Source organism: Hibiscus syriacus, unplaced genomic scaffold (genome assembly GCF_006381635.1).
Source record: "Hibiscus syriacus cultivar Baekdansim isolate YM2019G1 unplaced genomic scaffold, ASM638163v2 tig00116971_pilon, whole genome shotgun sequence".
Taxonomy (NCBI): domain Eukaryota; kingdom Viridiplantae; phylum Streptophyta; class Magnoliopsida; order Malvales; family Malvaceae; genus Hibiscus; species Hibiscus syriacus.
In genome coordinates, this window is record NW_024063495.1 from 1,443,927 (window position 1) to 1,516,015 (window position 72,089).

The 72,089-nt window shown below is 31.9% G+C and overlaps 2 protein-coding genes, 2 long non-coding RNA genes and 1 pseudogene across 5 annotated transcripts; 3 read left to right on the plus strand and 2 right to left on the minus strand.

The window, feature by feature from the left end:
• Window positions 1-7,144: 7,144 nt before the first annotated feature.
• On the plus strand, window positions 7,145-30,476 carry LOC120191777. The gene is made up of 4 exons (XR_005522727.1): window positions 7,145-7,156; window positions 8,194-8,202; window positions 9,100-9,110; window positions 30,362-30,476. It is a non-coding gene; the product is annotated as an uncharacterized LOC120191777 (long non-coding RNA).
• On the plus strand, window positions 22,317-23,066 carry LOC120191776 (EPIDERMAL PATTERNING FACTOR-like protein 5). Its single transcript, XM_039194696.1, has 2 exons — window positions 22,317-22,554; window positions 22,664-23,066. The coding sequence occupies exons 1-2, from the start codon at window positions 22,452-22,454 to the stop codon at window positions 22,906-22,908; spliced, it is 348 nt and encodes a 115-aa protein (XP_039050627.1). The 5' UTR covers window positions 22,317-22,451; the 3' UTR covers window positions 22,909-23,066.
• A 21,124-nt stretch (window positions 30,477-51,600) lies between the features above and the next one.
• LOC120192103 lies at window positions 51,601-52,810 on the minus strand (annotated as a pseudogene).
• A 1,738-nt stretch (window positions 52,811-54,548) lies between these two features.
• Window positions 54,549-60,814, plus strand: LOC120191903. The gene is made up of 3 exons (XR_005522738.1): window positions 54,549-54,561; window positions 58,444-58,460; window positions 60,624-60,814. It is a non-coding gene; the product is annotated as an uncharacterized LOC120191903 (long non-coding RNA).
• Window positions 58,828-61,247, minus strand: LOC120191902. 2 transcript variants are annotated; one of them, XR_005522737.1, is made up of 6 exons: window positions 60,942-61,247; window positions 60,642-60,809; window positions 59,651-59,730; window positions 59,439-59,562; window positions 59,245-59,339; window positions 58,904-59,106 (listed from the first exon to the last, which is right to left on the minus strand). XR_005522737.1 is itself a non-coding variant. In XM_039194768.1 (5 exons), the coding sequence occupies exons 1-4, from the start codon at window positions 61,212-61,214 to the stop codon at window positions 59,278-59,280; spliced, it is 627 nt and encodes a 208-aa protein (XP_039050699.1). In that variant the 5' UTR covers window positions 61,215-61,247; the 3' UTR covers window positions 58,828-59,106; window positions 59,245-59,277. The 2 variants fall into 2 exon arrangements, 1 of the variants encoding a protein (XP_039050699.1); XM_039194768.1 differs by lacking the exon at window positions 59,651-59,730 and having other exon boundaries at window positions 58,828-59,106.
• Between the last annotated feature and the right edge of the window lie 10,842 nt (window positions 61,248-72,089).

The window sequence follows — 72,089 nt, forward strand, 5'->3', positions numbered from 1 at the left end:
AAAGATTAAAGAAAATGGGTTTTTAAGTGAATTTTTGGAAAATAGATGATAAGTTGAATTTGAAACTAAATTTGACTTGTCATCAACTTAATTAAGAGATATGAAGTGATAGAATTGGATTTAGAACATCTTGAAAATTTGGTATGATTATTGATTTCCATATGAAAGATTGAATTTTGAGGTTAAAGAATAGATAAATTGATATAAATGAGTTTAAGAATGTAAATGTGGGTTAAGGATATGAAAGGGGTTGAAATATGACACATTTAAATTAGAAGGAAGTAATTTACGTGCATAAATGGAAATTCTGGGCAGGTGCATCGATGCACTATGAGTGTGTACCGATGCACTAAGATAATTTTTTAATGTACATCGATACATTAAGGGGTGCGTCGATGCATGGGAATTTAGAAGCTATTATGTGTACCGATGCATCCATAGTGCATCGATACACCCCTAAAGGAAAACTGAATTTTTGGGTTCATTAAATTAGCTCAAGTTATTAGTATTGAATTATAAGGTTTAGGCTTCTGAAATTCATCTCGAAAATTTTGTTTATGTAAATATTGAGCCTAAACAAATTCTGGAACAATCAAAGAATTAGGATCGAATCAAAGCAAGGCTAAGGTGAGTGCAATTTATTTTTTACTTAGGTTCTTGAACAAACATTGGCTTGCGATGAGCCAATGATGGAGTTACTATGGAAAGAAGTAACTTTTAAAATGTTATGTGATTTTTATGTGTGTGTTAGTATATATAAATGGGTATATATATATTTTCTTATATGCTACATGATTTACATGTTTACATGAAATTGCACTAGTGATATATGTGATGTATTGGAAATATATGAGAACAAGAGATGACATGATTTGTAGGATGTATGAATTCATAAGTAAAGGCATATTTGAATATAATTTGTATGCATTATAAGTCATGTGAACGTAAGAGGATAGAGCATGTTATATGATATGAGAATAAATGATGAAACACAATTCATATATATGTTTATATGAATCCATGCAAAGTGAAATGAACCATGTGACATATGAATATGAATTCATATGAAAAGTTACATGAATTACATAAAAGAAACTACATGATTACAGACACATGTGAACGAAGCTATGAGCTTATATGAATATGTGAAATGATAAATAATAATGCCCATGTTATATGATACGAGAGCTATATGTATAGTTGGCATGCCAAGAGTCGAGGGTTTCATAGGTCCTTCAGGGACAATACAGTGGTCTTTCGAGATAAATTTCATACGCCACTCAGTTTGACTTATACGAGCTGTGGTAACAGCATTAGTGCACAACCTCAATGTACTTACTTACCTTCAGTTCTCTACAGTGTACATAGGCTAATAAAAAGATTAAACAAATATATTGAATGTGATATGTATATGTGAATTGTTATATGGAATAGATCACAGGATTTATATAATGGAGTATTGTTTGGTTAATGCATAATATGTTATGTATAAGATTGTTAAATTATAAGGATTAATGATAATGAATATGAAATGTTAAACGTGTTGATAAGGATATATGCGCATGTGGGTATATGTTATAGAAATGATATATGTTTTATATGATATGATCGTAATAAATGTTCATGCATTTGATATGAATTATATGATGTTAAGTGCATTTCTTTATGAAATGTTTTATGGTTTCCATTATATGTTTATATGCTTCACTAAGTCATCGACTTAGCGTGTGATTGTTTCACACGTAGGTTTGGAAAGCAAAAAAGAGAAGATTGATAAAAGTTATGCAAGATAGGTCAGTTCCTCCTTTCCAAAGATCATATCAGAAAAGAAGTTAATAGTATGTATTTTGTAATACTTATAGTGGTTGGCATGTAAACAAAGATTTGAATCCGATTTGATTTAATCGGTTTTGTAAAATCATATAATTTAATTTTGTAATGTTTTAAATGTGTATATGTTAAAAGAAAATTTTATACTTATGAAACCTTGGATTTTATGAATTTATACGTATTTTTATGAAGTTACTGTAGCAGTGCATCGATGCACTATAGTGCATCGATGCATAATTTATATTCGAAAATTTTCACTGTTCATAGGGCTGTTTATACAGTAATGTTCACTGTTCATACCGTATTTTACTGTTCATAAAACATATATTTTCTTAAATTGGTTATAAAAAAATATGATTCAGAAATATATTATCGTATTTTCTTAAAAAGAGTTCAAATATTTGGATATTTTGTAAGAATATCATTTTTAAAGGTCAATGTGACATCTCGGTCTCGTATTTGGGTCGGATACGGTTTGGGGTGTTATATTTAATGGTATCAGAGCTACGGTTTAGCCGTTTCTAGGATAAAAACAAAGTCAAAAGTATTTTAAAAAGTATACATGCCAACATAAAGTGAAAAATTTTCTGATTTGATAGTGTAAAGAGTATATTGTCTTGTAAATAGAGTTAAATTATTATGTTATATTAGATGTATGATTCTTATCAAAAGTTATTTTAGTTGTATGATCATAAGAGTTTCCAAAGTGAAGCATAAGGCAATAGACTGAAGGTAATAGCATTCACCTGCCCTGGCCAGGCAGGGAGAAGAGCGAAAAACCTCAGGGCATGCCCGTACAAGATTAGAGAATGTTTCATGATGTTAAATGATATTATGATGTGTTTTTAATTTTCTACCTCTATAATTCATAGAATGAATGTATCGAAAAGAGTTGAGAACACCCGAGTTCAAGGGTGAATTTGAGAAATGTTCCTTTGTTATGGAAATTTGATTAAATGATAGAAAGATAATGTTAGAAAGTTTTCATTTCTCCAAATTGGAGAAGTTAAATTGAGTAGTTTTGTTACTACGTGGACAAGCTAGAAGTATGGTGGAAAAATATCACCATGAGAAGTTAAAAGACTCAGTGATGTGGTTATTATTTGTAGAAGAATTCAAGAATAAGTACATGGATATTTACTAAATGTAATAGTAAAGATGATAGAGTTATAAGATTGAAAAAAAGAAGATAAAGTGAATTAATTAAGTATGATATGGTTTTGAATATTGTTATGTATTTGGATCATATAAATATGTTGAAGGCAAAGAAAAGAGTATTTACAAGTTTTAAAGGGAATATTAAGGAAGAAAAATACAAGTACAATAGATGGTGAAAAATAAGATTATGTATAAGTAAATGGGATTATCAAAGTTAAGAAGATGCGATGAAGATCAGTAATAGGAAAAAAGTATGTGAACATGAATGAAAAATATATGATCTATGTATAAGGAGATTTTGATTTTAAAAGAATAATGGAATAAGCAAATAAAATGATGAAGTATAAAGGATCAGATGTGATAAAGGTTATATGAAAGTTTACATGATAAGTTTGATATAGAAATATGATAAATTTTAGAGGCAATAAAAAAAAGGATGGAATAAAAGTTTGGTTATAGTTGCAAGGCAATTAAAAATTTATGAGGAATTTAATTGATTTATGATGTTAAGTAATGAGAATGGAGGTTTCTGTTTATATAATGAGTGACATTATATGGATTTTAGAAGGTCAAAGGACAATGCATAATTGAATAAGAGAAAATACAGACATGGATTGAGTTCTTTGAAAATTGAAGGCAAATCATTGATTATAAAATGTGAAGGAGTAAAGTTGTGAAAGCAACATAAGAACATTAAAATATATGTTTTTGTTGATATGTACAATGAAAATTCGAGGACGAATTTTCTTAAAAGGATGGGAGATTTGTAATATCCCAAACTACGGGTTAGTGATTAAATTGTAAAATTTCAGAAATTGGTGATTAAAGTGGAAAAGTTGAATAGTTCAATGACATATTTAAAAATATTTCCTGAAAGTTGTTAGTAATTATCAAAGGAATTAAAGGGAAAAATGGTCATTTGACAAGAAAGATATTTTTTTCCTATTATATGAATGAATCATGTGGGGGGAAGAGTTATCTTCTTCTTCTTCTTGCTTTCTTCTTCTCTACTGTGGACTTCAAGAGCAAAGGTGAGATTTCTTAATTTTTGATTATTAGTTGAATTTTAAGTTGGGTTTTGATCATTAGATGATAACTAAGCTTAAGGAAAGCTTAAGTCGTCTTAAAATCAAAAGATGAAGAAGTTATGAAAGATTAAAGAAAATGGGTTTTTAAGTGAATTTTTGGAAAATAGATGATAAGTTGAATTTGAAACTAAATTTGACTTGTCATCAACTTAATTAAGAGATATGAAGTGATAGAATTGGATTTAGAGCATCTTGAAAATTTGGTATGATTATTGATTTCCATATGAAAGATGGAATTTTGAGGTTAAAGATTAGATAAATTGATATAAATGTGTTTAAGCATGTGTATGTGAGTTAAGGATATGAAAGGGGTTGAAAAATGACACAATTAAATTAGAAGGAAGTAATTTACGTGCATAAATAGAAATTATGGGCAGGTGCATCGATGCACTATGAGTGTGTACTGATGCACTAAGACAATTTTTTAATGTGCATCAATGCATTAAGGGGTGCATAGATGCATGGGAATTTTGAAGCTATTTTGTGTATCGATGCACCCATAGTGCATCGACCCCTAGAGGAAAACTGAATTTTTGGGTTCATTAAATTAGCTCAAGTTATTAGTATTGAATTATAAGGTTTAGGCTTCTGAAATTCATCTCAAAAATTATGTTTATGTAGATATTGAGCCTAAACAAATTCTGGAACAATCAAAGAATTAGGATCGAATCAAAGCAAGGCTAAGGTGAGTGCAATTTATTTTTTACTTAGGTTCTTGAACAAACATTGGCTTGCGATGAGCCAATGATGGAGTTACTATGGTAAGAAATAACTTTTAAAATGTTATGTGATTATTATGTGTGTGTTAGTATATAAAAAAATGGGTATATATATATTCTTATATGTACATGATTTACATGTTTACATGAAATTGCACTAGTGATATATATGATGTATTGGAAATATATAAGAACAAGAGATGACATGATTTGTAGGGTGTATGAATTCATGAGTAAAGGCATATTTGAATATAATTTGTATGCATTATATGTCATGTGAACATAAGAGGATAGAGCATGTTATATGATATGAGAATAATTGATTAAACACAATTTATATATATGTTTATATGAATCCATGCAAAGTGATATGAATTATGTGACATATGAATATGAATTCATTTGAAAAGTGACATGAATTACATGAAAGAAACTACATGATTACAGACATATGTGAACGAAGCTATGAGCTTATATGAATATGTGAAATGATAAATAATAATGACCATGTTATGTGATACGAGAGTTATAGGTATAGTTGGCATGCCAAGAGTCGAGGGTTTCATAGGTCCTTCGAGATAATACAGTGGTCCTTCGGGACAAATTTCATATGCCACACTGTGAGACTTATACGAGTTGTGGTGACAGCATTAGTGCACAACCTCAATGTACTTACATACCTTCAGTTCTCAACAGTGTACATGGGCTAATAAATAGATTAAACAAATATACTGAATGTGATATGTATATGTGAATTGTTATATGAAATAGATCATAGGATTTATATAATGGAGTATTGTTTGGTTAATGCATAATACGTTATGTATAAGATTGTTAAATTATAAGGATTAATGATAATGAATATGAAATGTTAAACGTGTTGATAAGGATATATGCGTATGTGGGTATATGTTATAGAAATGATATATGTTTTATATGATATGATCGTAATAAATGTTCATGCATTTGATATGAATTATATGATGTTAAGTGCATTTCTTTATGAAATGTTTTATGGTTTCCATTATATGTTTATATGTCTCACTAAGTTATCGACTTAGCGTGTGATTGTTTCATACGTAGGTTTGGAAAGCGAAAAAGAGAAGATTGATAAAAGTTATGCAAGACAGGTCAGTTCATCCTTTCCAAAGATCATATCAGAAAAGAAGTTAATAGTATGTATTTTGTAATACTTATAGTGGTTGGCATGTAAACAAAGATTTGAATCCGATTTGTTTTAATCGGTTTTGTAAATTAAATTTTGTAATATTTTAAATGTGAATATGTAAAAAGAAAATTTTATACGGATGAAACCTTGGATTTTATAAATATATATGTATTTTTACGAAGTTAGTGTAGCAGTACTATAGCAGTGCATCGATGCACTGTAGCAGTGCATCGATGCATAATTTATATTCGAAAATTTTCAATGTTCATGGGATTGTTCATTACTGTTCATATGGTACTGTTCAATGTTCATACCGTATTTTACTATTCATAAAACGTATATTTTCTTAAATTGGTTATAACAAATATGATTCACAAATATATTATCGTATTTTCTTAAAAAGAGTTCAAATATTTGGATATTTTGTAAGAATATTGTTTTTAAAGGTCAATGTGACATCTTGGTGTCGTATTCGGGTCGGATACGGGTTGGGGTGTTACATTTAATGGCATCAGAGCTACGGTTTAGTCGATTCTAGGCTAAAAACGAAGTCAAAAGTGTTTTAAAAAGTATACATGCCAACATAAAGTGAAAAATTTTCTAATCTGATAGTGTAAGGAGTATACTATCTTATAAATAGAGTTAAATTATTATGTTATATTAGATGTATGATTCTTATCAAAAGTTATATTAGATGTATGATCATAAGAGTTTCCAAAGTGAAGCATAAGGCAATAAGAATAATGTATCGAAAAGAGCGAAAACACCTGATTTCAAGGGTGAATTTGAGAAATGTTCCATTATTATGGAAATTTGATTAAATGATAGAAAGATAATGTTAGAAAGTTTTATTTCTCCAAATTGGAGAAGTTAAATTGAGTAGTTTCGTTACTACGTGGACAAGCTAGAAGTATGGTGGACAAATGTCACCATGATAATGTTAAAAGACTCAGTGATGTGGGTATTATTTGTAGAAGAATTCAAGAATAAGTACATGGATGACCAGTTCATAAGACAAATGAAGCTAGAATATACGAGCATGAAGCAAGAGAATTACACATGCATGTGTATGAGTATAAGTTTAATAAGTTAAGTAGATTTATTGCTGGGTTGATTCTGATTAAGAAAGATAAGAGGGATACATGTGATTGGTTGTTTAGGGCTTACGCCTTAAATAAAAAAAAGTGTTATTGGTTTTGAAATTTTCTCATTTCAAGAAATTGTTAATCGTGTAAAAGCTCTATAGAGAGCTTAGAATGAAAGGATCGGAGAACAAAAATCTCAGATGATTAAGAGAATTAGTGCTTCATAGAGTTAAGCACCATCACATAAAGGTAGAGATTATGGTTTCCAACTTTAAATCAGATATGAATTAGTTGTATTCTCCGCCAGAGAATCAAATCAGATGTGAGTCAAAAAGACTCAAACAGTAGGGTCTGATATTGGAAGATTAAACTAGTTAATTGATAATAAGTCAGGGTTAAAGACAACCTTGGTAAATTGGGTTAAAAAACTCTGTTAAAAGTGTTGTAAATTGAAGCAAGAAAATTATTTAAATGGATTAGATGAGTATTGAAATATGGTGATTGTTGAAACAATTGGAGAAAACACAAGTATAAGAATTATAGAAAAAAATAAGGTTCTGTGCAAGTAAAGTTGACTATCAAATTTATGAAAATATGATAAAGAGTTATAGTTAAGGATAAATATATATGATATACAAGAGCATGTGAGTATGAAGGACATGATATGGTTTAGTTAGGTATAAGACAAAGGTAAATGGAATGGTTGAATTCGAATCAAAGGAATTGTATTGTGGATGAATGATAATGAAGGTTTGATAAGTGAAGGAAATAGAGGATGAATTATTTTTGACTGGAAAGAATATATATGGATAGTTTGATGAAGGTTTACGTTTTGATTGAAAGAAATAAGTTGATTAATAAAGTAGTGTGATAACGAGTGTATTAAAGTTAAAGGATTTGAATGTTTGACGGAAACTAAGGATTGATAGAAAAGTTAAAAGGATAAAGAAGGAAAAGTATAAATGATATGAAAGGAATGTAAAAGCATAAGAAAAAAAATAATGAATGAATTATAGTAATGAAGTGAAGATTATGATAGCACGAAAGATTTATTGAAGAGGTGATATGTGAAAAGGAATATTAGACGTGTAAATAGTATTGTATATAAACAAGAATGTGGATATGATAAGGGATTTGCATTATAGATGGAAAGAGTTAGCAATGGCTAACAAAATTATGAGATGAAAAATGTATTGGAATTATAAGATATTGTTAGGTATGATAACCAAATATGATGTGGATTCGAATACAGTGTATATCTTAATTATGTAATGTGATGTAGTGAACGGCATAAGGATTTGAATATTCAAGAGAAGATAAAGAGTAATAGAAAATTTTAAGAACGAGTATGTCGGTGAACAGTTTATGAGATAAAGAAAGTTACAACGTTTGATTTTGAAACAGAGGACTAGTACTATGTGTGAGTAAGAGTAAGAGTTTGAAAAGTTGAGTAAGATACCGTTGAGGAAAATTTCAACGGAAAAGAAGGTATATGATCAGGTTGATAAGGGTTGTACCCTAGATTAAAAAGTTAAGGATTGCGTTCAGAAAATTAAATGTGCAATTGGATAATGTTATAGGATCTCCACTATTCTAAAGTGGAAAAGTTAGATAAAGTAATTTAGTTGCTAGGCAGTTGAGCTAAAATATGGTAAATAAATGTTATAATAGGAATAATGGAAAATTCATTGATGTGAATATTGTTTCGGAAAAGTTTAAAAAAATAGGTACGTCGGTGATTATTTTATAAGATGGAAGACGTTGAAATGTTGAGTGTGAATAAAGAAAATCACATGGTGTATGAAAATAAATGTGGATTTGATAAGTTAAGTAAGCTATTGTTGGGATAAATTCGATTGAAATAGATGTATATGATTAGATGATTAGGGCTTGTGCCCTAGATTGAACAACGGATATTTACTAAATGTAATAGTAAAGATGATAGAGTTATAAGATTGAAAGAAAAGATAAAGTGAATTAATTAAGTATGATATGGTTTTAAATATGGTTATGTATTTGGATCATATAAATATGCTGAAGGCAAAGAAAAGAGTATTTACAAGTTTTAAAGGGAATTTTGAGGAAGAAAAATACAAGTACAAGAGATGGTGAAAAATAAGATTATGTATAAGTAAAGGGGATTATCAAAGTTACGAAGATGCGATGAAGATCAGTAATAGGAAAAGAGTATATGAACATGAATGAAAAAAAATACGATCTATGTATGAGAAGATTTTGATTTTAAAAGAATAATGGAATAAGGAAATAAAATGATGAAGTATAAAGGATCAGATGTGATAAAGGTTATATGAAAGTTTACATGATAAGTTCGATATAGAAATATGATAAGTTTTAGAGGTAATCAAAAAAAGGGATGGAATAAAAGTTTGGTTATAGTTGCAAGGCAATTAAAAATTTATGAGGAATTTAATTGATTTATGATGTTAAGTAATGAGAATGGAGATTTCTGTTTATATAATGAGTGACATTATATGGATTTTAGAAGGTCAAAGGACAATGCATAATTGAAGAAAAGAAAATACAGACATGGATTGAGTTCTTTGAAAATTGAAGGCAGATCATTGATTATAAATTGTGAACGAGTAAAGTTGTGAAAACAACATAAGAACATTAAAAGATATGTTCTTGTTGATATGTACAATGAAAATTCGAGGGCGAATTTTCTTAAAAGGATGAGAGATTTGTAACATACCAAACTACGGGTTAGTGATTAAATTGTAAAATTTCAGAATTTGGTGATTAAAGTAGAAAAGTTGAATAGTTCAATGACATATTTAAAAATATTTCCTGAAATTTGTTAGTAATTATCAAAGGAATTAAAGGGCAAAATGGTCATTTGACAAGAAAGATATTTTTTCCTATTATATGAATGAATCATGTGGGGGGAAGAGTTATCTTCATCTTCATCTTCTTCTTACTTTCTTCTTCCCCACCGTGGACTTCAAGAGCAAAGGTAAGATTTCTTAATTTTTGATTATTAGTTGAATTTTAAGTTGAGTTTTGATCATTAGATGATAAATAAGCTTAAGGAAAGCTTAAGTCATCTTAAAATCAAAAGATGAAGAAGTTATGAAAGATTAAAGAAAATGAGTTTTTAAGTGAATTTTTGGAAAATAGATGATAAGTTGAATTTGAAACTAAATTTGACTTGTCATCAACTTAATTTTGAGATATGAAGTGATAGAATTGGATTTAGAGCATCTTGAAAATTTGGTATGATTATTGATTTCCATATGAAAGATGGAATTTTGAGGTAAAAGATGAGATAAATTGATATAAATGTGTTTAAGCATGTGTATGTGAGTTAAGGATATGAAAGGGGTTGAAATATGGCACAATTAAATTAGAAGGAAGTAATTTACGTGCATAAATGGAAATTCTGGGCAGGTGCACTATGAGTGTGTACCGATGCACTAAGACAATTTTTTAATATGCATCGATGAATTAAGGGGTGCATCGATGCATGGTAATTTCGAAGCTATTATGTGTACCGATGCACCCATAGTGCATCGACGCCTAAAGGAAAATTGAATTTTTGGGTTCATTAAATTAGCTCAAGTTATTAGTATTGAATTATAAGGTTTAGGTTTCTGAAATTCATCTCGAAAATTATGTTTATGTAGATATTGAGCCTAAACAAATTCTGGAACAATCAAAGAATTAGGATCGAATCAAAGCAAGGGTAAGGTGAGTGCAATTTATTTTACACTTAGGTTCTTGAACAAACATTGGCTTGCGATGAGCCAATGATGGAGTTACTATGGTAAGAAGTAACTTTTAAAATGTTATGTGATTATTATGTGTGTGTTAGTATATAGAAATGGGTATATATATATTCTTATATGCTACATGATTTACATGTTTATATGAAATTGCACTAGTGATATATATGATGTATTGGAAATATATAAGAACAAGAGATGAAATGATTTGTAGGATGTATGAATTCTTGAGTAAAGGCATATTTGAATATAATTTGTATGCATTATATGTCATGTGAACATAAGAGGATAGAGCATGTTATATGATATGAGAATAAATGATTAAACACAATTCATATATATGTTTATATGAATCCATGCAAAGTGATATGAACTATGTGACATATGAATATGAATTCATATGAAAAGTGACATGAATTACATGAAAAAAACTACATGATTACAGACATATGTGAACGAAGCTATGAGCTTATATGAATATGTGAAATGATAAATAATAATGCCCATGTTATATGATACGAGAGCTATAGGTATAGTTGGCATGCCAAGAGTCGAGGGTTTCATAGGTCATTCGGGATAATACAGTGGTCCTTCGGGACAATACAGTGGTCCTTCGGGACAAATTTCATATTCCACTCAGTGGGACTTATATGAGCTGTGGTGACAGCATTAGTTCACAACCTCAATGTACTTGCATACCTTTAGTTCTCAACAGTGTACATGGGCTAATAAAGATATTAAACAAATATACTGAATGTGATATGTATATGTGAATTGTTATATGGAATAGATCACAGGATTTATATAATGGAGTATTGTTTGGTTAATGCATGATACGTTATGTATAAGATTGTTAAATTATAAGGATTAATGATAATGAATATGAAATGTTAAACGTGTTGATAAGGATATATGTGCATGTGGGTATATGTTATAGAAATGATATATGTTTTATATGATATGATCGTAATAAATGTTCATGCAGTTGATTTGAATTATATGATGTTAAGTGCATTTCTTTATGAAATGTTTTATGGTTTCCATTATATGTTTATATGCCTCACTAAGTCATCGACTTAGCATGTGATTGTTTAACACATAGGTTTGGAAAGCGAAAAAGAGAAGATTGATAAAAGTTATGCAAGACATGTCAGTTCCTCCTTTCCAAAGATCAAATCAGAAAAGAAGTTAATAGTATGTATTTTGTAATACTTATAGTGGTTGGCATGTAAACAAATATTTGAATCCGATTTGTTTTAATCGGTTTTGTAAAATCATATGATTGAATTTTGTAATGTTTTAAATGCGTATATGTAAAAAGAAAATTTTATACGGATGAAGCCTTGGATTTTATGAATTTATATGTATTTTTACGAAGTTACTGTAGCAATGCATCGATGCATAATTTTTATTCAAAAATTTTCACTGTTCATTACTATTCATACGGTATTGTTCACTGTTCATATCGTATTTTACTGTTAATAAAACGTATATTTTCTTAAATTGGTTATAACAAATATGATTCACAAATATATTATCGTATTTTCTTAAAAAGAGTTCAAATTTTTGGATATTTTGTAGGAATATCATTTTTAAAGGTCAATGTGACATCTCGGTCTCGTATTCGGGTCGGATACGGTTTGGGGTGTTACATCATATCCCTTAATTCTATTGATGACAAGTCAAATTTGGTCTAAAAGTCTAAATATTATCTTTCTACCAAGATTTCACTTTTTCACTTCCTTTCTTTAATCATTCATATACCTTTCATCTTGTTGTTTTTAAGACAAATTAAACTTTCCTTAAGCTTAATTATCATCTAGCGATCATAAACCAACCTTGAATTCATGATGAAATTATCTAACCATGAACTCACATTTGCTCTTGGCTTCCACGCGTGAAGAAGAAAGTAGAAGAAAAGAACTCTAGAAACTAGAACATTGTCTCCTCTTCACTTCCATGTGGTCACTCCCTTAAAAACGGGAAATAAAAATCTTCCTCTGCCAATTGACCATTTTACCATTTACTTTATTTTAAAATTACCAATAACTCTTCACAAAATATTTCTAAATAAGTCCCTAAACTTTTTAATCTTTTAAAAATCATACCTCAAAGTTTCAAAACTTCTAATTTAGTCCCTAACCCTGATTTTGGGATATTACAAATCTCCACTCCTTTTTAGAAAATTCGCCCTCGAATTTTCATTACACTAATAGATGAAGATATTGTTTACACATATCCTCTTCATATTCTCAGGTTGTCTTCTCACCTTAATCTTTTGTTTTATCTTGGCTTCCATTGCTTCACTTCTTCAACTACCTTTTTTCTTTTATATATCCATACTAAGTCACTTATCATATAAACAATAATTTGTAACCTCAATCCTTTCCATTCAGGATCATGAATCAACTGCTTCATTATTAATCTTTAATTACCTCACCACAATAACCAAACTCTTATTCCATCACCATTTAACCCATAACACAACCTTAAATCTTCTTCAAATGTGATTAAACATATACTTTACGAAATCAAACAATCTTTTCACATTACCTTGAACACTTTTCTTACTTATATATCAAACTTATCATCTACACTACCATATAACCTTTATCATATCTAATCCTTTAAAATTCATCCATTCATTTCATTATTTCATTTATCCTTTCATAATCAAGATCTCCTTATAAAATAACTAAACCATATCTCTCACCCTTTTTCTCAGATTTTTTCATATTACTTATACTTATCTTTGATTACGCATCTTTATTACATCTTTATAACTCTTATAATCCACATGTGTTACTCAAAATCTTATTTTTATAATCCACATATTCTACTATTATCTATATCTTTCTTTGGATACACAAATCCTTATTTTTTTAGCTATACCACCTTTACATAACCAAAATACACTTATCATATCCAAATCCACATCATACTTGATTACTTAACTTTATATCTTTTCAAAATCTTACCACTCTATCAACTTTTACTATTACAACTAGTCAATATTAATTGTTCAATCTAGGCACAAACTCTAATCAACCAATCATATACATCCTTTTCGATCAGAATTATCTCAACAATAGTTTACTTAACTTATCAAATCCACATTCATACTCATACATCATGTTGTTTAAACTCAACATTCTAACTTTCTTTGTCTTATAAACTAATCACAGATGTACCCCTTCTTAAACTCTTCTTTATCAATCTTTAGCTTTACTCAAACATACGAATCCTCACCTCCTTTACTATATCACATTACTAGGATTAAGATATACACCTGTATCCAGATCTACTTCATATTTTGATATCATAACCTGACAATATCTTAAAGTCTTATAACTTTAATATATTTTCATCACATAATCTTGTTAACCAACACTAAATCTTTCCATCTAGAATGCAAACCCTTATCATATCCATTATCATGTCCACACTCTTGCTTATACACATTACTATCCCTTTGTTTCAAACTCATAAGCTCTGGCTTTATATATCTTATACGTTGGTCACTGATGCACTTATTCTTGAACTCTTTTACAAATTCTCATTGCATCATTTGATCTTTTAATGTCCTTATGGTGACACTTGTTCACCATATTCTAACTTACCCACGTAATAACAAAACTACCCCATATCACTTTTCCGATTCAAAACAGTGAAGATCTTCTATCACTATTTAGATACGATTTCAACTTTCTGAAATCAACCTTTAATCTTACAAGGTACTTCCTGAGGTGTTCGCTCTTCATCCTGCCTGGCCAGGGCAGGTGAATTACTACCACCATCAGGTTTACCACTTATCAATTCCCTTTAACAATTTTTATAATCAACTTTCTACTATATCATACTAATCTTATTCTATAAGTAAGCAACATACTCCTTACACTATCATATCATAAATTTTTCACTCTATGTTAGCATGTATATATATATATTTTAAAACTCTTTTACCTTCGGTTTAATCCTAGAACCGGCTAAACCTCAGCTCTGATGCCATTAATTGTAACACCCCCAACCTGTATCCAACCCAGATCTGAGTCCGAGGTGTCACATTGACTTTTCAAACAATCACTTTTACAAAAGTACGAAGAATTTCAAATTTATTAAAATAATTAATTTACAAAACATATCATAGTGTAAACTATTCAAATCTCTTAATTACATGCCAACTATAAACATTAAACCAAATACATACTAATCATTTCTTTTCTGATCTGATTTGTGGAAAGGATAATCTGACCTATCTTGCTCTTCTTCGTTTCTCTTCTCGCTTTCCGGAACCTACGTGTGAAACACTCACACACTAAGTCTATGATTTAGTGAGGCATTAAACTTATAAAAGAAACTCTAACTATTTAAACATGTATAAACATATCATCTCATGATGTCATACAAAATAATATAACATTATATACATAATGTAATGTACACATATACATATCACATATTATTTTTATTTATACCTTATAATCATGTCCTCTTATACCTAACCTTTTTAATCAACATATGACTCATTTAATCAAGCAATACACACATCATCATATAAAGCATATAATACAATTTATATCACAAAAGCATATACATTACATGTAAAATATTTAATGTTATCTCTTTGTTAGCCTATGTACATATGTCAGAACTATAGATATGTGATTATATAGAGGTTATGCACATATACTGTTACCATAGCTCGTATAGGGTCTCACTAGGGGCATGTGAAATTTATCCCGAATGACCTATGTATATGTCCCGAATGACCTATGTATATGTCCCGAAGAACGTAACTGTCCATATGTCCCGAAGGACATAGGTAACCCTCGACTCTTGGCATGCCAACTATACCTCTACCTCTCCTTACACATAACATGAGCATTAACATTATATCATTTCACATATTCATATAATCATATAGTTCACTTTCATATGTTTCTTATCTCTTGTGATCATATAATCACATAACTTTGTATCATATTTCACATATTCATATCACATAGCTTATGTCACTTTGCATGGTTTCACATAAGCATATATCATATCTTGTTCACATATATTTCCCATATGGCTCATATCTTTTCATATAGTTTATGTTTTATTCACTTATATTCACATAATATCATTAAACTTAGTTCACTTTCTCATGTTATCATACAAAAATATAATCTTGTGTGTCTTATCAATACCATATAATATAACTTATACTTGGTTATCTTATGTTTTCAAATCTATCAAACGATTCTTTAGCTTATATCTTATGTCACATGTTCCTTTCATTCCTTATGTCCTTATCACATAATTTATTTCATATTCTTATATAATCATATAGATGATTTGTATTATTTCCCATGACTTATCACACTAACATATATTTACACACAAATCATGTAACATTCACAAAGCATATCAACACCTATACTCATGCACACATATAAATTATAATAACCACATGCATATATCTATGAACTCATACATTCTGCTATAGGAAATAGACTTATCACAAGTTTTATTTCCATTCATCATCATATAATAACTAATATGCACTCACCTTGGCCTCACTAAGTTCCAAATCCACTTTTATGATCTCCTTTCGTTTGATCAAATCTTAACTCGGTGCTCGATCCGAAATTTGCTTACACTTGATGTCTACATAATCAAACATTGATATATATTAGTATTCCACTTGGCATACTCTAATTTTTCATTTCTTAAACTAAAAGAAATGTTACTTTCATCTTTATTTAAGGTAGGTATCGGTACACTCTATAGTGTATCGGTACATCCCTTAACGTGTGTATCGATACACTACCTATGTATCGATACACAAATTACATTCGATTTTTTTCGTTACAAGGGGTTTATCAATACACTTCCTATGTATCGGTACACTTTGAATATTTTCTGCATTTTACTCTTGATGTATAGGTACATATTGAATGTGTACCGATACACCATAGCCCAGAATTCACATCTAAGCCTGAAAATCACTCCAATTCTACTTAAGCACTTCATATTTCATCCTTTTTCATGTTCTGAACTCACATACATATGCTTAAACTCATTTATACTCATTTGTCACATCTTAATATTCAAAATCTTATTCTCTACATGGAATCCAAAAATTAAACTCAATTTCCAATATGTTCTAAATCCAATTCTAACACTTCATATCCCTTAATTCTATTGATGACAAGTCAAATTTGGTCTAAAAGTCTAAATATTATCTTTCTACCAAGATTTCGCTTTTTCACTTCCTTTCTTTAATCCTTCTTATACCTTTTATCTTGTTGTTTTAAGACAAATTAAGCTTTCTTTAAGCTTAATTATCATCTAATGATCATAAACGAACCTTGAATTCATCAAAAAATTAACTAACCATGAACTCACCTTTGCTCTTGGCTTCCACGCGTGAAGAAAAAAGGAGAATGAGAGAACTCTGGAAACTGGAACCTTGTCTCCTATTCACTTCCACGTGGTCACTCCCTTAAGAAGGAGAAATAAAAATCTTTCTCTGCCAATTGATCATTTTACCCTTTACTTTATTTTAAAAATTACCAACAACTCTTCACAAAATATTTCGAAATAAGTCCTTAAACTTTTCAATCTTTTAAAAATCATACCTCAAAGTTTCAAAACTTCCAATTTAGTCCCTAACCCTGATTTTGTGATATTATAGATACGACGTTCGAACTAAATGCGAACTTGAAATAAATTGAGTTTATTTTGTTAATTAATTCATTTTTTTATTTTAAGTCAAATAATGCAATGCATGTTTCTCTAAATAGCAATTTATTTGTTTTTATGCAAATACCGATTTTTCAATTTATATTTGATTCACATTTTTTATCATGGAGGGAATATTCTTTTTAGACAAGAAATATAAGAGATAGCCTTCCCGTCGAAAGATGAGCAAATCTCGAATTTCTTTTCGAATTAAAGGATTTTCCCTAATAAATAATCCAAGGAAATTAATTAAACTTTAATAAATAGATCATATTTTAACTTTATATTCGATTTATAATTTCCGCTATTACGACAATGTATAAGCGACTAAGTACCAATTTTGGGCGTTGTGGGGGTGTTAATCCTTCCCCACGCGTAACCGACTCCCGGGCCCGTTAAATTGAATCTTTGATAATGCAGACCGATTTTTGTCTAAAAACGTTTTTTCTTAAAATTGTTTTGAAAGACGTCTTTAAGTATTCGACCTACCTAACCTAAAGATCGATGGCGACTCCTATTCAATTAATTCAAATTAATTCAAAATCATCAATTTTTCAAATATAATCATAAATATTTTTTTAAATGATTCTTAATATTTTAAAAAAATGGTTATGACAGGTATATCGAATTAACTCGTCGTGTTACGATTTTAAGATTTGTCGTTATCAGATGATTTCTCACGGTGGCCTCTGGTTTTCTCTAGTTCTTTTTTGTGGTTTAAGTTGGCCTATATCTATCATTTTTGGCTTCAATTGGTTTTGCAATGAGATTTTACACTGAATCATCACTACTAAAATTTATGGCAACCACACGTGCAAAAAAGTCTTTTTAAAATAAAAATGCTACTTTTTTTAAGAAAAATAATTTTAGTAAATTATTGTGTTTTAGAAATTAGAAGTTTCTTTTATTTAATTATGAGTTTTATAAAAAAAAATTGAAAATTTTATTCATCATTTAATTCTCATATTTTATAAAAGTTATGAGGCTAATCCTTCACCTTTTTTTTTTTTTTTGAATGTAAAGAGAAACAAAACTTAAACTAAACTATCGAGACATTTGTCTGTTCTTCACCCTTTGCCTTTTCCTCATCAATTATCCTTCTCATCTCCTCTGGTGGTTGGTTAAACAAATGAAGCCCAGTTTGCATGTTCCATGTTGTCTTGGCCATGCAGTCAGCAGCCCTATTTTCCTTCCGAGGGATATGTCGAAACTGCAAGTTCCAGTCCCTCTTGAGCAGTTGGGTTATGTGCGGAACCAATGGTGATATCTTTTCCATGTCCACTCCTTGCACGAGCAGCGACCATGCTTCTTTGCTGTCCGTCTCAACGATAACGGCTCCAATATTCTTGTCCCAGGCCCCTACTAGTCCTTCATATATCCCCCAAAGTTCGGCATCCAGCACCGAGCAACATCCCACGAATTTTGTAAGACCCAGGATCCATTCGCCATTCTCATTTCTTACAAACTCCACCGCAGGTTGCTAGGCCTGTGTTTGGTTTCCTCGCTCCATCTGTATTGAGTTTGAACCAGTTGACTGGTGGGGCTTGCCATCCCTATTTTTTCTCCATACCTTTGATCTGATTCTGGGCATTTTCTGCGAGCGTTGCATGTGCATGCTTCACTTCCAAAACAAAACGTCTCCTTTGTTGCAATAAGCTTTCAGACTCAACATGTTCTGGTTCGAATATAAATTTATTCCTACGTGTCCATATGCTCCAGATTACTGCCCCAAACAACAACTCCCAATCATCCTCAGTCAGGTTAAATACCTCTCACCATTTTTTAATTAAGTTTCTATTTTATCAAATAAAAATAATTATATTTGTGTCAGATTAAATTAGATGGGACATATGCTTCTCGAGTCAGGTTGGTTAAAAACTCGACTTATGACCATCTTAATAACAAAGGGTGATATGTATTTTCAGATGATTTGAACTTAAATAACATTATTTGTATGATATGTATAAATTTATTTAAATAAAAATCAGAATAAATACTATTATGAGCAAAAAAAATATGTATATAAGTTTGTTAGACGGCTACTTTTTTAACACATTGATTGGTTTTAATGGTAAAAATGAATATTGTTCCACCAGAAGGTTAAGGTCTTGAGTTCGAAAAATTACGTTCATATGATATATGTGCGTTATCAATTATTAAAAAATTTATAAACATATACTATTTTTAGGAACAAACGTTATATTTTATGTTATGATGTGAACTTATAAAATTTTGTGAAGAGAAATACTTATAAAATTATAGGGAGGAAATAAATTTATAATAAAAAATATAAATAAAATATATGAATTTAAAATTTTTAGTGAAAACTGCCCCCTGATTATTCCATAACTATCTTAGACTACTCAAAAGAAAGAAAGAGAAAAATCTATTTTTTCAATGTTTAGATTTATAATTAATAATAAGAAAGTTGTTTTATTTTTTTCTTTTTAGAATGATTATAAATGATAAATTATTTAAATTTTAAGAAAAATGTTTCCATGAATTACCAAAAAAATAAAAAGGACCCAATTCTGTGAAGTGTCCCTTTCCAGTTTCTACACCCAATGAAAATGGAATGTAGGTGTCTGTTCCTTTAATAAGGACACTGTCCCTAAACAGGCCCATCTCATGTGTGCCTGAAACCTCCTCCAAAGATATGCCCTTACCTGGATTCATGTCTTATATTTAGTGACGGATCTAGAAATTAAAAAATAGGGGTCTAAAATTTTAATATCTTATTCTAAAAAAATTTGGGTATGCAAATTTTCTTTTTTTTCTATTCCTATTAACAAATTAAACTAAATTTAATATTTTTCTCAAAATAATAGGTGTGCAATGACTCCCTTAGAGAGCCATGTAGATCCGCCCCTGCTTATATCCTTTGGTTCTAGTGATTTTTATAATATTTGAATTTAATTTAAGATATATTTGATAAAATGTACAATACTATCATTTATAAATTTTAAAATAGTTTTATGTGAAACGATTATTCCCTAACTCTTTAATACGTGATATACATCTTCGTCAATCGTCATTAACCATCGTCATGATGTCTATTTGACTTATCTTATAGTACTCGACGTGAAATCATATAGTAAAATAATCTCTATGATACTATTTATCGTGAGAACATTATTCTCTTTTAAAAAACATTTTCATTTATTTATTATTCGTATTGTTTTTCAGTTCTAGGTTAATAATATTATCTCCTAGATATTCATATTCCTTAAATATTCAAATTTAAATAATAATAATAATATGATTAATAAATTTATAAAAAGAATATCAATCCCAGAATGTCTCTATCGGTTTTTCTTTTATTTTTTTAAAATAAAATTAAGTTATTATTATTATTATTAAGCTAAAGGTGAAAATAAAATTAAGTTTTTTTACTGTTTTACAGTTTGAGGAATATCGATAGAGCTATTCAATATCACAAAATTTGATGAATATCTGTCACATCAAGTTGTACACCTTTCTTAACCTTTTTGGTGCAAATTATATATGCACCAAAGATTCCGGTAATCAATGTTTTTAACTAACATAAATTGAATAAATAATTTTAATCTAATATTAACATTTTCTAACAAATGATTTTAGTGGTAAAAATAAATGTTATTCTCGTTATAGATTCTGAGTTCGAGCAATTATAGACGTGTTGTCAATAAGTTAATAAAATTCTAAACATATATTATATTATATTATATTATAATCATCACGTACTATTAAAAAATATTTTCTAAAATATATATTCATTCTAATGCAATGAAAATAGAAATATTTTTTTAAAATACAACACAATTATATAACTAGAATATTAAATAAAAAATTTAATATGTTTAAATACTTATATAACTATAATATCTCAAATATATAGATTTATTAATTTTGTATCTTATTTTAAAATAATATTTTTAATTATTATGTTTAAAAGCTATATAAAAATAATTTTATAATATTATTTAATTGATCTTTTAAATAAAGATATTTTAATGATTTTTAAATAAAATAAAATCGAATTAACTGTGATATCAATTTAGTATTATACTTTATTGTTTCAAATATGGCATGAAGCACACTGTATGAAAACACCATCACAATCATTCAGGGTAATGGTAGACCACGGCACCACCCCACGTATTTAGCTAAATTTTTCTCTCTCACACGTGTGTGTGTATATATATATATTATTTCGAATTTAATTCTAAATTCGAGTAAATAATTTATAATATTTAACTATATATTTTTATATTTTAATTTAAACTAAAATTATTTAAAATTTTACATTTTCTGAAAATAATATTTTTAAAGTCAGATTCTACACATACAACATATTTATTATTAAAACAATGTAATTATTGATCGATCAGCGTTATTATCAATTATGTCATTGAAAGTATTAATTTTATAGATCTTTCACTGATAGTTTTTAAATTTTTTATAATAGTATGAAAGAATTGTGATATTCTCGACTTGTAAAGAGATACTTTAATAGAGAATATATATATATATTTTAATTTTACATGCCATTTTTTATTATTAGAGAATATATGTATATATATTTATTTAGATCTTTTAATTTTAATTTTTTATTATAGTTATACTTTATTCTCTTAAACTGATATTTTAGTTTCGTCTCTGGCTAAATATTTAATCGACATATGATAATAATATTTTAAACATTATTTATTTAATTTATATAATTTTAATTATATAATGATATTTTATATTCAAAAACTAATTTGTAATGATTATTGTTATATCAGCAAGTCTAAATTTACCAGACAATATATATGGATTTTTCTTTATGATATTTAGTGTATTTCTGTCTTTTGACTTGGAACACACACGCAAAACCAAAAACAGAACCTTCAATAATAGCACTCTTTTGAGCTGAGTTTGAAAACTTTCTCCGCCATCTCCTCCACGGCATGGGCGTATCCCGCCACCATCACCACCACCACCACCACGTCGTAGCTGCCTTCACCTTCCTCTTATTCGCTTCCGCTTCAGTCGGCACTCTTTCTCAACTCGGTAACTATTTTAAAACCCCAATCCTTTTTTTCAACTCGAATACTCATGTACTACGATATAGCCACTGACTCGGTCCAAACTCAGTACAGTTTCGTGCTTGTTTGTGCAGACGGCGGGTTCCGGGAGAGAGAAGGGAGCAAGAGGAGAACTGGGTCGGGGGTGTTGGACCGATTCTTGTATCAGAAACAACTCAGCGGACCGGGCTCTCAGCCGCCTTCGTGTAGATCCAACTGCGGGAGTTGCTCGCCTTGTAAGGCGGTTCACGTCCCGATTCAACCGGGTTTGGTGATGCCATTGGAGTACTACCCTGAAGCTTGGCGTTGCAAGTGTGGGAACAAGATTTTCATGCCCTAAAAACTAAAGGCAAAGTAATAATACACTGAAATCTAAGGGGGGTTTTTTTCTCATAATAAACAAAGCTGGTTTGCTTAACTTACATCGTTGGTTGTTTTCTATGTTTACATAATGAATTTTGCTTTGGGAATGTAAGTTGATTATAATGTGAGATTACCAAGAGGGATGTTCCCTTTGTTTCCCCCCCCCCCTCCAATGTCATTGAAGCAAGTTTGAATGAATTGAGATAGCCAAGTAAGTTTTATTCCTATAAGACTTAGATTCGAGCAACTGTTTTTATAAGGTGAGTGTTATCGATGGCTTAGAAATATTCTGAAGATATAATACATTGTGATCGGTACTTCAGATTATTCAAAAAAAATATTATCCTTATGATAATGTAGAAAATTGTAGGTTCAAATACGTAATACGTAATCTAAACAATATCTGATTTTGCATAACAAATATTAACGATCCAGTGATAAAATTAGAACAAGTTGATGATGTAAGTGATCAAAACGTAATTTTATTAATTTTAGTGATAGTAAGTGAATAAAATCAAAACAAAAGGGATCAAGTTGACAATTTTCCCTATAATATATCTAAGTAGTTTATGTATTCATGTTCGTATAATATTACTATGATTTTTCGTATTTTTATCGTGCTTAAAATATTTTATACATGTATAATTTTGGTACATTAATAATTTATACGTTTTTGAGATATAATTTTGTTTTAAATTTGGTTATTAGTTTTTGTATCATGTATAATTTATCAGTTTAGTTTCTGCACTTTAATTTTATCATTTTAATCCATTTACTTTTTAGATTTTAGTTTTAATCCATATAGTGGGGTCAAAGCTACTGGGTCAAATTATATTATTTTTTATGCAAATAGATCTACTAATTTTATTAAAAGAGGGAAATATTTAAAATTATTAAATCATTTACTATTTTTAAGTTATAACTTTAATTTTCATAAAAAAAATTATAACTTTAATTCATGTTTTTTTTAATTATTTTTATTCTAAAATTTAACAGTTAGTTATTGTTTAAGACAATATTAAAATTTTAATATATACAATATAAAATTAAAATGATCAAATTAAAAATACATATATTAAACTTTTAATTTACACACAATACATTAATAAATAACAAAAATGATCAGCTTAACTATTACTTTATTACTAAGTTAATATCGAATCTCTATATAATCCGAAATTGATATGTACGGATTTACATAGACAAAATGTATGGTATTTTATCATAGGTATAAACTTTTAGGATGTTTGAAATTTTAAATTTTTTTAGAAGTACAGGCTCTTAGAATTTTATGAGTACGAAGTTAGATCATCAATAAAAGATATATATATATATATATATATATATATATATATATATATATATATATTTATAATTTTCAAAAACTACGATTACTCTTATCACTTCCTAATCCGTCCCTATTAATTGATGTCGGAATAAGTATACTTTTTTTTTGTTGAAGAAAAGACAAGAATGGAATGAAAGAACATGTGAATGGTGAATGGTGAATGAGAATGGGAGAGGGTTGCATTATTATTGGATTTGGAGTTGGAAACTACATAGATAAGAGTATCAATGGGAATAAGGATGGGGACATCTTGTTCCTTTGTTTGTTTCCTTCTCTACAACATTATTTTCCCTATTCATCTCCTCTTCTACTTTTCTCACTTTCTTTCCCTTGTAGCGGTAAAAAAGTTTTAAAAAAAATTGTCTTTCGTTGTCCTCCCGATTTCAAGGTTTCACCTTGATTAATTCGAATCGACACGTTTTATACATCTAATTTTGATGGGTGAATATCCTGATAGAGATTTTTTGCATACACAAGACTCAAACTCGAGCTTTGCTTAACCGATACCAAGCAGATTACCACTTGAATCAACTCCTATTGGTAAAAAAATATTAATAGATATATAAAAATATGTTTTAGTTAAAAATCTCTATCATAAACATATTAAATAATAATGACATATGAATAAAAATGGATTGCTATTAAAAGTATAAATGATCAAATATCAGATCAGGTGATGTTGAATTTTTAATCTATTCAAACTCGATTCGAGTATAATGCATATTCACTCGTCACACAACATGACTCGAATTTAGGGAAATTCTATCCGATCCAAAATCAAACTACTTTTAAGATAAAATCTCGCCCTCGATTCATCCGATACGAATATACATTTCTCATTTTTATTAAGTAAAATAAGGATTTAATTGAAAAATTATAGATTAAGGACTCTTATAGTAATTATCTTTAAATATATAAAGGTATATTATATTATTATTATAGGGTCAAATCGAAACCCATTACAAATCCAATTCATTTGTATTTTGTACAATCTTGTTTTATTAACTCCTTAGATTCCGATTACCTTTGATATGGGCCATTAAGGTAGTTTTATGCTTTTACTATCATTCACATGATAAATAAAACAATGACTTCATCTAGTTAGGGCTAGTAGTGATTCGACTTAAAAAAATCAATTTTTTAATTAGATATTAAAAATTTTAACTCAATTTAATTCGTCTTATAATTTTATAAACTCGAATCGATTTAAAAATATATAAATTTAAATTGAATTATAAAATATAAGGATATTTGATCGAGCATCTTGGGTCTCTGCCATATCTCCAGATCGATTTATGATTGGTATGATGAACTGACTTGGACTTCTACGTGTTTAAAGGGTAAGTCTTGTGATTAAACTTTCTTGGAGTGCTTTTAATTTAACAGAGATTATTTTAATTTAAAATTAAAACGTAAAAATAAAATGATTATTTAAATAATATTGAGAGATTAAAATAAAAAATTATTTATAAGAAACAAAATTGGGAAGAATTAATAAATTCATATACGTATTGAAATCCTAAAGGAAAGTATGTAAAGTCAGTTTGGCCATATTTCCATCGACAATCTATCAGTATTCACATCACATTCAGTTGTGGTGTGATGTTTGATTTGACAGCAATTGTTAGGATGTTGCTGGACTGCCCTCTACTTATTGTACTTTTTTTTATTAATATTTCTTTTATATATTTTACGAAATATTCTTTAATGTAAAATGTCAAAAGTTTTTTAAGAAAATCAATATATTATTCAGAAATAACAATATATTTTACGTGATTGATTAATATATGATTTTTAAAAAAAATAATTGAGTGATTAAAATAAAAATAGTAAAATAGGCGGAGTACCAAACGAATATTTTACCTTTAATAAGAGAGGTTACGTTCAATAAATAAATATACATAAAAGAGAGATGTAAAGGAAAATCATTAAATCGTTGATTTAATAATGCCTATGACTTGACAGACTACTTTCACTAATAGAAACTCTTGACATGAAAGAAAAAGACATTTAACATGTAACATATAAAAATAATATATTAAATTATTTGAAAAACATTTTTCTTTTAGAATTTGGGCTAAAGCCATGAGTTTATGAGCTTGTAAGCTTACAATAGGGAGGACCTAACACATCTCCAGAGATGGTAGCAAGCAGATTAGCTAGGGGTGAGTCAAGAATTATCGTGGAAGAGTTTGAGGAAACTGGGAGTTTAGCGATCTGGTCTTAGCTTCAAAATTCTCTTAAAAACTCCGGCAAGCATTGATGAGATTTTTCTTCTGCCAGAAATCTACGTTCTTCACAATATATGCCCTAATCCACGCCACTCAGAGGAGCCCTCACCAGTCAAAATATTCTTAATCAACATTGATGTGATTAATGAAAAACATTATTAAAATTAATGATTTAAATTTTATTTGATTTAATTTTAAAAAAATTGATATTCATTTTTTCGACACCTATTTTCGTTGGACCGTTATTATTATTATTATTATTTTACTTTCATTGTATTTTTAGTTATATTATATTTTATTTACAGGCCAAATTACAACAAGTCCAAATCATGCCCCATTACAACCGGCCCAACACAACAAACCCACATCCAAAGCCAAATAGACCTAGACCCGGTCACAACCAGTTGACCCGAAGCCCAAGATCCGACCTGGTTACAGTTGCACCAGCCCTATGCCATGGTCTGTAACACCCTATGTGAAGCAACCCCTTCCCGAGCAACCGTGCCCATGCCCTGTTACACCAACTCAACTGCACCATCATTCCCTGTCATCCCCAACACTCAACGCAACAAAAAAAATTAGCAAGCAAATCAATTTATTTTTCTGACAGTTGTAATGGGTATATAACCCGAAAATTAAAACAATGTTAGGGAAGGTTTTTAGTTTTGTAAAGAAAAAGGGAGAGGACTCCCGATTCGAATCAAACAATGTAAAAGTCACCTTTTCTTGGTTTTTAAAAAAAAGTAATAAAATAAAAAAAGGGGTTCAAGCAAGATTTCTATTTTTCTATATTTCGAAACACAAACAGCTTCATTTCTTTCCTACGAAACCAAATAAAACCAAGATTAAAAAAGATGGAGGAAGGGAGAAAAGGATACCTCTCGGTTCTACCTCTCCCCGGCGATTGGGGTCTCCGTTGTCTAATCCGAACGGTAAAAAGGGAGAAGAGGAGTCGGCGAGCAACATATCTCGAAGCGTAGAAGATCCAACGGTGGACGACAGAGATCGGGAAGGTGGAAGCAGAGAGGTTCTCGACTTATTTCACGACGTTGGAGGTCGTTTCATGCGAAATCGAGCCCAGATTTGAGACGAGGAGCCGTAGACAAGTCTACCGATAAATTTTGGTTGCCAACAACTACCGACGGTGACGATGACATGGCGATCGACAGCGGCCTGGACAGCGACGCGATGGTCGGATTTCTAGAGAGAAGCGATCTAAAAAAATTAAACAAAAAAATGAAGAAAAAAGCTTGCATATATAGAAAAAGTTTCAGGGGAAATCATGCTTAGGTCCCCCGACTTTAGGCGTGTTTTTGCAAAATGGTCAACTGTAAGATCAATTTTATAATTTACCCATTTCTTATGCATGTTATATATTTTGGTTTAATTGCTATTTAGTCTCCCAACTTTAGGCGTGTTTTTGCAAAATGGTCACCTGTAGGACTTTTTTTTGTAATTTACCCATTTCTTATGCATGTTATATTCTTTTGGTTTAATTTATGATTAGTCCCCGTATGTTTAGCGTGTTTTTACAGTTTAGTCATGTGTAGTGAATGTTTTATTTTTTTTAAATACTAATGGACTGATTTAGTAATTTCCCCTATTTTATTTCGAATGTATATTTTAGGCTAGGAAAAATAAAATATTTAGGAAATAGTCCTGTAGTTTATGCTTGTTTGTATTTCGAATATGAATATATTTTTTTATTTTAGTTTGTCCATGGAATTTTAATTTATTGTAATTTAGTCCTCATGTTTTATTTATTTTTATTCTTTGTAATTTTAGCACTTAATATCGAAAATACTCATTTTAGTCACTTGTATACTTTATTTTATTTTAATTTTGGCATGATGATTTGATTGTTTATGTTTTAGTCATAATTTTTATTTTATTTTATTTTAATTTTTACATGTTGTTTGCATTTTAGTTCATTTTAGTCCTAATTAATTTTGTATGATACCCTCATAAGAATCACTTGACTCAAATCGAAATAAATTAACTAAGGGTAATATTCGTTCATTTTAATATTATCGTAAAGTGGCCGTCTTAACCTATAAGAAAGTTACTTTCGATAATTTTAAAACGTAAGTATATCCTATTTAGTGACACGAACTAAATCAAATTCATTTTAAAATTGGGGGATTGGGAAAAATATCATGTTCTTTTAATTAAATTCATCAAGAAAAAGATTGTTAGATCGAATTTAAGGTCTCGTCTCGAGATATTTAAATAATTGAACACCCTTATTCTCATTAAATATTAGTAAAATAAATAATTTATTTTACTTGCTTGATATGCTTTTAATTCACTTTATTCTTGCATGTGTTTTCCCGATAGGTTTTCAAAATAATAACATTCGAATCGATAGTGAGAATAGTAATATATTTTCATTTCAGTTGGAGTAATAAATGACTGCTCTAAGGCATGAGATGTCATTTATTCTCGATTAGAAATAATACGATATTATCATTCTCCCTCGAATTAATATTGATTTTTAGGATGGAATAGTTATATCTTTTCATTTTGATCGGAGCAATAAATGACTGCTTCAAGGTATGAGAGGTCATTTATTCTCAATTGGAAATCATTAAATATTATTGTTTTCACTATAATCGATATTGCATTTTAAGACGAAATACTAATATCTCTTCATTTCGATTAGAGTAATAAATAATCGTTTTAAGGTATGAAAGGTTATTTATTCTCGATTGGAAATAATTAGATATTATTATTTTCTCTATTAAAATTATTTTGGGTTTTGTTATTTTTGTCGCGACCGACTTTCGGTTGGGCCCAGGAATTGGGCTTCGACTTGAAAAATGTGGATTGGAGTCGCCACCGATCATTTTAAAACGATATTTAGGTAGATCGGACACCATCTTACTTGATCTGCGTTTTACCAGGAATGTGTCGGGTTCGGGAGTCGGTTACAGTCAAGGAAGGGTTAGCACCCTTGAACTGCCCTTTCGGTACCAATTAATTCGTCGGTTATCTTAATTGCGAAAATTAAAATTAAAATTTAAAAAATAAATTCAAATCATTTACCTTTGATCGATATAAAAAAATCCTTTAAAAAGAAAAAAATGTTAGATAAGAGATGTTAAATAAATATTAAATAAACAAAAGAGATGAACTAAAAAATAAATAAAATAAAAATTTAAAGTATAATATAAATGAAAATAAAAGAGGACCCATAATAAATGAAGGACCAAATGTTGAATTTACCCAAAGTCTATGTCACGAAATGATATTGAATTCTTTCATTGAAGTGCTCTTCACATTGCCTGGAACTTGATAATCCGCATGTAATTAAGTATCATCTTTGTTGACTTCATTTCTCCTTGTTCTCGACATCCACTGCCCATTCGCGTCTGATTCGAGAATGAGGTTGCGTAATCCAAGGCCTATAGCGATGCAGCCAGAAGCAATGAGTATGGCCTTCACTCTTGAGACGTCGAGCATGTGGGAAGCAATGAACCCACCGGCACCAGTGATGGAAAAGCAGATTTCTCCAAGGACCATAAGGCTCCCTCTCCAAGGCATCATAGGTGTAGCACCATATTTGGTCCCATTAACACTTTCCATCCTGAAAAATAGTAAGAAGTGAGAACTTTCCCCATGAGAACAATCGAGCCACCTCAGAGACCTTGCGAATGTGAACTTTTCCCCATGAGAACAATCGAGCCACCTCAGAGACCCTTGCGAATGTTCTGGAGTCGGTTAGAACCCACGTTGTCGGCGGCGACGATTAGAATCTGAGTGTACTCGTCTAAGAGTTGACATAGCTTCGCATCGTAGTAGGTTTCACTGTCGTTTCTACTGGTTATTGACAAAGAGGCAACGTGTAAAAGAATAAAAAATGAGGGCCAAGACGAAGTCGGATGGTCAGTCAAGGCGGACAGGCAATCAACGCCGTCTCCTTAACCTCTGACTGGATTTGAGAATTGTTGTTGAAGAAAAAACTGGAGGCTGGTCTCAGTGCCAATCTCTCTGCTTCGGGAGAGAGATTTATTTCATCTTTTTACGTGTCCACAACCCCCCACTGCTAAACTCTTTGTTTCTCCCCTTTTGTGTTTTTCCTTTTGTGATTTGTTATCCCCCCTCCCTGTCAATCTCAAGTTTATTTAAATAAATAGCAAGGCCCCCTATCTGATGAAGCTTTCCACTTTCCTTTTGAGAGAAAAAAAAAGGAAGAAAACGTGCGAAGTGGTTGATGAAAGTGAGAGTAGTGGAGGTTGTTGGGTGTTTGAGTGGGTGAGGTAATGGTAGGTAGTGGGGCCTGCAAAACAATAAAATTAAAAATATTAATAATAATAATAATTAACAATAACAATAAATAATGTATATATATATAAGTCCGGTAAAAAACGGGTGTCTACAGCTGCCCCTCTTTGCACATTTTTATGTTTATAAGAATAGGGCAAGGAAGAAAAAAACAACAAGTTTTTTTCCGGTTCTCTTTGATTTGAGACTTGATAGTGTTTGTTGTAACACAGATGACTCCTTCGTCGTGAAGTTGAGCCTGAGAAATGGATATCCTTCATCGTGAAGTTGAAATCCAATGTAAGTTGCGCTGTTCTGAGGTCAATATCTTTCGACGTGAAGTTGAAGTTGACTCTGAAACTGGAAAATTTGTTTATTGACAACCAGCGGTCCCTTCGTCGTGAAGTTGAACTTGTGTTGTCTGGAGTCCAATATCCTTCGTTGTGAAGTTGAAATTGGCTCTGAAATTGAGAAGTTGTTTGTTGACAGTCAGCCGCCCTTTCGCCGTGAAGTTGAGCTTGTACTGTCTTGAGTCCAATATCCTTCGCTGTGAAGTTGAAATTGGCTCTGAAATTGGGAAGTTGACAGTCAGTCGCCCCTTCTTCGTGAAGTTGAGCTTGAGCTGTCTTTAGTCCAATATCCTTCGCTGTGAAGTTGAACTTGGGAAATTGTTTATTGACAACCAGCGGTCCCTTCGTCGTGAAGTTGAACTTGCGTTGTCTAGAGTCCAATATCCTTCGTTGTGAAGTTGAAATTGGGAAATTGTTTATTGACAACCAGCGGTCCCTTCGTCATGAAGTTGAACTTGCATTGTCTGGAGTCCAATATCCTTCGTTGTGAAGTTGAATTGGGAAATTGTTTATTGACAACCAGCGGTCCCTTCGTCATGAAGTTGAACTTGCGTTGTCTAGAGTCCAATATCCTTCGTTGTGAAGTTGAAATTGGAAAATTGTTTATTGACAACCAGCGGTCCCTTCGTCGTGAAGTTGAACTTGCGTTGTCTGGAGTCCAATATCCTTCGTTGTGAAGTTGAAATTGGGAAATTGTTTATTGATAACCAGCGGTCCCTTCGTCGTGAAGTTGAACTTGTGTTGTCTGGAGTCCAATATCCTTCATTATGAAGTTGAAATTGGCAAATTGTTTATTGACAACCAGCGGTCCCTTCGTCGTGAAGTTGAACTTGCGTTGTCTGGAGTCCAATATCCTTCGTTGTGAAGTTGAAATTAGGAAATTGTTTATTGACAACCAGCGGTCCCTTCGTCGTGAAGTTGAACTTGTGTTGTTTGGAGTCCAATATCCTTCATTGTGAAGTTGAAATTGGCAAATTGTTTATTGACAACCAGCGGTCCCTTCGTCGTGAAGTTGAACTTGCGTTGTCTGGAGTCCAATATCCTTCGTTGTGAAGTTGAAATTGGGAAATTGTTTATTGACAACCAGCGGTCCCTTCGTCGTGAAGTTGAACTTGTGTTGTCTGGAGTCCAATATCCTTCGTTGTGAAGTTGAAATTGGCCCTGAAATTGGGAAGCCCCTTTCGTCGTGAAGTTGAGCCTCAAATGGCACGATATCCTCCGTCGTAGAGTTAAAATCGTGGGTGTGTGGGCAGACACGATTCCCTTCATCATGAAGTGGAAACCATAGATGACCCATTCGTTGTAAAGTTTGGCCTTGAGCTAGATATCCTTCGTCGTGAAGTTGAGCCTCAAATTGGCCCTGAAGTTGTTTATTGAAAGACAACTTTTCTTGACTTAAGTTGTGCTGTAAATTTCCTTTAAATGAATGATGACCCCTTTCGCCAAATTTTGTGAGCCGGATATCTTCCGTCGTGGAATTGAAATCTGGCTTGAAAGTGTTAACTGGAAACATGCTGCTCATGGTTGAGTTTGAGTCGAACTGGATTTGTTTTGAACTGGTTTTCGAACCTATCTGAAATTGGTTCTGAGATGTCAAGTCGGTTGAGGGTAGCTTCTTACTGCCGAGTTAAGCAACCACCCTTCCTTCTTTGAAGGCGCTTGAGAATCGAGTATCCTTCATCCTGAAGTCAAAACTTGACTCTAAAAGCTGCAAAAACGTGTATGCTAACATGATGAATGTGATGCACCTAAGTATGTCTAAGATACATGCAATATGAATGAATTATGTGTTATCTCCTGGATGGAGTCTCGTGCTTTGTCTGTCAATGAGGTCCTTAGAATCGATCGTGCCCCACTATTTTCTCGAGCTTTGGCTTTACAGATCTTTCAAATCTGAGACTACTCTGTTTGAAAATGTTTTTCTCATTTTTCTTGTTTTAGGAGAAAAAATGTTGAAAAATATTGTTGACAATTGACTCAAATTGTAAACGTGAGTTCAAAGAATATCAAAGGAATCAAGAGCTCTTTTAATGCTTTTAGAGTCACAGCTCTTTGACAAATGTTCAAATGGATGAGTTGGCCTTAGGTTGGCCTCCTTTCTAAGGTTTTGGTAACCCAAAATGTCATGTTTTTAAATATCGCAACATGTTTTGGTATTTCAATTGGGTGCGGACAAAATGAAGCAACTAGCATGATCACTTACTAGACCTTTTATTTCGGTCCTCTGAAATCTTCCATTTGTTCAAGCTTTGTAGGCTCCTCTAACGAAGGCAGTGCAAAAAATATCGGACTAAAAATGAATTTCTTGAGTGCTCGTGTGAAATTGACTATAACAGGTGTTCCTTAACTCCCTTAGTCCATTTTACCGAAACTTCATGCTTAGATAAATTCGATTTAATTTGCCGTTATCTGGCTAGCTGAATCCATAAAGCTGGGGCGTTTAACCAATTGCTTTAGATGGACAACTTATCATTATAATCATTTTTATCAAGTTAACTGAAGGGTTCATCTCATCACAAAGTCTTCGGCCTAACAAAAGCAGTGGAGCAAACACCGAATTGCCAAGTGTCCGAGTAATGTCATGGTTTGAATGACATCTATTCATAAAGCCAGGGCTTTCAAGTTTCCTCTATAACCAATTGCCTTAGTGGAATAGCTCAGTTTTACGGATTAAATTTCTTAAGATTGGAAAGAAGAAACTGTTATAGTCTAGGTGTTTTGAAAGTTAAGGAATCTCATCTTTAGAGTTCAATTTTTAAGCAACTGACTTACACTAGATTCACTTACTCGACTATTCCATATGTGAAGATCATTATCATCATTGAACGTCTTAAATAAAAAGCATAGTAATTCCATATGCAAATGGATGCCCCATGTTGCCCGCATTTTATGAAAGGAAAAGGTCACAAGAGCAATGTATGATGTTTGAGTGTATATTCTGGGTAAGGTTAAAGTACTTGTTTCAGATCATGCTACTTGTCAAAGATCTGTAACTTTGAACCATTTACAGATTTTCTTAATTCAGATGATGTTAAAAGAATTGCAAGTTTGCAAATGTGATTCATTGCTCGCCATCATTAAAGCAACATAAATTTATTTTAAAGTCCTTGCAAAAACTTGAGAAATATGAAAAAAATAGATTCAACAGAATGCCTCAAATGATGAAATGATCTTCCTCACTTGGATGCCCCTCAAGTTGTTGAAGTCGATCAGATTCTTGTTACGTATTTTCTGTATGATTCTCTTGATTGTGGAGTAATTCTCGATAGTGCGTGCAATGAGCGTTCTCATCATACTACCTGGGGTACGGGGCTTCATGGACTTCTCTGGATATGGTGACACCACATGTGCGTCGAACAACTGTTGGTAAAGCTCCTTATATGTCATAGGGTCGAAGTGTTCTCATTTTTTGATGAATCATGTGAAGATAATTAATGTGAATGTAAAGAAATGAACAAAATGCAAAATGTTTAAATGCATGAAGCATGAAATGTCCGAGGCATTGATCCGAAAAATGTGCCTATTATTCTGAATAATCCTTATTGGGGACAAAAATGTTACGTCTGAAGAGACAAAAAACTTTTTGATGGTATAGATCCCGCACAGCCTCTGGCAAGTTGATTTGTCTTCCGCTTCTTCACCGGTTGAATATCCTGTCGAACCGTTCCAGCTTCTTTGGCTAAACTTGTGTGGGTGACGAGTTGCTTGCCCCAAAAAAGGTCTCGAATGACTGCATCTCCGGCCTTCACTCTATGCCGAGCTTGTTCCAAACGAAAGTGTCTTTGGAGCCTTCCATCCGAAGTTTGTCGACTTGTTTTTGGAATTCATCAATAATGGTCTCCAGCTTAGCTAGGGTTTCACCATCTTGTTCTCGTAATTTTCGAAAGGATTCTCCGGGTCAATAACCATTTCCTCGTCTTGCCCCTGCAACATTTGCCTCTAAGTATTCTTTAATCCCGGTTGGACTTCTGAGCTTTTTATCTCGTTGTATTATTACCCCTTTGTCCATTAATATAGACTATTTACGTTTAACAAACACATTTTTGGTGGATCAACACCTCACTTTAATGATGCGAATGATCAAAAAAATGCAAAAGAACAAAAAATGAAAGGAGAGAAAAAAAAAGTTAGTGAGATAAGGATAATAAAAAAATGAAAATGAAAATGAAAAGTCCTACCCCACATGATATCTACCCCACATGCTTATTATTCCTACCCGGACATGATCTCTATCCCGCATGTTAATTTTGAACTAGTCCTAACCGCATACATTTCTAGTTCACATTCTTTGTAATAGAAAATAAAGTAGGAAATAATCTCAAAGTAGCCTAGGGTTTGAAATGAGGTTTTGGGGTGGGCTCTAATTCCCTCTAGTCTCCCGGTTTAAGTTCTAAAAGGGTACCCGAGTTCTCCTTGCTGGTACCCCTTGGGCTTGCCAGACCCTTAGTCCTAAGCCTATTACAAGCTTGCGTGGACTAAGTTAAACTCGATAGGACACATTCCCTTATGTCTGTGCGGTGAATAAATTCACACGAAGACGTAAGGTATATGAATCCCGAAGGCTACTTGCTAAGCATATGCGGTGAATAAATTCACACGAATGTGTCGCTTTCACCCCCACTTAAAACGGGTTCGGAGCTCGGGTTTAGAGCTTAGAGATGACAATTTTGAAAAAATCTGAAATCATTAAAAAAACGTTAGTACAACTATTTATTTGAAAAATAATCAAAGGTAAATAATTAGAATCAAATAAACAAATTAAAATTTAAACTTGTAATTTTCGCTAAAAAAGACAACCAGAAATTAATTTCGGCCTGACTCACTTACACATGTCCCCAGCGGAGTTGCCAAGCTGTCGCGACTGACTTTCGGTTGGGCTCCGGAATTGGGCTTCGACTTGAAAAATATGGATTGGAGTCGCCACCGATCATTTTAAAACGATATTTAGGTAGATCGGACACCATCTTACTTGATCTGCATTTTACCAGGAATGTGTCGGGTTCGGGAGTCGGTTACAGTCAAGGAAGGGTTAGCACCCTTGAACTGCCCTTTCGGTACCAATTAATTTGTCGGTTATCTTAATTGCGAAAATTAAAATTAAAATTTAAAAATTAAATTCAAATCATTTACCTTTGATCGATATAAAAAAAATCCTCTAAAAAGAAAAAAATGTTAGATAAGAGATGTTAAATAAATATTAAATAAACAAAAGAGATGAACTAAAATAAATAAATAAAATAAAATTTTAAAAGTAATAACATAAATGAAAATAAAAGTGGACCCATAATAAATGAATGACCAAATGTTGAATTTACCCAAAGTCTATGTCACGAAATGATATTGAATTCTTTCATTGAAGTGCTCTTCACATGCCTGGAACTTGATAATCCGCATGTAATTAAGCATCTCATTTGTTGACTTCATTCTCTCCTTGTTCTCGACATCCACTGCCCATTTCGCGTCTGATTCGAGAATGAGGTTGCGTAATCCAAGGCCTATAGCGATGCTAAGCCTTTGTCGAATACCCCAAATTCCATCAATATTCAACATAAAATCGTGAACCCAGATACCATTTTCATCTCTAATTAAGTCTCCCCGCTGATGCCATTCCAGTCCTTGAGCTTTGAGCCCCATCAATGTTTAACTTCCAGCCAGAAGCAATGATGTAATGGCCTTCACTCTTGAGACGTCGAGCAATGTGGGAAGCAATGAACCCACCGGCACCAGTGATGGAAAAGCGGAGTTTCTCCGAGGACCAATAAGGCTCCCTCTCCAAGGCATCATAGGTGTAAGCACCATATTTGGTCCCATCAACACTTTCCATCCTGAAAAATAGTAAGAAGTTGAGAACTTTTCCCCATGAGAACAATCGAGCCACCTCAGAGACCCTTGCGAATGTTCTGGAGTCGGTTAGAACCCACGTTGTCGACAGGCGACGATTAGGATCTGAGTGTACTCGTCTAAGAGTTGAAATAGCTTCGCATCGTAGTAGGTTTCACTGCCGTTTCTACTGGTTATTGACAAAGAGGCAACGTGTAAAAGAACAAAAAATGAGGGCCAAGACGAATTCGGATGGTCAGTCAAGGCGGACAGGCAATCAACGCCGTCTCCTTAACCTCTGACTAGATTTGAGAATTGTTGATGAAGAAAAAACTGGAGGCTGGTCTCAGTGCCAATCTCTCTGCGTCGGGAGAGAGATTTATTTCATCTTTTTACGTGTCCACAACCCCCCACCGCTAAACTCTTTGTTTCTCCCCTTTTGTGTTTTTCCTTTTGTGATTTGTTATCCCCCCCCCTGTTAATCTCAACCCCCTATCTGATGAAGCTTTCCACTTTCCTTTTGAGAGAAAAAAAGGAAGAAAACGTGCGAAGTGGGTGATGAAAGTGAGAGTAATGGAGGTTGTTGGGTGTTTGAGTGGGTGAGGTAATGGTAGGTAGTGGGGCTTGCAAAAAAATAAAATTAAAAATATTAATAATAATAATAATAATAATTAATAATAACAATAAATAATGTATATATATATATATATATAAGTCCGGTCAAAAACGGGTGTCTACAATTTTGAATCAATAATGAAATTTATATTAGAATTTTAATATTTCTTTATTTCGATTGGAGTAAGAATCGATTGGAGTAAGAATCGATTGTTTTAAGTTATGAGAGACTGATTCTTCTCAATAGGAAATAATTAAATATTATTATGTTTCGTCCAAAAATTGAAAAAATATTATTTTTAGGGGATATTAAATACTTGAACTTGGAAATTTTATTACAAAGACAATTAATTAATCGACTAGGTACTGATTTAGGACGTTGTGGGGGTGCTAATCTTTCCCCACACGTAACCGACTCCCAAACTTGAATTTTGGTAATGGAGACTACAAGTTTGTTATTTTAATTAAAATTAATATTTTATTAAAATGACAAATACGTTTTTGGGATCCCAAGCACACTCTAATCAAATATTAGTGGTGACTCCTTGAACCACGTTTTATCATTAATCGACCATCAAAAAAATATTTTGAAATGAGGCTCTTTGTTTCCCTTTCGAAAAAAAATCGTTTTGACACATTGATGAATGATTTTCTATCCGGAAAAGCATTTTGAGGATATATATTAGGTGGGGATGGAAGTGATTCATGTTGAACAATAAACAGATAGATCATGTATAATTACTTTGAAACTCAAAAAGATGATTTGAGAAATTCTTGCATCTTCTCCCCACGTTTGATTTTTTTTATATAGAAAATTTTGCACTTGATGATTTGAAATCCAAATGGATAAATTAGGGTTTTAGGGATTAGGTTCTTTAAAGAGGGTGAAAGAAGTCGATCATTGTGGAAGACGATCTCGTGTGATAAAATGATGATAAGTTAGTTGGATAACGTGCCACAACACTATTTCCTCACTTTCAATAATAGTTATTAGTGTCGAGCAATTAATTTCCTATATATCAGTAAAGTGTGTGTCAAATTGTTAGTTTTGAAACACTCGTGGGAAAAAATTACTCAAACATAAATGACTAGTTATGTTGTTTATTCTTATTTTAATCAATAAATTATGTTTTAATCATTATATTTTAATTTTTTTTAGTTTAATTCTAAAAGTATAAAAAGAAAAATTAAAACATAATCATGAATAACTACAAATAATTTTATTAAAATCGATTTTAATTTTAGACCACTTTAATATTCACTATAAATTTCACCTATTTCCTTAATTTTCTACCATTCTCATTTTCCAATTTTCCCCTCCTAAAAATATAATGCCAGACCAACCTATTTTCTACCGGCGATTTTTCTTCTTCGAAAAATTCCATTTTCCTTAAATATTTACCCTTTAGACATTCTTTCATATATATTTTCTTATCTAACATCATTTGTAGAAAGGCGTCGCCTATGTATTGTGCTTTACGCCACGTGTCGAAAGGAACAACTCATGTACCGCGCCTTACGTTACGTGTAAAAAAATGGGTGTTATATTCGTAAAGTTTTTTAAAATGTCAACTTTTTTTATTTATTTTTTATGTGTGAAAAAAAATTTATGCATTAAAATCTTTAAAAATTCTTTTGTAAATTATTTTATAACTCGATAAATTTTGATTTTTACATGAAATTACACAATACATATAATCTAGTATAGGAAATCTCTGAGTGTAAGTAATTTAAAATATAAATAATTTTATAAAAGTTTTATAACTAGTATTTCTTTTATAAAATGATGATAAGAAATATTTTATAATTTAAAAATTATAAATTTCATATATTTTTAAAAAATTTATTGACTTTTAAAATTAATTGTTTAAAAATATAAAAAATATTAAAAATAAATTTTTAATTATAATTGAGGGATCAAATGAATTATTATTCATTAATTATTATTTTTAAAAACAATTAATAATGTTTATTCATTTTTAATAAAATTAGAATTTTATATTTATTTTATATTTTTTAAAATTAATATTAAAAAGAATATTTTAAATATATAGGTGATATTTTTAGTTTTACATTCTTTTTTTATTGAATTTTGTTACAAGTTTAGAGAGTAACACAAAAGAAAGGAAAATCTTTAGATTTTCATGTATGTATTTATACTTTTCTTTTAGAAACATTTAACATAATTTTTCTTAATTAATTTGAATAATAGCAGAATAAATGATTAATTTGAATTATAACTCACATATTTAAAAATCAATTAAATATAAAAAAAAGAATTAAAAGTGAATAAAATTTAATAAAAAAGAATGTAAAGCTAAAAATAAATTATTTTAATATTTTTATATATTTTTAAACAATTAATTTTAAAAGTCAATAAATTTTTCAAAAAGATATGAAATTTATAATTTTTTAAACTATAAAATATTTTTTATCATCATCATCATCATTTTGTAAAAGAAATACTATTTATAAAACTTTAATAAAAGTATTCATGTTTTAAATTACTTACCCTCAAAGTTTTCCTATACTAGAATATACGTAGTGTAATTTCATACAAAAATAAAAAAATTATCGATTTATAAAATAATTTTTAAATAATATTTAAAGATTTTAATGTAGAAAGTTTTTTTCACACACAAAAATAAATAAATAAAGTTGATATTTTTACACAAAAATCACTATAACATAAATTAATTACATATTAGACACCATTTTAAAAATATTTACAAAACTAACATCCAATTTTTACATGTGACACCATGGCGCGGTACATGGGCCGCGTCTTTCTACAAAAGGTGTTAGATCGAGAAATATATCTGAAAGGGTGTCTTACAAATAAATATATAACGAAAATGTGATTTTTTGGGAAAATCACATTTCCTACCTAATAAAATTTGGTTTCTCCCATTTTTGATGAACTTATAGATTCGAAAAATAAATCTACATTTCAACCTTATAATCATTTTGATCGATTTACTTGCTTGTGTTGTTCCAAGTTTTGCTGACATCTCTCGAGATGAGCTCTACCATATATGTTGGAGTTTACCATTGTCACATTTTCGTTATTGTGTTTCAGTTCTTCGCCATGAGCTAGAGCGGGACATCGTTCGTGTAATATCCCAAATAACGAGTTAGTGACTAAATTGTAAAAGTTCAGAATTTGGTGATTAAAGTAGAATAATTAAATAGTTTAAAAATAATTGTTAGTAAATATGAAATGAATTAAAAGACAAACTGGTCATTTGCAAGGAAAATTTATAATTAAGAATTTTGATGGGGTTATATTATAACCCACGTGGGGCTTGAGTAGGAAACAAATGTTTCTAGATTTCTCTCATCTCTTCTTCCTTCTTTCTTATCTTCTTCACTCTTCTCTTCTTCCAAACGTGAAGACCCAAGCTTAAGGTAAGAATCAGAACCTTGGTCGTTTCTTTGATTTTTAGCTTGGAAATTGAAGTTTGGATGTTATATAAGCTAAAGGAAAGCTTATATGACATTAAGACAACAAGATAAGTGTTTTAGAGATAGATTTGGAAAATGGGTTTTTAGATGAAATTTTGATATGGATGAGTTTTTGAAGTTAGAATAAGATTTTTGACTTGTCAAGAAGTTAATTAAGGAATATGGAGTGTTAGAATTGGATTTAAAACATGTTGAAATTGGGTATGATTTTAGCTTTGAGAATTTGAATGAAGCATGGGAGATTTTAAAGTATTGGAATTGATAGAAGTTAATTAAAATGGTTGTAGTTAAGTTTGGTGGTATAAAAGGAACCTTGTCTGAGAAGTTTAGTGAAGAGTTGATGATCTTCGGGTTTGAACAGTAAAATTTCAGATTATGCAGAGGGAATCGATACCCCTTGGGGGGAATCGATTCCCCTAAAGAAAATGTTGAAGTTTGGTTTATTAAATTAGTTTAAGTTGTTAGTATCAAATTACAAGGGTTAGGCTTCTGATAAATATCTTGAAAATTATGTTTATGTAGATATAAAACGTAATTCTATTCCGGAACAATCGAAGAGTTAGGATTGAAACAACGAAAGCGAGGCCAAGGTGAGTGCCTATTTTAAGGGTAGTACAATGGAATAAGACTTGTGATAAGTCTAATCCTATGATGATTTTTATAGAACACATAGTATGAACATGCATACATGATAATTATTATGATACATGCATAAGGTATATGCTCATATGATTTGATAAATGATATATGTGAATAAATTCAAATGTATATGTGATAGATAAGTGACATGAGCACATGAACATATGAATTATAAGAATGATGCCCATAGTATACGATGAGAGCTATAGTTATAGTTGGCATGCCAAGAGTCGAGGGTTTCATAGGTCCTTCGGGACAACTCATAGGTCCTTCGGGACATATTCACAGGTCCTTCGGGACAAAATTTCATATGCCACTCAGTGGGAGTTATACGAGCTGTGGTGACAGCAATAGTGCACAACCTCAATGTACTCGAATACCTTGAGTTCTCAGTAATGTACATGGGCTTATAGAATGTTATCAAAGGTAATTGCATTATTATTTTATATGTTATATCATTGAATGGATAGATCACATGTTCATATTTATAAGGAATACATCATCATTATATTTATATACCTCACTAAGTCTATGACTTAGCGTGTAAGTGATTTACACTTAGGTACAGAAAAGTAAGAAGATCGATCTTAAGAGCAGCAACGCATCATACCATCATTAGGAGATCAAATCAGAAGTAAACAACAAAGTATGTATTTTAGTTGTATAAAGTATGTTGGCATGTAATAAGTTGTTAGTTACGAACACTCTGATCGACTTTTGTAATGTTTTTAAATGTAATTATGTAAGTGTATAGTAATGAACGGATGAATTTTTACGATTTTATGTACATTTTACGGAAGTACTGCAGTACTGTAGCAGTACTGTAGCAGGGGAATCGGTTCCCTATTTGTAAACTGGAAAATATAACATTTCGGGTACTGTAGCAGGTTATTGTTCACGGTACTGTAGCAGATTATTGTTTATACGTATTTATTGTTCGCAAATACATTTTTTTACCTCAAAATTTTATACTAAATATAATTTAATAATATATTATCTTATTTTCCTAAAATAAGTTCAAATATTTTGTTATTTTATAAGGAAATTATTTTAAAAAGGTAATGTCACATCTCGGACTCGTACTCGGGTCGGGTACGGGTTAGGGGTGTGATATTTAATGGTATCAGAGCAAGGTTTAGTCGATTCTCGGCATAAACCGGAGTCTATAGTGTTTATAATGTATACATGCCAACAAAATAGTGAAAACTTCTTATCTTGTATGGTAATGAGTATGTTGTTTTGCTAATAGAATGATATGTTTATTTTTAATAGATGTTCGGACATGATAGTTCTCGAAGTCAAGCGGGAGATGATCAACCCGCTGAAAGTAGTAATTCATCTGCCCTGGCCAGGCAAGGTGAAGAACAGACACCTTCTAGAGTCCCTGTAGCTGATCAAGATATGTTCTTTAGAACGTTAGATGCAATATTGACGCGTTTCCAACCTCCTGTTACTTCAACTCCAAAAATGAATATTGCAAAGGAGTTGAAGGGTTTAGGAGCTCCAGAGTTTAAAGGTGAAGCCGAGGAAATCTGGCTATGGACCTTTGGCTTAATGATGTGAAAATTATGTTAGAAGGACTCCATGTTTTGATGTGGAGAAGTTACGGGGGTGGTCTATTTGCTTCGTGGGCAAGCGAGAATTTGGTGGAAAAATGTCACTTGAGGATGACCAGTGATCAAGTGACATGGTCTCTGTTCCTGGAAGAGTTTCGACATAAGTATAGGAGACCCAATTCATCAAACAAATGAAGCAAGAATTTTTAAATTTGAAACAAATGATCGCACTGTATATGAGTATGAGTGCGAATTAATAAGTTAAGCGCTTGCAGCAGAGTTGGTGCTACAGAGAAAGATTCCTGTGAGTGGTTTGTTGAGGGGCTTGCGTCCAAGGCTAAAAGAAATGTTGATTGTATTGAATCTGTCCTTATTCCAAGTAGTAAATGTGCTAAAGCTCTAGAGAGAGAGCAGAATGAACGGTTTGGGGAGCAGAGCCAAAAGAACTGGAGCTTTATCAAGCTCTACACTACCAAAGAGAGGTAGAGATTTTGGTTTTCGATATCAAACAAGATCTGAATCAGTGTCATCCTCTGCTAGAGGATCGAATCAGGAAAGAGCTAGACGAACTCAATCTGTGGGGACTGGTGATGGGGACATTTTATGAGAGACTGTCCTTTGAGGGTAGAAGAGTTTGTTCCACAGGAGAGGTCTGCTTCAATGTCCCAGAGGGGACGGGGTAGAGGAAGAGGTAGAACTCAACATGAATCCTCTACTCAGCAAGAAGTTCGCTCTACTGCTCGGGTGTATAATCTCAAACCAATGAAGACCGGGATGATCAGAGATAATAACAGGTACCTTTTTACTGTTTGATAAACATGTTATGGTATTGATTGATCCGGGGTCTATATACTCATACATTAGTAGCAAGTTAGTTAGAGAACTGAACATTCCGCTAGAAGCCACTAATAATGAAGTAATAGTGACAAATCCATTAGGGCATAGTGCTAGTGTGAATTTGGTATGTCGAGGATGTCCCATACGAATTCAGGAAATTGAATTCCCTGCTAATTTGATGGAATTACCCTTCGATGAATTGAAGAGATACTGGGAATGGATTGGTTATTTCGTTATTATGGGAATGTGGATTGTAGATTGAAAAGAGTAACGTTGAAAAGTCCGGAAGGGGTAGAAGTCGTGGTGTTTAGTGAAGGTGGAATCCATTGGCAAATGTAATCTCCGTGATAACGACAAAGAAGTTATGCTACAGGGATGTCAAGGGTTTATTGCTAATGTGTTGGATATTAGAACCAAGGAGAAAGAATTGAGAAATTCCTATAGTCACAAAGTTTCCTGATATATTTCCTGCAGAATTACCAGGTTTGCCTCCAAACAGAGAGGTAGAATTCCATATTGAAATAATGCTTGGAAATGCGCCTATTACTATGGCTCCATACAGAATGGCTCCAAAAGAATTGCAAGAGTTAAAGATACAGTTAAAGGAGTTGTTAGATAAAGGATTTATAAGACCAAGTGTCTCACCGTGGGGAGCTCCGGTGTTGTTCGTCAAAAAGAATGATGGATCAATGCGTCTTTGCATTGATTATAGACAGCTTAATAAGGTGACCATCAAGAACAAATATCCACTTCCCCGAATTGACGATCTGTTTGATCAATTAAAATGAGCTTCAGTGTTCTCGAAAATTGATTTACGTTCTGGTTATCATCAATTAAAGATTCAAGACAAAGATATCCCAAATACGGCATTTAGAACGAGATATGGTCACTATGAGTTTATTGTGATACCGTTTGGAGTTACTAATGCACCAGCTGCTTTCATGGATCTCATGAACAGAATATTCCAACCCTATTTGGATCAATTTGTGGTGGTTTATTGACGATATTCTCGTGTATTCAAAGTCCAAAGAAGAACAAAGTTCACACTTGAAGAAGGTGTTACGATTTTGAGAGAAAAGAAGCTTTATGCCAAACTCTCCAAATGAATTCTGGTTGAAGGAAGTGACTTTCCTTGGACATGTGATTTCTGCAGAAGGAATTCGAGTGGATCCCCAAAAGATTAAAGTTATTTAGAGTGGGAAGTTCCAAAGAATGTGTCAGAAGTCCGGAGTTTTCTGGGTTAGCTGGTTATTACTGAAGATTCGTTAAAAACTTTTCGATAATAGCATTACCCCTAACCAAGTTATTGAGGAAAGAGGTAAAATTTGCTTGGACTCCAGAATGTCAGGAAAGTTTTGAAAATTTAAAGAAGATTTTGACAGAAGCTCCTGTGTTGGTTCAACCTGAGTCTGGCAAGAATTTTTTGGTTTATAGTGATGAGTCCTATAATGGCTTGGGATGTGTGTTGATGCAAGAAGGCAAAGTGGTGGCATATGCGTCAAGACAATTGAAGTCACATGAGAAAAACTATCTAATGATTTGAGATGGATGCAGTAGTATTTGCTCTTAAGATTTGGCGTCACTACTTGTATGGTGAAAGATGTTATTTATATACAGATCACAAGAGTTTAAAGTACTTGATGACTCAGAAAGAGTTGAATTTAAGACAGAGAAGATGGGTAGAATTTCTCAAGGATTATGATGTTGTGATCGATTTCCATCCGGGAAAAGCAAATGTGGTAGCGGATGCCTTAAGTCGAAAGACATTGTAGTTCTACGAGCTATGGATGCTAGATATCATTAAGTGAAGATAGTGCTATTTGTGCTGAATTGACTCTCAAGCCATCATGGCTAGATAGAATTAAAGAATTGCAAGCTAGGGATGAAAAGTGTTCAAAGAGGCTACAACAAATAAGGAATGGAGAGTGTACAGATATGAGATGAAAGCTTATGGGAACCTATATTATCAAGGGAGGATAGTAATTCCAAATGATGATGAGTTAAAGAATGATGTATTAACGGAAGCTCACTGTAGTCCATTAACGATGCACCCAGGAGGAAAACAAAATGTATATGGACCTCAAGAGTCGATATTGGTGGCCAGGAATGAAGAAAGACATTACAGAATTTGTGTCCAAATGTTTGACTTGTCAACAAGTCAAAGCTGAGCATCAAGTTCCGTCAGGATTATTGCAACCAATGACGATTCCTCAGTGGAAATGGGATAACATAACGATGGATTTTGTAACGGGTTACCTGTAACTCTAAACAAAAGAGATTCAATTTGGGTGATTGTAGATAGGTTGACTAAGTCAGCCCATTTTATTCCGGTACGAACTAATTTCTCCATGGATAAGTATGCTGAGTTGTACATCCAAGAGATTATACGGTTGCATGGTGTACCTGTTTCTATAGTTCTGATCGAGATCCTCGATTTACTTCAAGATTTGGAAGGCATTGCATGGAGCATTGGGAACTCGATTAAATTTTAGCACATCGTTTCATCCTCAGACGATGGACAATCCGAACGGACTATTCAAATTTTAGAGGACATGTTAAGAGCTTGTGTAATTGAATTCAAAGGATCATGGGAAAAATATTTGCCACTTGCTGAATTCGCTTACAACAACAGCTATCAGTCGAGTATTAAAATGGTTCCCTACGAAGCTCTTTACGGAAGAAAGTGTCGTACGCCTTTGAACTGGTACGAGCTCAAATATAAAGAACTGCTTGGTCCTGAGTTGATTCAGGAAGTAGAAGAAAAGGTCCAAATAATTCAGAGTAATCTAAAAGCTGCAGCAGACAGACAAAAATCATATGCAGATCTAAAAAGGAAAGAAATTGAGTTTCAAGTCGGAGATAAAGTGTTTTTAAAAGTGTCTCCATAGAAGAAGGTGTTGAGGTTTGGTCGAAAAGGAAAATTGAGTCCTCGGTTTATTGGACCATATGAGATTGTAAAGAGAGTAGGACATGTAGCATATCAGCTAGCTTTACCACCTGAGATGGAAAAGATACATGATGTCTTTCACGTTTCAATGCTTCGAAGATATAGATCTGATCCCTCTTATCGTGACACCAGAAGAGATTGAGGTTCGACTGACTTGACTTATGAGGAAGAACCTGTTCAAATATTAGCTCACGAAGTGAAACAACTAAGGAATAAGACTATTCCTTTGGTCAAAGTGCTATGGAGAAATCATAAAGTAAAAGAAGCAACGTGGGAACGTGAAGAAGATATGCGACATCAATACCCATTTGTTGTGAATAAAAATTCGAGGACGAATTTCTTAAGGGGGAGAATTTGTAATATCCCAAATAAGGGTTAGTGACTAATTGTAAAAATTCAGAATTTGGTGATTAAAGTAGAATAATTAAATAGTTTAAAAATAATTGTTAGTAAATATGAAATGAATTAAAGGACAAACTGGTCATTTGCAAGGAAAATTTAATTAAGAATTTGATGGGGTTATATTATAACCCACGTGGGGCTTGAGTAGGAAAAAAAAATGTTTCCAGATTTCTCTCATCTCTTCTTCCTTTTTCTTATCTTCTTCACTTCTCTTCTTCCAAACGTGAAGACCCAAGCTTAAGGTAAGAATCAGAACCTTGGTCGTTTCTTTGATTTTTAGCTTGGAAATTGAAGTTTAGATGTTATAAGCTAAAGGAAAGCTTATATGACATTAAGACAACAAGATAAATGTTTTAGAGATAGATTTGGAAAATGGGTTTTTAGATGAAATTTTCATGGATGAGTTTTTGAAGTTAGAATAAGATTTGACTTGTGAAGAAGTTAATTAAGGAATATGGAGTGTTAGAATTGGATTTAAAACATGTTGAAAATTGGGTATGATTTTTAGCTTTGAGAATTTGAATGAGCATGGGAGATTTTAAAGATTGGAATTGATAGAAGTTAATTAAAATGGTTGTAGTTAAGTTTGGTGGTATGAAAGGAACCTTGTCTGAGAAATTTAGTGAAGAGTTGATGATCTTCGGGTTTGAACAGTAAAATTTCAGATATGCAGAGGGAATCGATACCCCTTGGGGGAATCGATTCCCCCTAAAAGAAAATGTTGAAGTTTGGTTTATTAAATTATTTTAAGTTGTTAGTATCAATTACAAGGGTTAGGCTTCTGATAAATATCTTGAAAATTATGTTATGTAGATATAAAAACGTATTCTATTCCGGAACAATCAAAGAGTTAGGATTGAAACAACGAAAGCGAGGCCAAGGTGAGTGCGTATTTTAAGGGTAGTACAATGGAATAAGACTTGTGATAAGTCTAATCCTATGATGATTTATAGAACAATAGTTATGAACATGCATACATGATAATTATTATGATACATGCATAAGGTATATGCTCATATGATTTGATAAATGATATATGTGAATAAATTCAAATGTATGTGATATGATAAGTGACATGAGCACATGAACATATGAATTATAAGAATGATGCCCATAGTATACGATATGAGAGCTATAGGTATAGTTGGCATGCCAAGAGTTGAAGGTTTCATAGGTCCTTCAGGACAACTCATAGGTCTTTCGGGACATATTCACAGGTCATTCGGGACAAAATTTCATATGTCACTCAGTGGGACTTATACGAGCTGTGGTGACATCAATAGTGCACAACCTCAATGTACTCGAATACCTTGAGTTCTCAGTAATGTACATGGGCTTATAGAATGTTATCAAGGTAATTGCATTATATGTTATGTTATATCATTGAATGGATAGATCACATGTTCATATTATAAGGAATACATCATCATTATTTATATACCTCACTAAGTCTATGACTTAGCGTGTAAGTGATTTACACGTAGGTACAGAAAAGTAAGATCGATCTTAAGAGCAGCAACGCAGCATACCATCATTAGGGGATCAAATCAGAAGTAAACAACAAAGTATGTATTTTAGTTGTATAAAGTATGTTGGCATGTAATAAGTTGTTAGTTACGAACACTCTGATCGACTTTTCTAATGTTTTTAAATGTAATTATGTACGTGTATAGTAATGAACGGATAAATTTTTACGAATTTTATGTACATTTTTACGGAAGTACTGTAGCGGTACTGTAGCAGTATTGTAGCAGTACTGTAGTAGGGGAATCGGTTCCCTGTAGCAGGGAATCGATTCCCTATTTGTAAACTGGAAAATTTAACATTTCGGGTACTGTAACAGGTTACTGTTCACGGTACTGTAGCAGATTATTTTATACGTATTTTATTGTTCGCAAAACATTTTTTTTACCTCAAATTTTATACTGAATATAATTATAATATATTATCTTTTTTAAAATAAGTTCAAATTTTGTTATTTTATAAGGAAAATTATTTTAAAAAGGTAATGTCACATCTCGTACTCGTACTCGGATCGGGTACGGGTTTGGGGTGTGACAGTTCGAATGATCAAACCAGTGTATGTGCTACTGAAGCGCAATGCATTGCCGAAAAGTACGTTCTTGTATCCATTTCTATTTTTCCTCAATTGTAAAAGCGCTATTTCTTTTGTTTTTTGAATTTAGGGTTTAGGGTTTAACAAATCAAGAGTTTAATGTATCTATTAAAATTCTTGATAATAAGTTTAGTACAAAGGCAGGGGGACTAAAATTAAATTGAAGGACATTCCTATTAGTTGGAGATATAACTAACAATGGGATAAATGCTATTTCTTTATTAATTTGGTGCTTTTTTTTTTGAGTTCTTAAGCTTTGTTTTTTATTTCTGTCGTGGAAATATTTCTCACTCCTGAAATCCATTATTCAATATTCTGAACTTCTATGGCATTTTGAGATGACTCAGTGAGAGATAATTTAGATCGAATTAAGTGTAGGTTTGTGTTTAGGGTTTGTAATAGTGTGGACAATTGATTTTTCAATGGGTAGATGTTTTTTTTTTCAACGTTTAGACTTGAACTTTGGATTGTAATAAAATATCACATTAGTATCATCCTATCACAAGTATAAAAATGTTAGATGCTCTCTTACGAGAGGCAATAGAGAACAAATAACAACTAACATAAAAAGAACAAAAGATTAAAGTTAATGTCTAAAAACTTTATTATTATCTCAAGAGAATGAATGAAATGAGATATAAGATAATACAAGAGGAGAGACTCTCTATTTATAGTGGAGCTTTTAAGAAAAGGCAGTACGGTAGCCGATGGCATAGCAAAACACGCGTGGTCACTCCCCAAAGATCTACATGAGTTCCACCAACGTCTGATGTGGTTGCAGGGAGAGTAAACGAGGAGAGCGCTAGTATAACCTAGGTTTCTGTTTCCCCTTTATAACCAAAAATAAAAATTATGTGACCCACCATTCACAACCTAAATCCAAGAGCCAAAGGCTAATTCAAGAAATAGTACCACAAAGCTCATATCACATGAAAATAAACAATAAAGTATATAGCCCCAGGGCCAGTGGTGGAGATGTCTTTAATCATCACATCCAACATTGTATTCCTTCATCCAATTGGATTCAATCTTCTCTTTTGACCAACAAAATCAACTTTAGATCACATGAAATAGAATATCTCATTTGATTAAAAAAATTCAATTAATAAAAAAAAAGACTCATACCTGATTAATTTAACCAAATTCTTTAAAGAACCCAATTTAATTTTTTTAAATTCTTTAAAACAATCAAATCAAATTAAATCAAAACCTATTAAATTCGAATAAATCGCACATCCCTAAACATAAAATGGATTTAGTTACATAATATAAAACATTTTACACTTTTTTCCAGTTAAAAAATATTACACCAAAACACCCACAAAAAACCATTCAAAACATCTGTCGTGTTCATGCAGACATTACATTGATCTTTCAAACTCTGTATCTATTGTTCTTCTCTGCAGATATGGAGAGGAGCCTTGAGACACCCTGAGTCCAAACATCATGCTCCTTCTGGTTCTTGCACTCGAACTCCACGACCCGCGCATCACCGTCTTCAACCCAAAGTATCCGGTTCTCTCCGTCGTCGAGCAAGTGCGGCCGGGCCATGCCGGCATGTCTTTAATCACTTCCATGATCACATCTGGCAGAAGATTAAAGATTTAAAGTTGCAAGACAACACTTTATCTTTATTTTTTACTTAATGACTAGCTTTTCTCAAATCCCCAAATGGAACAAAGACCCTTCCCCACATCGAATTCTGCAATTTTTGACAGTTTATTAGAGAGCAAAGACAAGAGCAAATCACTTCTTTTTCTTTTTTGTGATGGTACCGGCAAACATGTCTACTCTTCATCTTCAATATTACCTAAACATAAATCTCGATAAAATATTCAAACACGAACACGACACAAACATACGAATACGTATAAAGAAGAAAAGAAAACAACAGATCAGTTTCTTTTCCGTTATATCAACATTATCTGAAGCATCATTGATTCTCCAATAATTGAGCAAATATCATCTTTTCATGCATATTACTCGAGGCCTTTCATGCTAATATTGGAACCGAGTGTCGAACACATACTAAAAACGAAGAGTCGGAGCAATGTAAGTCGAGGTATCCTTACTGATTCATTAATGTTAAACAGAGACAATCTTCCAATGGAGATCACCTGGAACAATTCAGATCAATGATTTTCAGCAATTGTCACTAAAATGTACAAAGAAATATGAAAAGCATGGATGAAAATGACCTTTTTGTGCGTTTGAGAAGCACACAGCCTTTAGCAAGCAAATCTACTGCAAATCCCCAGTAAATTTTTCATCCGGAAGAAGCTCGCCGCTGAAGCCGCCGTTAGAGCTACCGTTATGCCATTACCACCACCTTTATCCATCGGAATAACAGCTGCTATGTTCCATGCTTCCTTCAATACCCTTGCTTTCAATATGGCCCCTCTTAATGCTGAACATCAAAACCCAGAAATACATTCAACGATTAAACACTAAATTTTTCATTGGGTGGTTTATCATTATATACCTGTGGCGGCGCCTGCGTTTAACGTCATTATATCTTCGGCGGTCCGTACATTGACAGCGGAGCTGATTACTGAGGCCAAATGTTCACGTTCGGCTCCCATGGCTTCAGCAGCATCAACGCATTGTGCAGCAACTAGGGTGGCGGCAGATGCAACGGCCGTATCCGTCTTTGTCATCGGCTCATCCTTCCCGGATGAAGCAGCCGTAGCCGCCGCGATAGCTGCAACAGCTGCGGCAACCCCGGCAAGAAATGGCAGCATGTAGCTGAGCATTATGAGCACGTGTTTCTTCCTTTTCTTCTCCTTCCTATCCTTCAGCCATCGTCCCATCGTCTTCCCACCGCCCGCCACGGCGGGGACAGCCGCTGCAACTGCTGGAGTAGTACGATACTGCGTAGAGCTGTTACCAGCGCGGCAAAATTGCTGCATAGGTAAAGATAAAATAACATTTTGAGTCCCGGTAACAATTCCAAGTTACATAATGAGTCAAAAAAGTAATTACAAACCTTAAGATCATCGTTTCCGAAGGTGAAATTGGAGGACTATCTGTTAAAGAGCCACAGCTATGAGCTCCTGTTAATGGTCCACTGCTATGAGATGGTCCCTGAAGACATTTTGTTGCTAAAAAATCAGACAACATTCATCGTAAACCCGAAAACAAAAGCCTTAAAAAATAAAAAACCCATTGTTCTGCTACAAAACTTACATACTGTGCCATGATTCTTTCCATGACCATCTGGGAAGTTTCATAAGAAGCAAAAGAGAAAGGGTTGCTCGAAACCAGTTAATGTCTTCAATCTCTCCGGCCATGTCTTCTTGTATAACGACGTTGCCGGTCGACGTGTCGTTTAAACACTTTTGTGAGAGCCGGCAGCTTGGGATGATGCGGAAGATAAAGCTTTTGAAACTTCAAGAGCCGAAATACTCCATGAACTTGACAAGAACTCCATTGGTTCACGTACTGTCCGGTGGCCGGAATGGCACGGCACCGGTTTCGGCCCCACGGTTCGACGACGGGCTTCTCCATTGTTTCTTTAGGGACAAAAGAAGTAAAGAAGTGAGTTTTCTATGTAAGGTGACAGTGATGAGGGAATGACCGTAATTTTTATTGAAGAGATGTTAAAAGGTTGTAATTTTGTGGGATTGACGAGGATAAAATTGGAAACACGGGTTTTCTTTTTTTTTGAGTGTGGGAAAATAGAGGGTGGAGTTTGGGTGTCACGTGCTGTATGATCAGGTACACAAGGTTAAAAATTGAAGCGATATTGGAGTGTGATTAAAAAGGCTAAATATACTAATTCGCTCTCTTAGCCTTTATTTTTTTTCAATTTGGTACCTCAGTTCATTAATAATGGAAGTCTTGTTTCTTTACAGATCTTTTACGTCCCCTACTTATAAGCTGAGTCGTGGGCTTGTTTGGAAGGCTCAAAACTTGCCCACAGGCTGGATTGATGCGATAGTGATAGTGAGTGTAGGTGGTAGTGGTAGGGAGAGAATATTAGTGGCAATGATAAATGCAACCCCTTAAATTTAAATTTTTTTTAATTATTATATTTTATTGATTATGTTTACGTTAAAACTTATATGTGTCAACTCATACAAAAGTTTATATGGTTAATATATACATCTGCCATCAAAAATTTTATTATTCTCATTTAACTTAAACTTGAAATATAGAAAACTGACTCCATCTAAATTCCCTTTTATAAAAAAATCTATATATAAATTAGAGTCTCGTCTCATCTCTATTTTGTTGTTCTAAGAATGTTGTTGGGAGGAACAAAGTGACGGAGAAGCTGGCGAAACTCCATCTAAATTCCCTTTTTATAAAAAAATAATATATATTAAATTAGAGTCTCGTTCATCTCTATTTTGTTGTTCTTCTAAGAAGGTTGTTGGGAAGGGAACAAAGTGACGGAGAAGCTGGCGAAATTAGATATTAAATTAGTCTCGTTCTCATCTCTATTTTTGTTGTTCTTCTAAGAATGTTGTTGGGAAGGGAACAAAGTGACGGAGAAGCTGGCGAAATTAGCGAATGGTACTGATCAGCTCTTAAAGCTGCCGCCTATGGAGGCCCTTAGCTACTGTTTCGATGATGCGCAAGGGGCTTAGGCGTAGTTTCACCTTGGCTTATAGGGCTTAGGCCTATTTATTTAATATATAAATTGAAACTTTTTCATATTAATTTAGAGAGTTAATTGCATTATATCGTATTTAGATATTCTAGTTTTATTTTTAAATTATAATTTTTATTTTAAATTAATTCTTAATTTTTGAAATATTTCAATTTCATCCCCAAATTATAACTATCATTTTAAATTAATCCTTAAACTTTTGAATCTTTCAATTTCATCCTCAATTTCATCCAAATGTGTAATTAGCTTCAACCATCGTTTAACTTAAATTTTATTTTTTAAAACATATAGTAATATAACTTTAACAATTTTATTAACATGGGATGTGATTAGTATATATGTATAGTTTAGGATGAAGTTAAAATGTTAAAAAAGTTTGGTGACTAATTTAGGATGAAGGTTATAGTTTGGGGATGGAATTGAAATGTTAAAAAAATTTGAGGACTAATTTATAATAACAATCATAATTTAAGGAAGAAATTGAAATATTTAAAAGTTTAGAGACTAATTTAAAATATAGATCATAATTGAAGGACAAATGAGGCAATTAACTCTAATTTAAAAGATAAAAAAGAAAAAATAAAGTGGTATGTATCTTAATATCGCTTAAGTAAAGTCTTGAGTTCAAAACCTTATGTATACAGAAAATCATTGTTAGAAGACTCACTCACTAAAATAAATGTACGAAGCGAGTCAATCTAAATTAATTAAGTTAAAACCTTAAAATCGAAAAGAAAAAAAAATCCACATAACCACTTTGTAGTAACTAATTTTATCCGGGCTCCGATGGATAGTCCGAATTTTAAATCTAAAAATATATTCATCGATTAATTTAAAATATAATGATAATATGGAAGAATTCAATTCAGTATTTTTAAATAAAATTTAAAGAATAATAATTGATTTAGAATGATTAAAATCTTTTACGAAATAGATTTGGGTGGAAAAAATTAAATTTTATGTTTTGATTTGATTTGATTGGTTGAATGACAAGGCTGCAGGCATACTACTAGTAACTAGGGTTTTTGTGACAGATTAGGTAGCCCCCTTCATCCATAACTTATCCATCAATCATCTCAAACATTTTCTTTTTTTTTTTATAATTATTATAATAATTAAATAATTATTTGAGTATTTCTTAATTATTCAAAGTTACATATGGGTCCTTATTATAGAGTGATGTTTTATTAAATCATTTGATTATTAAAAGTTATAAAATAGTCATTCAATTATTTATATTTTTTAAACTTACTTTTTCTGTTAATAAATTAGAGATCGTCTTATATTGACATTAATTTGTTGATTGAGATATGATAAATTTAATCTAATAATGGTTTTAGTTGTATTTTGTCGATAAGATCTTCGTTTACATTCTGTCATCGAACTAGTGCTTTAAACATTATGTTAACTTTCAGTTAAGACGAGTGTTAGATTTTTAACAAAAAAATATGATTTTAGAGCATAAATAGTCAGATAACTATTTTGTAATTTTTAATAGTTATGAGACTAAACAAACACACGCTATGGTCGTAGACTATTTGTATACATTATCCTAATTATTTTTAATACAAAGGAATTAAATGTTAGATTTCTTCAATAAAATAAAATTTTTAAATTTAATATTATGAATAAAGAAATTGATTAACAATGTGATTTTATTATAAGTTTTTACAAAATTTAATGTATTTTTTATCAGTATATTATTAATAATTAGTACTAGAAATATTATTATATTTTATAAATGAAAATTATATTTTTATAATTATTATATTTAATCTTTTGATAAAAAGAATTGATATTTATTCATTATTTTATAAAAGAAAATTAAATATTAATGTGCAAAAAATAATTATAAAAAGTATTTAAAAATCCTCATCAATTAATCAATTCTTTTATAATATTTATTTTTTACACATTAATATTAAATCCCTAAAATACAAAAAAAAAATCATAAACATCACTCTATTTAATTTACCGATTTAAATTTAATTACTCCATACTTATAAATAAAATAATTGATGTCAATTATAATATATCATATAATTATAATTTATATCTTAAAAATACATTTAATTTCTTTATGATTATAAATAATTGTTTTTGATTAATCTTAAATTAAAAGTCTTTCGACCATTAAAAGGTGATATTCAGAAAATGTATGGCCCTACAAATTACACAAACCAAACCGTGAATCTCGTATAAAGGTGTAACACCCCAAATCGTACTCGACCCATATACGAATTCGAGATGTCACATTGACTTTTTAAAATAATATTCTTATAAAATCACATAATATTTGGATTTATATTAAGAAAATACAATAATATACTATTGAATTATGTTTCATTATAACAAATTTAAGGTAAAAATATTTTTATGAATAGTAATTATACTGCATGAATAGTATAGATACTGTGCAAATAGTACAGTAAACAGTATCATGAACAGTGCTACAGTGTACTGATGTACAAAAACATCGAATATAAATTGTGTATCGATGCACTGCTACAGTGTACTGATGCACTGCTACAATAATTTCAGCTCAACTTATATAAAACTCATAAAAATTTAAGCTTTTATCACTATAAAGTTACCATTTACATAAATACGTTTAAAACATTACCAAACTCAATCAGAGCATGCATACTTAATTTAACAACTTTGCTTACATACCAATCTATTTATAACATAATAATACATACTATTTAAGTTTCTTCTGATCTGGTAGTTGTAGAAGTAATGTTGTCTCAGCTTTCTAACATTGCTTGTCTATCTTCTCTGATCCTACGTGTGACATACTCACACGCTTAGTCATTGACTTAGTGAAGCATAATAATAATAACAATGAAATATAATGATGATGCTATAATAAGATAAAGTGTAATGAAATCATATATGTAATCTATGTAAGGTGCATAACAATGTATCTTACCAATAATCTCATCAAATTAACCATCATGAATTCGTATTAATAAGTTCACTAACCCATGACACAATAATGAGAACCTGAGGTATGTGAGTACTGTGAGATTGTGCACTATGATGTCACCACAGTTTGTATAAATTGCACCGAAGTGCCAAGTAAAATTTGTCCCGAAGGACCGCGTAGCACTGTAGTTCCATATAAGATATGTCCATAAGGACCACATAGAAATCCTTAAGAACCATATACATATACCAGGATCAAGTAGATGTCTCAAAAAAACCTCGTACATGTTTCAAAAAATATATATATCCTGAAGGACCACATAGAATTATCTCGAATGACCAGTAGACCCTCTACTCTTGGCATGCCAACTATACTTATAGTTATCATCTACATAACATGGGTTTTCACAATTCACATAGTTTATATCTCGTAGACATATAAATTCTTACCTTATCACATGGCTCATGTAAACTTTTCATACATATTCAGTTAGAACATTGTCACATAATGCATTTAATATAAATTCATGTCATGTATCATAATATGAAATATAATCATGTATCAAGATATTATATCCAGACTTATCACAAGTCTAGAACTGAATATACTACTATATTCATGCTATGCATATGCACTCACCTATGTCTCCTTGCCTTTCCCTCGATCAATCTTACTTGTCACTTGTTTTGGAATTCGTTTAGGCTCTGTATCTACATAAATATAATTTTCAAGATGATTATCAGAAGCCTAAACCTTATGCTTCGATGTTATTAACTTAAATTAATTTAATCAGCTAAAATTCCTATTTTCCTTTAGGAGTGTATCGATACACTCCTGGTGCATCGGTGTCCAAATCCAGTTCAAAATTCCCATGTATCGATGCACCTTCAAAATTGATCTTAGTGCATCGGTACCCATTCATAGTGTACCGATACAACCTGCCCAGATTAGACTTTTTCACTCAAAAATTCCACAACTTTTCATTAAATTTCCTTATATAAAACTTCTTTTATATCACCCAACTCAACTACCATCATTTTAACTAACTTCTATATTCCAACACCTTATTGTCCTATACTCATTCAATTCTTAAAACTAAGAATCTTACTAAATTTTCCATGTAATTCAAACTTTGATTTAACACTTATAACTTCTTATTCACCTATGACAAGTCATTTCAGCTTCTAAATCTATTTATACATCTTTATTAAATTTCACTTATCCACTTCTTCCCTTAATTTTCATAACTTACAACTCTTTGAGTTTCTATGATTCATCATGTTTCCTAATTCTTCCTTAATCAAAACCATACTTTAATCTTAAGAATTAACCAAAAGAAATCAAACTCACATTGGTTTGGGTTACTTCACGATGGAGAGAAGAAAAGAAAGAGAGAGTTATCTGGAAACATTTGTTTCCTAACCCCAAATAATATTTAATTATTTTCCTTGTCCATGACTCCTTTACCTCTTTCTTCTTCATTCATTTGATAATTCATCCTACCCCCCCAAATTTTTCAATTAAATCATTGAATTTCTCAATTTATCTAATTTAGTCACTGAAATTTACAATCTCACACTTTGGTCACTAACTCGGTATTAAAAATGTTACAAAAAGTCATGAAAAGAAGATAAACTATGCAAGGGTCTTATATTTTTTGTATATTCGATTTTGATCACTATATAAAAAAATTATTTTCTTTAAGTGATAACCAAATTGAACAAACCAAAAACAAAATAACCACCCCTATAGTTTACCATAAAAGAACAATACAAAGGTAAATTGATGCCATCAACAAATACCTAAATCGCCTAGACACTATGAATGACTTATTCATATGAGAAAATAGTTACAACATACATCTAAGCTACATTTTCCATAGAACAACAGAAGAATACGGCTATGCTTGATGCTAGAATCGCTATCCGGATCGTGGAACTCGAACCCGAGCATCAGCTTTATATACACAACATCAACAACCATCGCGAGCAACACCGTCGACATTATCAGCCAACGACAATTTCTGAACAGCTTCGAGTCTGCTGAAAAAGCAGAAAGCAACCATTTTTCATTCATGATACAGCATATATGCATCCCAGAAGTTTAAAAAGCACACCAAGTGGTATATGCTTCGATACAGTATTTTAAGAAAAACGAGAGTTATACTGTCTGTTTTTTACCTCGATTAACATCATTTCGAGATGATGTCGGTGTTACGGAACTAGACCTATTTGACATTGAGATCTCAAGGTTTGCACAGTCCATTCCGATGCACCTTAAAGTCCAGGAAGATCAAACTCAAACACCAATTGGAACTACTACACTAAAACCAGAAAGCCTATATTTATAACAACACTCTAGAGAGTGTTCTTACATTCTCTGTAGCATGGGAAGGAAGAGACATTAAGAAGATTAAATAACCCTCTGAGCATCTGCAATCGTACGTAACAGAGACTTCTTGTCACACGATCCTCCTCCGCAATTAGTCCACCTGCAGACTGTTAAACCATGAACAAGTAGTGCATTAGCATCATCAAAAAATGATATCAATGACCAAGTAGAAAGCTTAAATGGTACAAAGCTTACTGTCAAGATAGATTGGTTTGATTTGGCTGCCTTTTCTTGCACAGGGGAAGGAGCAGCTGCACAAGCAGTATTCAACGTACCTAAAACCGGCATCATAAAACATGAATTAATCGATCACAACACGTGTCACGATCTAACCTTTTTTTTTAATAAAGGAAGATCAAGCTTAGCAATCTTTGACTTTGGTAAGATATCATATCACATATAGACAGTGTTTGATGCACAATCGATTTGGGCGTGATTAGCATGTAGCATGCATCACAAACTTCAATTAAAATACTGATTTCTTGTTGTTAGACAACAACCTCCGGAAGCCTTCTAGTCTCCGTCACATCGGATCTCCCGACACTTCATCAACAATTAGTCTTTACACAGATTTCTTCGCTTGCCTAAGCCCTTAAAAGTTCACATCCCTCGAGCACAGACCCTCAAGTCAACTATGATACGCAAACGAGATCTAGACAAGACCCGTGACAGATTCACGTGACTTACTAGGATAAAACCCACATCGGCCTACAAATAGCCATCATGACCCTACGATTGAACGCACACTAAAGGTCACTATAAATACCCATAATCGAGATTGAAAAGAGGGATGTACCACCCATAATCGGCCAGCCCTCTTTCTTCTTCCTTGTAATAATCCACTCTCTCCCTCCTTCAAATACCGACCCATGACCGTTCTCTCACTAGCTAAACTTGTTCTATCAACACTTCTAATTGTAGAACATAATATTTTAAAGCTTCCTTTCATCATCAAAATCTAATTTTAGCTTTTGTATCCTTGGCAGTAAAGCTAGTAAAAATTTCAAGCACAAGTAGGCGGGGAAAACAACAGTACACCAAGGCACAATTCTAATTTTCCAGAAAACTAATGAACTATCAAGATTCAGTTGGATAACATCAAATTAAGGCCAAATTTCAGAGAGGATTCATGATGTATAAACCATTACAAATCAAATAAAAGTAAAAGAAAAGGGTAAAAATTTACAGTTTGGGAAAATGCAAGGGAGAAACTTGGGATGATGATCATCATCATCGACCGCAGCAGCAGTTTGTTTCCAGCCAACATCACATTCACAGGTATAATAAGGGAGTGTTCCATTTGAAGAAGGCTTGCATTTTCCTTTTCCACATTCCACTTCTTTACATACATCATCTGCAACAACAAGAAATCAAATAAATACATGAAGAAGAACAAATACCAAAGTTAATAAAACACCCAAAGATCCCAAAACAAAATCAACCAAAATCAAAAGAACGAAAGAACGAAAAAGCGAAAGTGAGGAACCGAAGATGGGTGGCAAAAGGGGGGATAAAAGTCGGGTTTAGCAATCTTGAGATGCAGAGCAAGGAAGATTGTGAGGAAGGCAAGGGAGTTCAGAGAAGCCATGGGTGGAAGTTTCAAGAGATTGTGAGTTTTGGAGGAAACTGGAAGAGTTTGAAAAAACTGCGGTGGGTGCCAATAAATGGACGGTGAGTTGACTCGTGGAACTTGTTTACGTGGAGTGGAGTTTGGGGGGGGGGGGGTTAAACTGGGTCGTTCATGGTTGGAAGTTTCCATGTTTTAAGCTGGATTTTTCTCTGCGTCATTTGTCATTTCAGGAGTGGAAGAATTGGAAAATCTGGATAATATTTGTTACTTGCATTAGATTCTATATAAGTTATTTGATAAAAAAAAAACTACAAAGTCAATTAATTAATCGGATGATGCGTACGTAAAAAAATCTTTGTTGAAAAATTTATTTATTAAGGTTAGATGTACGATACAAGTCATTTCGAATTAATTAAAGGTATGTTTGTTTACGGAAAATAATTATGGAATTGGTTTTTTTCGAAATTTTGTATTTGTTTCACGTAATTTGTTTTCAGGAAAATGTTTTCCCTTGTTTGTTTCAAGTAATTCGTTTTTCGAAAAATATTTTTTAGTGTTTGGTTGGAGAAAAATTGATTGGTCAACGTAAAATATTTTTCTGATCAACAGAATTTCTTTTGTGTTTTCTGAAAAATAACTTACGGTCTGATTTTCGTAAGTTATTTTCTAAAAAATACTCAAAATAATTTTATTTTATGAATTTAATATTAATAAAATATTTTAATATCATTTTAATCAAAATATTAATTATTACAATATTTAAAATATATTTATTAATATTTCTAATAATATTATATTTTTAATATTAGAATAAAATAATCAATTATATTATAATAATATAAGATATTATATTGTTATTTTAATAATATATAATAAATTATTAATAAAATTTATATTATTTATTAATTTCATAGAAATAATATTATTAAATTATTAATAATGAATAATATTATTTATATATTTAATATTAATATAATAATCTAGTAATATTTTAATAAAGATATTTAAAATATAGTAATTAATATTTTTAAATATAATATCACTATTACTTTAATAAATAATATAATTTATAATATTTTTATTTCAATAAAATATACCAATATTAATATTTTATTAATAAAATTATAAAATAATATTTATTAATAAATAATTATTTTAATATTTTAAAAATAATAATATTAAGTTTTATTATAAATAATATTATTTATTGTATTTAATATTTGTAATAAATAATTTTTAAAAAACTCATCAACTAGTAGAAAAAAGGTTTAAACAATATCTTTCAAACATCGTAAAACGTTTTCCAGATGTTTTTCAAAAAAAATGTAATTCATTTTACGGAAAATATTTTCTGAAAAACGTTTTCTAGAAATGTAATTTATTTTCCACTAATTTATTTTTCAGAATTCAATTTTTAGAAAATCAATTACAGTCAAACAAATAGACCCTAATAAAATCTTAAATAAAAAAATTTATTAATTATCGTATACAATATTCGATGGATCCCAAATTTATCATAAAATTTACATTAATCTTTTCATTTAATTTGTCGTGTTAGATTCTCAATAATTTATTTTAAAAATATTGAAATCACTCTAAAACTTTTAAATTACGCGAGTCTCACTCTCAACAAACATCGCCCACCACTAAATTACCTTCATCTCAAGATATATTGTTACTCCCACCAACGAGATCCTCTTTACCATTCAAATCATGAAATAGATTTTTTAATCCCAAAATAAAAAATGAAATTTCTTTTTTTATTAATTGAGCGTTTTATTTGTGATTTTTTTTAACTAAACAATCTATTCATAATCCTATAATAATTAAATGAATCATTTATAATCAGATTACTACTTAAAAGATTGAATTGAGAGCAGAACTTTTGCATACAATTTATAACATAAAAATGCACATGGGCAACATACATGTTCACGTTTAGAAACTTCATGGCCACCAAACTCCACCAAACAAGTCTTTAATTACTATAGTTAAAAGTCATAATATCAAAAAGTATAATTTTGAAGAAATATTCACTTTTATCTTTATTTTATATCTTTAAGAATTTTGGTCTTAAATATTTCATTAATAAATTAAAATAGTTAGTCAATAAAATATTTTTAATAAAATAAATTCATTAATAAGAGTCAAGTAACAAGTGCATCAGAAGCTACGATGGAAGAAATAATATCGAAACAAACTTAATCTACCAAATTTTGATCCCTTCCAAAATAAAAATATTTTTGTCTAAAATGAAACGTGGAGGTTAAAATGCTTTAAAAATAGAAGGCTTAATATTAAAACAAGTGCCCAAATTATATGTTTTTTCCTATTTAGGTGCTTAACCCATTTTTCGGTTAATCTAGGTGTTTAATGTTATAAACATTACTATTTTAAGTGTTACAATCGTAAAGGCAGTTAAAAATTTCGTTATCTGTCACGTATCACGTTTATAAAATTCTGAAATTTTTATTTAAAGTAAAAAACTTAAAATTTATATTTAAAAAAAACTTATTTTTTTAAAAATCTAAAAAAAACCCTAAAACATTAAAAAATTTAAATCCAAAATCCAAACATCAACTGACATTGTCGTCCTAATCGCCATCTAAGTTATCGTCGGACACCCAGTGACCAACTATCGTTCCACTCCCCTAAATTTCTAAACTTAAATCTCTAAAATCTCAAACATTCAAATATCTTAAATTCCTATGGCCAGCTGTGACAATCGATTGTTTAGCCGTTTGATCCACTGTAGCAGTCGATCGTTTGACCACCTATAAACCTTTGTACGTTCAACAATTTAAGAAAAGGGAGAGACAACGAGGGGGGATTGCAAGGGTGATGCGGGGTTGGATTGGGGGATTTTATTTTATTTTTAAATAATATATATTTTTAAATAACAATATTTTTCTTTATCAAAAAGTTAAATTTTTTAAAATTATATAAATGCAATATGTGTCATTTAAAATCTTTTGTAATGATTTTTACGATCAAGACACTTAACATGTTAACGTTTGTAACGTTAAACACTTAGATTGATTAAAAAATATTTTAGACACCTAAGTGGAAAAAAAATATAATTCGGGGATTCATTTTTTTATTAAGCCAAAAATAGAATAAGAGCTAAAGTGATTTTAGTCAATGTGATGATTTTTTTTTCTAAAATGAAACAATGGAGGCTATAATGCTAAAAAATATGGGTAAGAATGACTATTTAATCAAATGTTAGAGGTGTGTTTGGGGATGGATGCATGAATTTATGTTAGGGGTGTAAACTTAAAGAAATTATATTAGAAATGTCAGGGGTAAAAAATTAGATAATCAATAAAAAAAATACAAAGAAAATGTATAAGATATAAGGGAATTTAAAATTTCTCACTCCCAGCATCCTTGAGCATGTTTAGCATTATGCCTATGAAAAATGTCCTTAATATTTTTTTTTATTTTTTATTTTTGGTTACAAACAGGAAAACTAACAACTAATGCAAATTAAAACTTATAGGGAAGGAGACTCATCTTGAGTCTGCATCCAAGAAGGAAGAAATCTCAGTCAGTGGAGAATAAAAAACCATGAGTTCTTCGTCGATAGTACAAGCCATCTTAGAAAGAACGTCGACACAGAAATTACCTTCACGGTAGGTATGCTGGAATTTTATGATCCAATTGCGAGCTTTAAGGCTTCGAACGTCTTCAATGATGGTTCCCAAAGGATGTAGCGAGCTATCGCCACCCTCAAGAAGCTGAAGTACAACTCGAGTATCAAATTAACACACTATGCTACTGTAACCATACTTCCAAGCGAGTGATAACCCGGTTCGAATGGCGTAAAGCTCAGCTGCCACACTTGTACATATTCCTAAATGAGCTGTGAACCCCAGGATCCAATCAGCAGCTTCATTTCTTAATAAACCGTCTGCTCCAGCAACACCTGGATTCCCTTGACTAGCCCCATCTGTGTTAAGTTTTAAGAAACCACTTAAAGGTGGAAACCACGCAACCATAAGAAGTGAAGTCGAGTCCCTCGCAAGTTTACTATTAACCCGTAAAAGATCATTTGTTGAAGAGGTAATGTTACGTCAAAGTCTAGCCTTGTCATAAGCATAGCGGCGACGATGCTCCTTTATCGGGTGACATGATTATCGATGACGATGCTAATGTTCCCTCAAGTGAATAGGCACAACTTGAGACCTACCAAAATATTTGTCAATGAGTTTTTTAGTTTGGAATTGTAGAGGTGCAGGGAATAGAGCTTTCATTTCCTTCATATTTCACTGAATAGTGATTTGATTTCTTTTCGAATAATTTAACACTTAATGTTCATATTGGGACAAAATATTCATGGTTAAATAAAAGTTGCTAGTTAATTAAGAGTCGACGCTTCAATAACATAACAAAATATGTATATAAAGTGATGACGTGAAACATGTCCAAAGTAATGATATGACACATACCATATAATCACTTTGGACACGTGACATATTTATGTTGTCAGTTTGGACATGTGACATGTGTTATTCATTACTTTAGATACGTGATTTGTGTCACGTCGTCACTTTGGACATATATGACTTGTCATATAATCGTTTTAAACATATATGACTTATCACGTCAGCAAAAAATATTAACCATTAGTCAATTAACAATTTTGATCTAACCATAAACATTTGCCCCAAAATAAAATGTTAGGGTCAAAGTACTTAAAAAAAGAATATGAGTTGAAGTAACTATTTTGTCAAACTTAGAGGTTTCTTTGTATTATGTCAAGTTAAAATGAGATACAACTTTGGAGACTAAAATCATTTCACCCATATCATTAATAAATTTAAATATACATTTAGTACCTAAACTAGACACGCTATCTTAAGTTGATATCTAATTTTTTTTACTCTCAAATTGGTATATAATTTTTAATTACGTTCATGTTTTTGTATACTTATTGCTCAAATATAAAATATTAAAAAATAGCAATAAATCCTTTAATTATTGAATCTCTTCGTTCGTTTATGGCATATTTACCAAAAAATCACCTTGCCATTTTTTATTTACGTGTCAGACACCCGTTAAGAAAATTTTACCGATATAGCACCCTTTGCAGAAAGGCGCGGATGATGTGGCCACGTGTGGTAAGATGCGGATGATGATCCGCGCATTTCATTTAATTTTCAATCGTTCACACTCCCCTAATTAATGATACCCATCCGCCCGAACCCCATCCCAAAACCTATAAATACCCTCTCTATTATTTCAACCACACTAAATCCTTTCAAAACCTCTTAAACCATATCACAAACTAAACCCTCTTAAAGCTCAAACCTAATCAAATTCTACTACAAGGAAATATCATCGGGATTTACCTGATGAATTAGAATCAATTAGGCTACTAATTGATCAGAAGGCTGGCACAGAGGTATGTATTTAAATAACAAAATCTATTTTTAATTATCGTTATATAATTAGATTATTATTTTGATAAGAATTATATATATTTATTTTAGTTTGAATGAGCTCCTTATTGTACTGATGATATGAGGATTTGCATCCCACACGAATTAAGGGGCCCATTAGATGTTTGAATAGCGGTGGTCCATCTGATCTATTATGCGATTTCGAGTGGCACCTCACTGATCGCGTGCTTTGACAATTTAGTTTTGTACAATCAATTCTAGAAGCACCTCAAAATCTGGACGAGTTACATAACACCGATCGACGCAGTAAAAAAGATGTGGATTGGCTGTTGAAGCATTATGAGTGGGTCATGATATGAGAGGATCGACGTCGGCGCATTCCCCGTAGAAAACCCATTTATGTGAATCATTTGACGGTTCCAAATAGGGATATAAACAAGCCGAGTCGAGCTCAAGTATTGCTAAGCTCGACTCGAGCTCGAAAACTTTAAGAGTAAACACAACTCGAAAACTCGCGAGTTAAAAATTATCAAGCTTGACTCGAACTCAAAATAAAATATTAAAAATCGACTCGAACTCAAAAAGGCTCGAACTCAAAAAGTATTCAAGAACTCGATTGAAACTCAAGACTTAAACTCGATTCAAGCTCGATTTTGAGCTCAAGGCCTAAGAGGGGATTTGAAAATTGTTTTCAACTAGACTCGCCTTTTATAATATCCCCAGCGCAAAGCTGGCTTAAACCTACCGATGTGGGATACTGGGATTGTTTTCATTTTTTTTAAAACCAAAGGAATCTGATGCATGAGTCTAAATTAAGATTAAAGCAACACAAACATTTAAATTATAATGCTCAGTCACGGCTAATTTTACCCCCACAAACAAGACAAAACTAGATTCAAAATGAAGACAGACACAATATCATCTTAAACGCAATAAAACTAAGCTTCCCAAACAAACCAGAAAAGTTCTTCAACGATAACTCTTCTGGAACCTTGCACTGGCACCTCTTCCACCGAACTTCTTGGGTTCGCACCTTCTCGGATCAGCCACCAGCAAAGTCCTATGGTAAAGAAGACGATCAACGAGAGAATAATACCCATCATCGAGAGGTTATCGATACCTTAAAGAAGCTCGAGAGCGAGCTCGAAGAAACAAAGGCGGAGCTGAAGCTACTGAAGGAAATGGAATCTGAATTAGAGATTGCGTTGGCTTAATTAAACGCTGAACTCCATAAGAACATGTCGAAGTTGGCTATAGCCGAGCTGTTGTAGCTAAAAAGGCGGCGGAGACTATGCGATGCCGAGGACTGTGAGTTTGGAGATAGAGAAGGGAGAAGATATAGCGAGTGAAGAAGTTAGAAGAAAGGAGTTGATGAAACGAAAGGAGAATAACCCGACGTTGTCTCAGATACTGAGTTATAAAAAAAAACAAGGGTATTTTGCATGGAAAGAGAGAGGAAATTGATGAAAAAGAAGCCCATTGTTCCTCTGGTGGGTGGTTGGATTTCAAGAAAATTGATGCTATACATGTTGATGTAGCTAAGGTGGATTTCCAAATATGCTATACAACTAGTAATATATTAATACATAAGAAAGTGTTTTTTTTTTTCATAATTATCATAGAGTAGTACATGTTTTTCTTAAACTTTAACCTGATCCAACCAGAAGTCCAAATTTTAAATAAAAAAGTATGATCTTATTAGATCGAATAAAATTCGTTGGATACTAATTCTTTTATGTTCCTAACTATATAACATTCTATCTTCCGAAAAGGGCATCTTGTTCCTTTTAAAATTCTCATTAAATTTAAAAATTTTAAATATTTTTAATTAAATCCCCTTTTAAGTTTTTTAAATCTCATCAAGACTAAAAATTTGTAAAAAATCTAATTTATATTTCTAAAATTTTTAAAAATATTAAGTATGTCCCTAATTTTTTTATCAATATCCAATCCATCATTGTATGTAATGCACTATTATCATATGCATAACTTAACCTATATCACATAATTAGATTAAGGGTTTAGGGTTTAAGTCTTAGGGTTTAAGGCTTAAGGTTTAAGGCTTAGGATTTAAGACTTAGGGTTTAAAACTTAGGGCTTAGGGCTTAGGGCTTATAGTTTATAGTTTAAGTTTAGGGTTTAGGATCTAATCTAACATGTACTTAATTAAATGGGCTTTTAGTTTTATTTTAGTATCTTACCATATAATTAGATTAAGGGTTTAGGTCTTTAGGTTTAGGGTTTAAGATTTATGATTTAAGGTTTAGGGTTTGAGATTTAGGGTCTAAGGTTTATAGTTTAGAGTTTAGGTTTAAGGTGTAATCTAACTTGTGATTAATTAATTGGACTTTTATTTTTATTTTTGTAATATACAATGCAACAATTGGACTTGGGTTGCTTAATTAAAAAATTAAAATTTGAGGGTAATTGTATTATAGAAATTTTAATATATTTTTAAAATTTTATAATTATCAATAATGTATTTTTAATAAATTTTTTATAATGTAATTTTAAAAATCTAAAATTATAATATAAAATATTTTCGAGCTACTCACGAGCTTTTCGATTCGAATATTGAGTAGCTCATTTCGGCTCATTAAGAACTCGAGTCGAGCTCGAGTCGAGTCCATTCGATCTGAGTATTTATCGAGCCTTGATTGAGACTCGATCTCGAGTAACTCGCGATCTGTCTCATCTCATTTACAACCCTAGTTGCAGATGGTTCTTACGAGCGGTTCAACATGAACGAGAAATCGTTCATACTTTCCAAGGAAACACGAGGAGGGAGCATTCATTGACGTCGATAGAGACGTCCACCGTCACAATCCCATCGTCCCCCGACTCGTGGACGGAGAGTAGGTGCTTCCAGTTCGTCCTCAGCTGCAACATCGAAACCTTTACAACAACCACCGTCTGCAATGATCTACACCCCACAGTCAATTTATATGGCTCCGCAACCATATCAGATGCCGCCACTGTTCCCACTAGATGCCCCACCGCCGCAGAGTTATATGAGCCCCCTGGAGGATATTATGGTTTTATGTTTGTATATCTAACTTGGGGTTCATATGCTGGTTATTTAACGGGTCCAGCATCATCATCGATGGCCACCACACAGACATCTCTTGTACAGTTTTCTCACCCATCGATGTCTGTCCTTTATCAGTTTTCCTAATTTTTTATGAGAGGTGGGATAGTCAGTCATACACCTCCAGGGTCCTTATTCTATGGAGGTGCTACATTGTCATCAATTCCTTACCAGTCTCCAGATGACGACGCCTACGATAATGATGGTGATAATGATGATGATGAGAGTGAGGAGTCAGAACAAATTATACGATGAAATCCTCCTCAAAACAGACAACCACCGCCCTGCAGAACACATTCAAGACGCAGGCATCGATAAATTCATACATTTTATTATATTTGTATTTAATTTTTTTTGGACAAATAATTATAATTTTTTTATTATTTACCATTTAATACTTAATTTATTTTGTTAATTTTGTTTATTACTTAATTCAAGCGAATGGTTTTATCATTTACTGCTTTTCAATTGCTTTTCTTGTTTATTAATTATTTACCTTTTATGACTTAATTTATTTTGTCTATTTTGATAATTGAAGCGAATGAGTTTATTATTTACTAAATTTTAATCCCTTGTCTTGTATCGTTTTCTTGTTTAAATAATCGGTGATTATCAAATGACATTAACTTAAAGTAAATGTGAATTAAATTACAAGAACTATTATTTGATAAACAACAACTACATCAAGCACAACATCAATGGTTACTTGATGACAAAAGAGATGAACATTTTTTCTACTATGTCCTGGGTTTTTACAATGCCTACATCTTTTGTTTTGTCTAGATGTTTCTCGATTATCCATATCACAATGAATTCGAATGGATTTTGGACAACCACGGTCCCTCAATAAAGACGGATATGGTACAATTGGAAACTAATTATGAACCTCATTAGGGTCTTTCTCATTACCTATAGGGGGAACTCAAATTCATATACCTTAAACACTTCTGATAGCAGGTATACAAGATCCACAAAACGGTTATAATCCTGACGGGTATACGAGTAACCGCTATGATATAAGAGCATGAATACTTTAGAGCTTGAAAAAACACACAGTCACACCATCTATCTCGTAGAACTCTTAACGAGTTAGCTTCAATCCCTTGAAGAGGTCGTGGGATATCTGTGACACGAAACACTTATGAGTTCTAGAGAAGCTTGTTACGAACATTCCATTTGACGCATCAATTCTTTTTGTATATATGTAACTAATCTAGGGTGATTTACATGACCGCTTGCATCCATGTTTGAGCTTGTCCACCGAGCTTTGCAAAAAAGCGCGCCCAAATGAAAATATGTCATTTTCCAAAGCCGTTACAGGTAAATGATGTGCCCCCTTTAAGGTCTAATTGATTTCCTCAGCCAAGTTGGTCGTCATGTGTCTATATCGATATCCACCATTATATGCATTTATCTACATTTCTTTATTAATGAGATTGATGTAATCGTATCCTTTCTCGTTCTTCTCTCGTAACTCTTGAAGTATGGACTCAAATGTTTGAGGTAGTAGTTCGTAAGCATCAAATGTAGAACTTACTAACTTTGTTTCTATAAAAAATGAAAAATGATTAAAAGAAAAAAATAGTATTTTCACATACCCATGCGCACAAGTAATTGATGCTCATCATTCTTCTTGAACCTTCCATGATAGTTCGCAGCAATGTGTCAGACAATACCTATGTGTGTATATATGGTGGTTTCCACATTGGACCCAAAGAATCCATTGCTATTTTGATCCCAGCTTTGCGATCTGAAATGAAACAGATTGCTTCATTCGTGATAACATGTGAGCGTAAGTTTCAGAGGAAAAAAGACCAAGAATTGGTATCTTCTCCTTCAACAAGGGAAAAAGCAATTGAAATAATGTTACGATTACCATATTGGACAACTGCCAATAGTAAAACTTGCTTTTATTTCCATATAAGAATGTCCCGTCGATTTGGACCACGAGCTTGTAGTATTTCACAACATTAATGCATTGTTGGCAAGTCCAAAAAAGCCGATAGAATTGACATCGATCGCGAAGAAATCGATCATATGGTATGTATGGTAAGTTTCGAAGTCCATAATTGTCCAATATTTCAACCTGCGCACCACCTAGACCAACTTGATAGTTTATTGTAAGATACATCTCATTCGTCGTGAAGTTTTAAATCGCACTTTGCTTTGCCATCCATGCTTTTTGTATGAGACGAATACACATACTGTGATGTTTAGCTGAAATCAACACATCAATATATATATATGGGAGCTTGTTTTTACCATGGGCATGAAACTTGACTGATCATTCAGAGTCCAAGTTGGGATGATCTTGGTTGATCCCTTCAGCACAATGTGGAGGATCATTGTATATCGGTAGTTTCATATATTTTTTCCATTAATTATTGATGAGTTAATCTATAGTCACCGACATTAGGCATATCCGTAAATGCTAGCCCGTACATTGCACCATAATCAACTTCATACATGTGTCCTGGAGGTTCAGTGTGTACTACATTTGTGGGAACTTCATCTACATCTACATCATCATCGCAGTCTATGTTGAACTGCGATGATTCTGGGTGAACAAAT

Bases quoted from the DNA above. Each gene is read 5' to 3' on its own strand.
- LOC120191776 (XM_039194696.1), top strand. From the start codon at position 22,452: ATGGGCGTATCCCGCCACCATCACCACCACCACCACCACGTCGTAGCT. The intron at 22,555-22,663 runs GTAACTATTTTA...TTGTTTGTGCAG, and splicing joins CGGCACTCTTTCTCAACTCG to ACGGCGGGTTCCGGGAGAGA.
- LOC120191902 (XM_039194768.1), bottom strand. From the start codon at position 61,214: ATGGAAACTTCCAACCATGAACGACCCAGTTTAACCCCCCCCCCCCCA. The intron at 59,563-60,641 runs GTAAATTTTTAC...ATGGTTTAACAG, and splicing joins CCCTTGCATTTTCCCAAACT to TCTGCAGGTGGACTAATTGC. The intron at 59,340-59,438 runs GTAAGAACACTC...CTGGACTTTAAG, and splicing joins CTTCCCATGCTACAGAGAAT to GTGCATCGGAATGGACTGTG.